The following is a 72,089-nucleotide window of genomic DNA, read 5'->3' as shown; positions in this document are numbered from 1 at the left end:
TTTTAAAATATTCTCTTATAATCCTTTGTATTTCTGTGGTGTTGGTTGTTCTTTCTCCTCTTCCATCTCTGATTTTGTTTATTTGAGTCCTCTCTCTCACTCTTTCTTTTTTTAATGAATCTGACTTAATGTTTATCAATTTTGCTGATCTTTACAAACCAACTCCTGGTTTCATTGATCTCTTGTATTATTTTTTTAGTTTCTATGTCATTTATTTCTACTCTAATCTTTATTATTTCCTTCTGCTGGTTTGGGGGTTTGTTCATTCTTCTTTTTCTAGCTCCTTTAGGTGTAAGGTTAGGTTGTGCATTTGAGATTTTTCTTGCTTCTTCAGATAGGACTGTATTGCTATAAACTTCCCTCTTAGAACAGATTTTGCCATGCCCCAAAGATTTGGGGCTGTTGTGTTTTCATTTTCATTTGTGTGCATGTATTTTTTAATTTCCTCTTTGATTCCTTGGTTGACCCATTCATTGTTTGTAGCATATTATTTCACCTCCTTGTATTTGTGCTCTTTCTATATTTTTCATTATGGTTGACTTCTAGTTTCATAGCATTATGGTCAGAAAAGATGTACAGTATCACTTTGATCTTTTTGAATTTGTTGAGACTTATTTTGTGGCCTAATATGTGATCTATTCTGAAGACTGTTGCATGTGTTCTTGAAAAGAATGTGTATTCTGCTGTTTTAGGATGGAGTGTCCTGAATATATCTGTTAGATCCATTTGGTCCAATGTGTCATTCAAAGCCACTATTTCCTTGTTGATTTTCTGTTTGGATAATCTATCCATTGGTATAAGTGGGGTGTTAAAGTCCCCTACTATTATTGTGTTACTATTGATTACTTCCTTTATATTTGTTATTAACTGTTTTATGCATTTGAGTGCTCTCATGTTGGGCGCATAAACGTTTACAGTTGTTAAATATTCTTGTTGGATTGTTCCCTTTATGATTATATACTGTCATTGTCTCTTGTTACAGTCTTTGTTTTAAAGTCTACATAGTGTCCTTTTTTTTGTCTTGGTACAGTCTTTGTTTTATTTTTTTTCTCTCTTGTTGTCTTTTTATTTTTATTTTTTTTTATTTTATTATGTTATGTTAATCACCATACATCACATCATTAGTTTTTGATGTAGTGTTCCATGATTCATTGTTTATGTATAACACCCAATGCTCCATTCAGTACGTGCCCTCTTTAATACCCATCACCAGGTTAACCCATCCCCCCACCCCTCTCCCCTCCAGAACCCTCAGTTTGTTTCTCAGAGTCCATAGTCTCTCATGTTTTGTGTCCCCCTCCGATTTCCCCACCTTCATTTTTCCCCCTTGTTTTAAAGTCTATTTTGTCTGACATAAATATCGCTACCCCAGCTTTCTTTTCACATCCATTTGTAGGAAAAATGCTTCTCTATCCCTTCACTTTCAATCTTCAGGTGTCTTTAGGTCTGAAATGAGTCTCTTGTAGGCAGCATATAGATGGGTTGGTTTTTTATCCATCAGTCACCCTATGTTTTTGATTGGAGTGTTTAGTTCATTTACACTCAAAGCAATTATTGATAACAATGTACATAGTGCCATTTTGTTACTTGTTTTGTGACTGTTCTTCTCTGTTCCTTTCTTATCTTGTTCTCTTCTGTCACAATTAGTTGGCTTTCTGTAGCGATATATTTGGATTCCTTTCTTTTTATTTTTTGCATTTCTATGACTGGTTTTTGATTTGTGGTTACCATTTGGTTTGTATATAACATCTTCTGCATATAGCAGTCTATATTAAGTTGATGGTCACTTAAGTTTGAACTCATTCTTTTCTCCTCTGCTCTCCATGTTTTAGGTATATAGTGTCATACTTTATAACCCCTTATTTTGTGATTCCCTTGACTGATTTTATAGGTATAAAAATATAAAAACTCCTTTAGAGCTTCCTAAGTTTTTTTCCTGCTTATGGTCTTTCCTTTTCATTTGAAGAGTCCCCTTCAACATTTCTTGTAGGGCTGGTTTGGTGGTCATGAGTTCCCTTAACTTTTGTTTGTCTGGGAAACTCTATCTCTCCTTCTATTCTGAATGATAGCCTTGTTGGATAGAGTATTCTTGGCTGCAGGATATTTTCCTTTCAGCACTTTGAATATATCATGCAAGTCTCTTCTGGCCTCCAAAGTTTCTACTGAAAAATCAATTGATAGCCTTATGGGGTTTCCCTTGTATGTAACTGTTTTCTTTTCTCTTGTTGCTTTTAAAATTCTCTATCACTTGCACTGGGTGTTATATTAACTAATGAATCATTGAACACTACATCAAAAACTAACTGAACATAAAAAATTATTATGTTCAGTGCCTAACTGAACATAAAAAATTATTAAAAACTAAACATTTAAGTATCAAAAAAATTCTCTACCACTACTTTTGCCATTTTAATTATTATGTGTCTTAGTGTGGACCTCTTTGTGTTGATTTTGTTGGGGGCTCTCTGTGCCTCCTGGATCTGGGTTTCTGTCTGCTTCCCCGTATTCAGGAAGTTTTCAGCTATTATTTCTTCAAATAAATTTTCTGCCCCCTTTTTTCTCACTTCTCCTTCCGGAACACCTATAATTTGAATGTTGTTACCCTTGATGGTGTCACTGAGTTCCCTAAATCTATTTTCTTTTTTTTTCTCTCATCTGTTCAGTATGATTGCTTTCCATTACTCTGTCTTCCAGGTCACTGATCCATTCTTCTGCTTCCTCTAGTCTACTATTTGTTGCTACTAGTGTATTTTTAATTTCAGTTATTGAGTTCTTCATCTCTGATGATCCTTTTTTGTTTTCTATCTCTTTGTTAAGGGTCTCACTGAGGTTCTCCACTTTTTTCTCAAGTCCCATGAGTATCTTTATGACTGTTACTTTAAATTCTCTATCAGGTGTATTACTTATCTCTGTTTCTTTAGCTATCTTGCTGTGATTTTGTTCTGTTCTTTCATTTGGGATATATTCCTCTGTCTCCTCTTGTTGTCTAATTCTCTGTGTCTGTTTCTCTGTGTTAGGAAAGTCAGCTATGTCTCCTGGTCTTGAAAGTAGTGGCCTTATGAAGAAGAGTCCTGTAGTGCCCTGCAGTGCAGTGGCTCCTATTCACCAGAACATGGCACTTTAGGGGTATCTCCTATGTGTGCTGCATGTGCTCTAGTACTGTGGGTGATGTGCATTTGCCTTCAGTGCAGTCATCAGCAATGGCTCTTTTTGCCTGTTGTGGGCAGGGTTTGGTCCCTGTGTTGTTAGTGGGCCAATCTGGGGCTTTCTTGGGCTTCAGTTGAGTCAGACCAGGCATTTGCCAGAGATGCAGTAGCATCAAACTGCAGGCATATTCCCTGTTGTCCTGAGAAGCTTTCATTGGTGGGTAGGGCTTGTTGTCAGACCAGCCAACTGCCCCCAGCCCACTGCTGGGCCGCCAATCTGATGGTTGTGTGTGGTCATCTTTTCCTCTCTCCAGGGCAGGAGTCACTTTGGAATCATGCTGGCCCTTGTCAGGGCTGCTTACACTCTACAGGCTGGTGGCACTGTTTTGGACAGGCTGTGGCCAAGAGCATATTAGAAGGGTGGATTCGCAGAAGTTTGAGGGCATGGGACATGGGGTATTAGCAAGGTTCACAAGGGTCTGCTGTGGGAGGGGACCTAGAATTGAAGCCTGGCTGGAGCTGGCATGTCTGTGGGAGAACTCCGGGGCAGGGTACATTGATAGCTACTTAGGTAGTGAGTGTCTATTATGTTGGTGTTTATGCTGGGTTGCATGGGAGGGAAATGGCACCTGCCAGCTCCTTTGTTCCTGAAGAAGTCTCCCAAAGATTCTTGTCCCTCCAGCACATTCTCTGAGATTAGTAAACACATCTCCCTCCTACCCTAGGTTTTGTCAAACTGCTGCTTCTATGTTGTATCTCTGTGGGGCTGTTTGTTGCACTGTCTCTTTAAAGGAGGGGACTGAGTTTTTTCTTTCCTTCCTGGCTCTTCTAGAGCCAAGCCATTAATTTTTAAAGTTCCAGGCTTTAAGTCCTGCTGATTGTAAGAACTCACAAGAAATTCGGCCCCTCTGGTGTTCAAAGCCAAATGTTGTGGGGATTCGTGTGAGAATTTGTTTCTTTCCCCTCTCTGTGCCCATGGCTCCCTCCCTCCTGCAAATACTCCCTTGAGTCTGTTTAGCTCTGGACCAAATCTGTGCCCTTCCTACCCACTTCAATACAGTCTCTTCCTTGTATTTAGCTGTGGAGAGTTTGTTCTGCCAGTCCTCAGATTGTTTTCTGGGGTATTTACTCTTATGTGAATGTTGTCTAGTTGTATCCATAGGACAAGGTGAACTTAGGGTCCTCCTAGTCAACCATCTTCCCCAGAAGTCTACACTTATACTTACTGATGCATAGTAATTTTAATTACTATAGCATGTTTTAGTATCTGGTAAGGGTAGTAACCTTATTGTTTTTTATCAGAATTTTCTGGGCTATTTGTTCACTAATTTTTTGTTCACTAATTTTTTTTTCATGAGAACTTTAAAATTGGTTTATCTAGTTCCAGAAAAGCATCTGTATTTTTGTTATAATTGTTCCTTGGTAATTTATAAGTATAACACACTGCTTTGTGATATTGAGTCTTCCTATCAAAGAACACAGTATATCTTTACATTTGTCCAAACTAACTTTTATATCCTTTGTATTAGAACAATTCTCTAGGTTCTGCATATTTCTTAGTAAGTCTTGATTATTTTGGATTTTGTTGTTATTAAAATGGGGTTTACTTGTCGATTATTTCTAGGTCAATTTTGTACATATGTATATTAATTCTGTATGTTAATTAATTTTGCTTTATTAGTAAGTTCATATTCTGCTGGATGCTGGCAGGCTGGGTCTGAGGACCTGGAGGAGTTCCCACAGGACCAGCCAAGAGGATCCTTGGCTTCACACAAGATGGAAATTAAATGTGAGCCAGCAGGAGGTGAAAGCAGAGTTTACTGAAGATATAAAGAAGGCAGATAACAGAGCGAGTGTCTGAGAGACTCAGAAAGGAAAGGAGGGAATCTCATCTTTGCTTGGGATCTGGGGAGTTCTCATGTACATGAATATGTACATGTTCTCAGGCATCCAGAAACCAGTTGGAACAAAGACAAGGGTCCAGGTGTTATTCCTTGGAGCCAGGGTTCTTGGCGTTGAGATGTCTAGCTCCACTAGTCTGGGGAATGCACATATGATAGCTTCCTCCAGTCATTCTCACCTCGTCCTTCTTTAGATGTTATTTATCCTACAGAATCATTAACTCCTTGTCCCTTACAAGGAGGATATAAGCTCTTTACAAAGCATGTGTAAAGTGGGGTGGGGGTGCAGGTCCTAGCAAGAACAGAAGCAGGAAAAGGGAGCAAAAAAGCAGATTTTTATGGAATCCTTCAGGTTCCCAGTCTCACTGCGACCTTGCTGAATTGTCTCTGTCATCATTTTCATTTGCTATCTCTTGGATTTTCCAGGTGTACAATCATACCATCTACAAATATAGAGATAGTTTTTATTTTTTTCCAATTGTTATACCTTTAATTATCTGTGGTATTGGAGGTTATTAGGCAATCAATTAGACAATATGAAGTAGTGGTGGTGATTGTAGGCATCTTTGTTTATTTCCTGACATTAGGAGGAACATCTCCAGTGTTTCTCCATTAGGAAATATGCCAGTCTTAGGGCTGATATAAAATATGTATAAGCATATAAAAGAAGTTTTCATCAACTCTTATTTTGAGTTCCTTTTTAAAAAAATCTAGGGTTGATTTGATTTTTATCAAATTCCTTTCCGACAACCATGTACATGAACACAATTTTTCTCCATGGATTTATTAATATGCTAAAATATATTAATATATTTTGTCCTATTGAGCCATTCTTATGTAAGTGGTGGGGGAGGAACCCCATTTGATTATGATTCATTATTATCTTAATGTAGTTTGTTAATATTTTATTGTCTTTCTCAGTTGATATTCAAGAGTAAAATTGACCATCTTTTTTAGTTTTTTAAAATTTTATTTTATTATGTTATGTTAATCATCATACATTACATCATTAGTTTTTGATGTAGTGTTCCATGATTCACTGTTTGCGTATAACACCCAGTGCTCCATTCAATATGTGCCCTCTTTAATACCCATCACCAGGCTAACCCATCCCCCCACCCCCTCCCCTTTAGAGCCCTCAGTTTGTTTCTCAGAGTGAGTCCATAGTCTCTCATGGTTCATCTCCCCCTCCGATTTCCCCCCCTTCATTTTTCCCTTCCTACTATCTCTCTCTTTTTTTTTTTTAACATATAATGTATTATTTGTTTCAGAGGTACAGGTCTGTGATTCAACAGCCTTACACAATTCACAGTGCTCACATAGCACATACCCTCCCCAATGTCTATCACCCAGCCACCCCCCCCCTCCCCCCCCCCACCCCTCCAGCAACCCTCAGTTTGTTTCCTGAGATTAAGAATTCCTCATATCAGTGAGATCATATGATACTTGTCTTTCTCTGATTGACTTATTTTGCTCAGCATAATACCCTCTAGTTCCATCCATGTCGTTGCAAAGGCAGGATTCCATTTTTTTGATGGCTGCATAATATTCCATTGTATATATATACCACATCTTCTTTATCTACTCATCTGTTGATGGACATCGTGGCTCTTTCCATAGTTTGGCTATTGTGGACATTGCTGCTATAAACATTGGGGTGCACGTAGCCCTTGGGATCACTACATTTGTATATTTGGGGGAAATACCCAGTAGTGCAATTGCTGGGTCGTAGGGTAGCTCTATTTTCAACTTTTTGAGGAACCTCCATACTGTTTTCCAGAGTGGCTGCACCAGCTTGCGTTCCCACCAATAGTGTAGGAGAGTTCCCCTTTCTCCATATCCTCACCAACATTCGTCATTTCCTGACTTGTTAATTTTAGCCATTCTGACGGGTGTGAGGTGATATCTCATTGAGGTTTTGGTTTGGATTTCCCTGATGCCGAGCGATGTTGAGCACTTTTTCATGTGTCTGTTAGCCATTTGGATGTCTTCTTTGGAAAAATGTCTGTTCATGTCTTCTGCATGGTCCATGCTTTATGTTCATATTGGCTCATACTTTCATTTTTATCTTTACTGAATTGCATTGCCTTAGGAGTATCTCTTGTTTCAGCATAGGGCTGAGTTTTGCTTTGCAATAGCAGTATGACCTGCATCGTGCACACAAACGCCCAAAGTCATATTTTCTTATGTTCCACTGGCCAAAGTAAGTTACACAGTTGAGTCTAGATTCAAGGAGTGGAGAAGTAAACTCCACTCTCAGGGAGAAGGTGTAAAATACTGTGGCCATTTGGGCAGGGACTAGGTCCACTCCAGGCAATGAGGTGGACAGCCTATGTGGGAGCTGATGGGGAGTGGAGACGAGATATACACCTGCAGGCCCTTTTCCAAAGCTTACTTAAGAATCCATACAAGTATTAGAAGAGAAAGCCAGCATTTGAACATGCGCTCCCCATAGTATATTGATGGCCACTCAGTGGTAGCCCCAGAAGCAGGGACAGCCAACAGAGAGGACTGCAATTTTCCACAAAGAAAGAGACATTTTTCTCTCTCCCCTGACCCCTGATTTTGCCCCAAATACAGAAGAGCTAGAAAGAGGATGAGGAGGTATCTGGGAGCCAGACCCTTGTCTGTCCTCACTCAAAGCTGACAGAGCCATAGTTTTAGCCTAGGTTAATGGAGGATAGGAGAAGAACTATCAATCAGAATTTTGTGTTTCTGATCATTAGAAATGGCTGAATAGCCGTAGAATCAAGCCAAGATCATTAAAGGAGCCTTTTCACAACAGAAAAGAGGAATTTAACAGAGCACAGAGAAGAGATGGAGGAAAACAAACAAGAAGCAGAGATGGAAGATGCAGGAGAGAAGGTGAAATAACTAATGGAGCCAGGTTCTCAAGGAAGCTGAACTAGTTGGAGTCAGTAGAGCCTGAACTTGAACAGGAGGAAACAAATTTCATCCCCCAAGAATGGAGGAAAAGTTTTTAAGAATGGGTATGAACACAGGTGATTATTCACACAGGAGTCTGGAAAGCTGATAACCTCAATTTTCTTAATGAAGTAGGGAGTCAGGATGTCTGATGAGAATGAGGACGGCTTGAATAATGAAGATTTAGAATGTTCATTGGAATACTGATGTCAAAATTGACCTAAGGTGGATAAATAAAAAATAAATTACTTTTATTCTCTACTAGCAACAAGTTATAAAAGAGGAAAAAAAAAAAAACCCAAAGGACCACCTGAAAAAAAATAATAAAATGTTACATAAAGACGTCAATGTTTTTAGATAGATATAATGCTAAAAACATTAATTCTCCCAAAATTAAGCAAATGTAATACAATGCTAATTTAAATTTGACTAATATTTGGAAGGAATTGGATAAAGTGATCTTAAAGGTTATATGAGATAATAAATGTAAATAAGACTAGTGAGGAATGACTTGCCTTACAAGATTAAAGCATATCACAACCTCCTTATAATGGCTTTGGTTTTGGCTTAGAAAGAGACAAGTCAGAGGCTAGAATAGAGAGAGCTCAGAAATAGATCCCAGTACATGTGGATCCCAGTACATCTGATACATAACAAAAATGGTATTTCAGTTAAAAGGGGAAAGATGGGTTATTTTTATAATGGTGCTGACCTAACAGCCTATTCATCTGGAAAAGAGTATTTCAAGGTAAGTTCCAGATTGACTAAAGAAAAGAAGGAAGAAATAATAGGTTTCATATGCACAGAAACATCCCTCAAGTTGTTGATTAACCAAGACAGGACAGAGAAGCTATGAAAAAAAAAAAAAAGACACACAAAATTTAAAATTTTAATCCATTTGCAAAGGATCAAATGTTAACCTAAAGGAAATGGATATTGTGCTTCAGTAAAAGCTTAACTTCAAAAAAGGAAGTAATAACTTAGGGGAAATGATCTGAAATATATGATAGAGATCTAAACTATATAAAAAGCGCTTACAAATGGATAAAAACCTAAATAGCCAAAAAGAAAAAAATTGGCAAAAGAGATTTGGAGAAAGCAAATCCAGGAGGCAAATAAACATGAACTCATGCTCAACCTGGCTAGGAGTTAGGGAAATGCAAATAAAATAACAATGATATTTCACTGCATAGCCATTAGATCAGCAAAAATGAAAAGTGGAAATAGCTCTCACTGAAGAGATTTGGGGAGAAGGATATTCTCGTGCATGTGGAAATGTTAACTGTTTCAGTCTTTTTGAAAAGAAATATGGATTATCCATTGAAATTAATAATATATTTTCCTTTTTCATTCTTAGAAATCCATCCCATGGAAATAAAAATCACTGCTGAATGAGATATACATATAATTATGTGTGCTGTAGCATTGTTTGTACTAGTCAAAGACTGAAAATAAAGTAAATGCCCCTCAGTAGGTAAATGACTATGTATATTATGCCCCCCCACATCATGTAGTATTATGCAGCCATTGAAAGAAGTAAATTAAGTTCTTAAGAAGCACATCCCCTGAGCTAGGCACTCATTTGATCCTCATGACAACCTTATGAGGTAGGTGGTGGTAATTTTATAGGGAAGAAAACTAAAATGTAATTTTTTAAGTTACCCAAGACCTTACACAACTATATTCAAAATTACTATATTTTTTCCTTATGCTCATTGAGTTGGAGAGATTTTCATAGTACTGTTTAGTATGAAAATATTAATATAGAGAAGTATCTATAATAAGATCTCATTATTATAAAAACAAGGGACCATCTAAATTTTGTACACACACACACACACACACACACACACACCCCATAGCATGCTATATATGTAGAATGTTTGTATACCAGAAAAGTATGGAGGGCTACACATGAGGTTGTTAACATTATTCCTTACAGAAGAGGCAAATTTACTATTCATAGTAAAACAGTTATGTAGGATATAATCCCATACAGCTATTTATGATAGAATGAGTTTCTGAGAGGAAGAGGGGATTCTACATGATTTTTGTTTAACTTGGTTTTTTATTTTTTAATTGTATTTTTTGAATGAGCATGCATGATTGAGGGAAGAGAAAGCTATATCCATGGGGGGGGGAGGAAATCTAGTTAATGGAGATATAATAATAATAAATCTATAAATCCACCTCAAGATTATTTCTCCACATCTCTAGAACTTAAAAAGTTAATGCTAACAGGAGAAAGTATAGTGATAATATACAAGACTTAATACATAAGACTCTAAGTATCAGGTCATGGAAGCAGAATTTTTTAGCAGAAGTTACATTTAATCTACATTTTAGAATGTGTGCAGATCCTGCAAACAAGCAGTTTCATTTAAAAAATGTGGTGACGTACTATTTTTTACACTAATTAATTTGAAGCAAATTAAACTGTGTTTCACTATTGAACAGGAAACCAGTAAGCATTTGTTTTTATAATTCTATATAAGTATTTATATATTTTAGATGAGTTTTATTACACACAAACTGTAATCACATTATTTTTAACATTGTTGATGAAATTAGAAATTCCTGAGGTGATCCACAGTCTTATCACTGAAGAAGTTTACCTTTTTGATTCTGTTCTGCATGGACAAGATCACCTCCAGCATTAGGCAGACACTGGGGTGGAAAGGGAGGGTGGACGCAGGCCCTGAAGTTCCCACTGAATAGGGAAAAGTGTGTAAGAGGCCGAAATAAAAGAGTGACCGCAGCATTGTAGAGAGTATGCTCACAAGGCAGAAGCCTTAACAAGGAGGGGAAATGCTCACATTTGGAAACCGGAATGAGCTGGAGAATCTTACATTCCTTTTGGAGGGAGGCCTGCAGGAGAAGGGCTATCCTCAGGGGAGGGCCAGGTTTCCCATCGGGCCTGGAGGTGGAGAGACTTCTAGGACAAGATGAGGGTGTAGGAGCTTGAGGAGGATGGGATGAGGATTCTCAAGGCTGCAGTGAAGCGAGCCAAGATGGAGCATAATGGTGGGACTCACCAGAGTGGAGAGACAGAGGGGTGTAAGGGAGCTAGAGAAGGGAGGGGGTCTGAGTTGGGGTTAAGCACCTGGCTTCCTTCCTGCAGTGAAAGTTATGATTAGCAGTAATTGGCCTCCACCCAATTTGGTACAAATTTTATTGGTGCTGTAACTGCCTGAGGATCCCATGTGGTCTGACCTGTTTTGGGGACTTGTGTACATGGGCCTTGCTGAAGGGCAAGACCTCCTCCTAGTTGGTTCATAAAGTTCTAGATGAGTCTGTTGTGCTGAGCTGTTGTATTCTCACTTCTCTATAAATCACTACTAAAAATGGTATTTTTGTGAGTACAGAATATTTGCTCTTTGGTCATGAGCTAAACTGTTTGGACTCAATTTCTGGAATCTCTGATTCTTTTCATCACATTCAGGACGTGCCCTATTTCAATCTGCGAAGCAAGGGCTGCTAGAGCGACACAGTTCTGTCATATTTGGCTGAGAGTGGGACTCATTTCTTTGAGGTCCCTTTGTTTTGTGAAGCTCAGTGTTCCAAGCTGTCTTTCCCCAAGGCCCTCGGCTGATGAGTGCTTGGTAACCACATTCCTCTGGCCAACATGACGTAAAATAATAAAGCTTGCCAATAACATTCAATATCTCAGATTGAGAGATCACTTTCAGAAAAAAGGCCGAATTCAGTGACTCACAAAACCAGACTCTTGGCATATGTGGAAGGGGAAAATGTCAAGGAAGCCGGTGAAGGAAAATGCGAAAAGGTTCAAGTTGCAGTAAGCCATTCTTAAGAGCTGTTTTGGGCCCCTTCTGAACTTCTGTTCTTTAACTTGTGAAACTGCTGCCTTTATCTGAAAACTTGTCAATGCCAAACTGGAAGCCATTTATGAGTTTTGAATTTCACTGCAAATAAGACTTCATCAAACACTTTCTTCTACTGTCTAATTCAGTTTAGAGTTGCGACCTCTCTTTAGATGCAGACAGCTACACTGGCAGTTCATTTTGGGGTTTCATCTTGTTCGTTTTTAAAGATACAGTTACGAACATTTTAAGGACAGTCATGAGATACTTAATCTTTTCATGGATCTGGTTTTGATGCGACTTTCAGTCTCAGGCTGCTTTGATCTTTTTGGTTTCTGTTTCTTAAATTCAGTTGCTTTGCAAACACCTACATATTCAAAGGCCTCAGAGTAGGTTAACAGTATGGTCATTTATGAGCTGCCTTTACCCATTCTTCCATCATGCCCATGCTCTATTCCTATCCAGCTTTTTCCATTTGCCTTGATGGCACTAGTTCTAGAAGAAGGTTTTTTGCAGGCCACAGTCATAGGCACGTCAGTCCACGTTACTAACGGCGGATCCTCTACCTCAAAATGCCAAAAGCTCAAAATATTAGCTTCTTGGTCTTTTACTTAAAATTCCTTTGAAAATCACACAGCTTACCATATCCTGTGCTGAAAGAGCATACTTGGAAATTTGTTTTCTCCAGTGATGTTTACAAAATATGATTAAAGAAAACTGACTTATGGAACGGGAAGCAGATTTGGATTTTAGGACCTAAGTTCTCTCTCATTTGATGCAAGTATGACCAGACATATGTGTTTGAGCTACCCTGACTGGGCAAAGTGACATTAAGGCAAATATTTTATGTAATTAGCTCTCTTTCCTCATTGGGGATTTTTAAAAAGAGGAATAAGTTTTGACAAAGCAAAGATATTAAATAATAACCACTAAAGGACTTTAGCATGAGGAATGAGATCGTCTGATTCCAAGATAGATGAAGTGTATAAATTCCATGGATAAATAACTTTTAATTCTTAATATAACAGTAAAATTTTCTAATGATGCCACATACACATTTGCAGTGACATAAAAGTCTAGTCAGACTTGCTTCCAATCAGAAAGAAATGTGTTATATTCCGGATTTTTTCCCTAAATGAAACCATGGTTTCATTCGGTTAAATTCTGTAAATTTGTAGTCCGTAATTATAGAAAAAGTCAATACTATTTGATGTTACCTGAAATCAAAGTCCTATGATAGAACAGTATACGTATAAGTACTGCTACATAAAATATGAGTGGATATTTACTACAGAATATATAAAAGATTGAAAGGAAATATATAAAAAACATTAAGAAGTTTTATCTTTGAAAGACATACTGATTTCTTTATTCTGTTTAATTTTTTTTTTTTTTTTTAAGTAAGCTCTACATCCAACGTTGGGCTTGAACTCACCACCCTGAGGTCAAGCGTCGCATACTCTGCAGACAGAGCCAGCCAGGCACCTCTATTCTGTTTAATCTTAAAAGAACTAATAGTTAGAATTAATTTAGCTTCTGGTCAATCACTTCTAGTCTTCAGTGAAATCTAATAAAATACAGACATACGAAGAATGCTAAAATGTAACTTTATAGCTGGGTTTGATTTATAGATAAGCAAATAGTTTCTCAGAGACTTGAAAATTGTTAAAGCTTTCCAATTATTTAAGGACAAAACCAGGGTTTTAGTTCAGTTCTCTTGATTATTAGATTTATAATTCAATTAAGCTTTTTTTCCTCAAAATATACATGGTGAAAAGTGAAGGCAAATATGTGGGGGAAACAATTTAATCCATCGTCAGTGGTTTTCTGAGTTCCTAGACCCTCTTCTGTTTTTATGAGGGTAATTTTCTCATGCTGTTTTTTACAGTTGGGCATAATTCTAAAATAAGCCGCATATCCTGCTTTTCGCGTTCTTGCTTAAGTGATGGAGGGAAGAGCTACATAGCCAGAGTTCTCTGTCAGTACCGACAGCTGTGCCGGGAGCCAGCCAACCGTAGAGAAGAAACTAAATTTTAGTTGCTCTCGAGAAGAAGCTTCCACTAATTTCAGTACCGCTGTCAGTGCTTGGAGGAAGACTTTACATGGAGAAATCCTTACCTCCAGAAATGATCAGTTCCTATTAACCTGTCATCACGCTTGCCTTTATCAGCCCCGCATGGGTGGCCCAATACGGTTGAACTCAGAATGTCATTTGTACCAGTCTCTAAAAGGCATCTCTTTGCTCTCTCCAAGTGGCATACCTAGTAACTTAATGGACATTCCATCTAACATTATGCTAGATTTATTTTTCATAAACAACACATCTGGGCTTCCTAGGCTACAGTCTAATCTAATCTAAATCTAAACAATCTAATCTAAACAAATAGCAAGTGGATAATAGCAGCCATAATCATTCCATTTTTTACTTTTGTCGTGTCCTTTTAATAGATCTGTTAGACTCACTATAAAACAGAATATTAGTGTGGGGTTTTTTTGACCTTTCATCAGCCTTTGACTCCTGGGGCAGGAATCAGTTATGAGATAAAATGTAGCAGTTCAACAGAGAGAATCCCTCCACCCCTTTACAGACGCTCATGCAGAAGCAGGACTGAGCAGTGGAAGTCTTCTCTTGTTACATAAGAAAATATTTGCCAATATATTGATTAGGAATGGGTTCTGGATTTACTCTAGGATAAACAGGTTGTGTGGTTGGTTTTTTTTTTTTTTTTTTCCTCACTCAGCCGCCAAAAAGAAAAGGTCTATAATCAGATGATATGAGTTTATTATTCAGAACCAGGAGTGACCTTAGAAGACTATTAGTTCTAGGGGCCCCTGAGTAGCTCAGTTGGTTGAGCATCCAACTCTTGATTTCATCTCAGGTCATGATCTCAAGGTCTTGAGATCAAGCCCTACATGGGGCTCAGCATGGAGTCTGTTTGTCCCTCTCCCTCCCTCTCTGCCCCTCTCTCTCTACCCCTCCCCCTGCTCACTCTCTCTCTCTCAAATAAATAAATAAAATCTTAAAAAAAAAAAAAAGACTATTAGTTCTACTCTCTAATCACAGCCAGAAAAAAAGAAAATGATTTCAGTTCAAGTATTCCAAAACCAAGAGCTTTATTTTTGGTAGACATCTTACCTAGTTCATAATTGACAGCCCTATTAATCAAGTTGCCTCAAACTCACTGCTGCCTAGGATGCTCCCTTCTGGTGCAGAAGACACAAGTAAATCCAGAGAATATCTCTGGATCAAGATGTCTAACTGAGCACTCATGTTCCTTCCCCAAACCCCACCTTCACCTTCTGTACACCTGTCACCCAGTGGGGTGGAAATTAACTAGGATAGGTCATAGGAAATAAAGAAGTTATTCTCCTTGAAAATTTGAGTAGTATTATGAGTAAGTTGTTTATTCTAATATAATAACTTAAAATTTGGTTATACATGTATTGGTTTTATGATAACTTTCTGTTTAAGCAGAATATTATTCTCCTCAACCACTCTAGACAATGAAGTAGTTGGGAAAAAATGGAGTGAAAAATCTTTGGAAGGAAATAGCCCTAAATGTGGAACATACATGAAAGAGAAACTTGTCATTAAAACTCTATGAAAAGAAGCTTTGGAAAAAACAATAGAATTGCTAATAGAGCCACAAAGGCAACATCTGAGAGAAACAAATTCTACTACAGTCTCTACTATTACATTTATGACTACTGAGGTAAGGCAGTAAAACTTTATACCTTTTGTTTCCCCATCAGTAAAACTGGGAGGATAATATCCCCATGTTCACTTAACAAAATATCAGGAAAATAACCAAGCTGACTATTTAAGAACCTTGCTTAAGATTTATCAATAATAAATAAAAAAAACAAACTTAAGTTCTGATAGATGTATCAGAGGATCCCTCTGGAGTTTTCTTAAGATGTTGGGGCACATGGGAACATTTTTAGGAGACATTTTAATGAAGATACCTCTGGCAATGGGTACTGCCCATCAGAGTTGATGGATTAGGAGTTGGATAGGAGGAATGCTGCCTGGAACTGTGGCCAGATTTAATAGGCTATTGTGTGTGTGGACAACTGAGACTTTGGACTCAGGCCTGGGTTCAAATTCAAGTTCTACCACATATTAGCAGTTACCTTATCTTTTCCATTTTCTCATATTTCAAACAGAAATTATACATACCTCAAGGTGCTATTGTAAGGATTAAATGAGATAGCATGGAGATGGCTATTATGGTTCCCAGCACATAGTAGGTGCTCAGTAAATAGTAATTACCATTAATAGCTCTAATTTTCAGTAGCTCCCTACTCCATCAGACAAGGTTATCAGTTAAGTGAAATATCACAAGCCATAAAATATCCCCATGTGGATAGAATTGTTGCTTATGTTCAGTTAGCTAGAATTTTTCCTTGAGTACCAATTTATACAACATTTGGCAGTAGATTTGCTTTTTAAGGAAAAATCTTTAAAGGATGATAAACTGCTTCCTTAGCCAACAATCATACCAGGGCTATCTCTGCCCTTGTAGAAGGCACACACGGTAGGACATCGAGATAATGCCTTAGTGTTGGATGCAATCCAAAGGCCAGCTCACGTGTCTTCATATTGCAAAACAACTCCTAAGATTATAGAATCTTGGCTTTGGAGGACTCATTTTACAGGATATGGAATTTTGCTATTCTTTTTAAAAATCTTCATTACAGTGTCCCAGATAGATTATCTAACTTCTGGTTTAAAAGGAAGCTCACAAACCATTCCATCCTGTTGTAAATTCTAACCAATAGAAAGTCCTTTCTTAATTAAATCCAGATCTGCCTCCCATGATTTCTTCTTGGTGGTTCTAGTACTTCTCACCAGAGCAATGTAGATTAAGTCCCTCATCCCTGTGAATACCCCTCAGGTATCTATTCTAATACTCCTAACTTCTTGAATAAACATCCTAATGTTTAATAATTTTTATATTAAAGCTAAATATTTGCTAAATATACGTTGAAAATAGGAGTAATAAAAATTATGAACTAATAGATATGTGAAAATTCAGAATTCCAGGAGGGAAGCCGAGCTATTTTGATGAAACTGGGACAGACTGTTCTTAACAATCAGGGTATTCAGACAATGGGTGAATCATATTCGAAGGCACATATACCCTAAGTAAAAAACATACAATATAATACGATGTTTGAAATAGTAAATTTTGGAGCAATGATTGCGGTATTTACCTGGTTTTAAATGTCTTATACCCACATTATATGCAAAAGAAGTTGGCCCCATCTCAATGCCAGAAATGGTTGTCCAAATAAACATAGGTTGACGACTTAAAGAAGCTCAGACTCATGGATCTAAGCAGTAATGTTTTTCTCTGTTTAAAATGGGATGAAATCCTAGTAAGCACCACAGCAGAGTAAGAATGTTCAACTCAGCAAACATTTAATGCCTTCCATATGCCAGGCGCTAGAAATAAGTACATAGAATACATAAAGTACATGGTTCCTGTCCTCAAGAGGCTTAGAATAATGGTTCCTGTCCTCAAGAGGCTTAGAATATAGGGGGGAGAAGAAATATAAGTAACCATTAAAGACAGCAACAGTAATTTAAAAAAATAAGATGCTAATTTATTTCCAGACATTTCTACCTTTTGGGGGGGAGTGCTAAATCTACTTATGCAAGAGAAAGAGTGCTGATGGAGATTTAGAGACTCCAAAATATATTTAATTTAGTATAAAGATCTTCAGACAGATCCTATATAGGTACAAGGAGGCTTATTTACTGACAAATATACATTAGCAAATTTAAAGACTGTTAACCTTAAAAATAAAACTGCCAGTGAACCAGCAAAAAAATGTGTTTATTCAGGAATAGCAGACAATTGCAATCTGGCGCAAGCAAGCTACAGCAAAGCCATAGGCAAGCCCAGAGAACAAAGGAGAGGACCACTCTTACAGAAGAAAGAGGTTAGTTGGGAAGGTTGTTATAAACACAAAGTTCATTAGAGTAAACTGGGAGTTCCAAGCATAGTGGCTTTTCGTTGGCTGAGTAGCGACGTCTCTCGTTGGCTGGGCAGTTACCAGGGGAGAAGTAAAGCCTTTCTTCCTCCTGACGCTGGGGGAGGATAGTATTTCGAAGCGAAGTCCCTCTCTTCCTATTGGCTCTGCAGCGGACAGCACTGGTAGGGCCTGAGAGCTCCCCCTGCTGGCCTCCCAACTCCATTGTAAATGAAGTTTCTTTTTATTAATTTTCACAGTACCCAAACTCAGAATGTAGAACTTTAAGGAGAAATGAGACAAGTGAGACTAGGTCGATGGCATAGTTGACAGCCTATCTAGCTGTTAATGAACAGAACTGGATTATATAATACATGGTTGAGAAACATTGTTCCATAATACTCTATCTAATGTTCTGCATTAGTTAAACTCTTATTTGGAACTTTTCCCTAGTTTGCATTGGCAGACATTTAATTACATCTGGAGAACAAGAATGGGTCTAGAGAAGCCTGAGAAACGTGAGTAAAAGAAATCCTGTGAGAAAAAGTTAAACGTTTTTCTTCAGGAAAAGAGACAGTCTGAGGAGTGATTGGATTCTTGTCTTTCATATGAGGAAGATAATATAAATCATTTCTCATTTCAGTGACATAATGAATAAGACTAGAATAGCCTCAAATGCAGCTTTGAAAATTTATTTTGGGTATAAGAACTTTTAAACATATTCTGATACATATTAAAATATCAAAACAAGAAACTCTCCTTATTAGGTTTACATTACTTACTAGGTTTACATTTTCACCTATTTGGCTGGTCAGGTAATCTGATAATTTGCTCTTTGATTCTGAGAAAATATTAAACAAGCATAGGTCGTTCACAACAGTGTGATTAAGGTTTGTAATGAGATTCTGAAGCTTGCTGTGGCATAGGAACAACCAGGAATATTACAAAGGGTGCAGAAAAAAGTTTTAGGAGCACAGGAAGACACCATTTTCATACCTACAGCTAGTGCTTCATCAAGAAATGTATTGATGTATCTTGGGCTTCAAAGAGTTAAAGAATCAATATGCCATTTCTGCTGCTGATTTTTTTTTTTTTTAGCTTTGCCTCCTAAAACCCTAGTCTAGGGTCTGACATGAAAATGTGTCTGTCGCCTACTCAGAGGAGCTATCTGGGTCTCTCAGCCAAATCTAAAATATTTTAGCATGTACAAGATACATTCCATAATGCTATATCATAATGGTAAATTTTTTTCTGTCTCCTCAGTCACTTTTTACCCTTTATATATGGTTTCTGTGACTTTCATAACTCTTTAATGGACATGCATGCTCTAGTCTCTATATGAACATTCACATACTATTCCATCTATGTATCCTGTCCTCATCACTTCGTTATCAGAAAACAAATGAAGACGTTTGACTCTCTGGTAGGCTAGTAAGAGCCCCAGTGGCAGGTGAGTCCCAGTGATCAGATCCCTCTTGACAGGGGCGTGCCACTTCACTAGTTAGAGTTCTTTTAGAGAGAAGTTTCCGTCTGTCTCATTGGCATGCCCTCTCTTGCTTCTACCAGAGATGTAAGCTCTGACTGGTCCACCTGAAGCAGAAATGGAAGTTAGAGGTGCTTGGTGTTTAAATGGAGAAACCAGTGGAGGGAGTCAGCTACCTACCTCTCTCGGACCTGTCTGTCTAGAGTGGAAGTTTTAGGGGGACTGGGGTTGGAAATGGGATTTCTATACAAGGGTAAAAGGCAGGGGGAATGCCTTGATTCAGTTCTACTAATTGCAAGTTTACTACTCCGCATACAAGTCCTCAGTCCAGCTCAATACCTCTTTGCTGTCAACAGCATGGGTTCTGGGGTCAGATTGCTTGTTTCAAGTCCTCAATCCAGCTCAATACCTCTTTGCTGTCAACAGCATGGGTTCTGGGGTCAGATTGCTTGTTTCAAGTCCTCAATCCAGCTCAATGCCTCTTTGCTGTCAACAGCATGGGTTCTGGGGTCAGATTGCTTGTGCTCAAACTGTAGTATTTTATCATTACTGTTTTTATTATACTTACTTTCCATGCCCTTCTGGCAAAAAGAAAACCCACTCAACACTTGTAGCCCAGGCTCCCTCACCCTACCACATTCAAGTTCGGCTGTCTTTGGGGTCCTTCCTCTTCTCTCTCACTCTGTTCTCCAGCTTTTAAAAGCTGTATTCAGCACACTTTCAAAATCCTACAGTTGGCGTCTGTCACCACCAGTCTGAGGACAGGGGTTCCCGCCTCGTCCATCTTGTTGAAGCCAGGATGAGATGACAGGAGAGCAGAAACGCTAGGCTCTGGCTCCGGGTTTCAGGCTGGGCTGGCTTTGAATAAAAGCCGGCCTTTCCGAGCCCCGGCAGCAGGGGGGCGCCATGTCCCTCCGAGCCAGCTTTCCTGTCTCTCACAATGGCACCATCTCGGCCGGCAGTCCTGAGGAGAGGCCAAGGCTCCACTCTTTTGACATCCTAAGGCTGGAAGCACGTTCCTTCTCAAAAGCATTTGGAGAAGCAGCTTCTCCTACAGCCGGAGTGGGTGCAGGGCCTGCAGACATCTTAGCCGCGAGTAGACCAAGTCCTGCTGGCAGAGCCGCAGGGAAGGCCCGCCCGTCTGCGCCCAGCCTGCCCGCACTGTCTCAGACTTGGGGTTCCGAGTGTGAGGCCCGTCTGGGGAGGCCGCGCGGAGAGGCGGCAGAGGCTGCTTCGGGGTCTTTCTGCGTCTTGGCCAGGCCAACGATGAGGGAGGGAGAGCCTAGCCCTGGGCCGGCGGAGCAACAGCCCGTGGGACGGGGGCCATCCACCTGGAGCCGCAGGGCCCAGCACAACCGCCTCCCCGGACTCATTCACTCTTGAGACCAAAGGGGCGGAGGACAACCAACCCTTGGCAAAGATGATCCAGGGTGTCTTTGAACTGAGTGAAAGAAAGGAATGTATGTGTACGCAAGTTATTTCTCTTCTCATGGAGTCCAGAGACTCTTTCCTCACCCACTTCTGCTCTGGTAACCGGGTAGTAAAACAACAAATTTCTGAGTTTCTCTTTTGTTGCCTTGAGCATATGAAGGGCTGACACTGATCTCTCAGCATGGAACCCAGAGGTCTCATGGATTATTCCAGCATTAGGCTGGTAAAGGCTTAACGCTGGGCAAGAAAGAGGACAAGCAATGAGATACCTTAAGTGGAGAATTAAGCCTAAAGGTGGCTCCTTGCTTTTGATCATAATTATTTAGCATGATACGTCTGAAATATGTAGAACTAAATATTTGCTGATATTAGTATAATCAATTTGTATACATTAAAGATTGACACTTACCAGACAAATCAAGGTAAGTGTATTCATATTCTATGTCAGAATGTACCCACTCCATTAATCATATTATCATGGAGAAAAATTACACTTCTGGGCTACTGTATTTGTATTCTTTACTACGTTATACTTTAGAGAGCGAAGCCTCATGTTAGTCAACAGACTGTGGAGTCGGTTCGTCTCTCTTTTTCACAGTTTTGCAGCTGTGAGTCTCAGTGTCCTCATCTGTAAGGCAGAGTCAGGTGAAGCTATTCCTAAGATCTCTTCGAGCATGAATTTTGCATGACCAATCCATTGTAGAGCACAACTAAAATAATGGTTCTTTTGTAGTTCTCTCGGGCATTTACTGCAGCTTGGAATCATACCGGGCAGATGCAGGCACCACATGGAACGTGGAGGAAAACACAACTGAATAACGGCCATGTTTTGAGATGGTGACTTTCACGGTTTGAAGAGTGAGAAAATGGTGTTTGGTTACAGGTGTTTTGTTTTGAGAAACAAACTTGAAACATGTTCTTGAGTATTCCTGGATAGAGAACTACATAATAGATGTGTACTTTTAAACGATTTAGTGCTTGAAGCACTTTTTCTCTGCATCTTCACGGTGCAAGCTAGTTGGGAAGGGCAGAGTCCCTGGCCTATCCCGGCGAAGTGTGGGGTTTGAGGTCAAAGCGGGTTTGGCAGCTACACCTGGACCTGACCTCCAGCTCCCTAACTGGGAAGTGGGCGGTGAGCCTGCCGCGAGTTCACCGTGGCGGCCGCGAGCACCTGTTCTCCCCGAGCAAGCTTCGCCCGCCGTGGAGGGACCTCAGAGACCAGTCCCTCCTCTTACCTGGGCAGAGCCCAGAACAGTCAGCAGCTCAGGTGGCTCAGAGGAGGGGCAAGGGGCCAGGCGGTGAAGTGAGTTGCTCGCTCTTGTCTTCCTGGAACTTTGGGGGGTCTAATTTCCTGCCGGGGAGGAAGCAGCACTCTGGATGGTGGGAGTGAGGGCGGCGGTGCCCCGCCCCTGCCTCGTACCGGGAGCCCGCCGACGTGACCGTGGCTGGCTTCGCCGCCCAGGATTCGCGCGCGGCCCGCAGAGGGCGCGCCCCAGAGCCGAGCGCCCTTCGGCTGCCACCTGCGGGGCCCGGGCGGCCTGGTGCGGGGCGCGAACCCGCAAGGAGCGCGCGGCGGGCGCGGCGGCGGCGGCGGCGGGAGGAGGGGCCCAGAGCCGGGAGTTGGGCCAAAGGACACCCCGTCCTCCAAACGCTGCCACTCGAGCGAGCAGCACGCTGGCGAGAAGGCGGCGCCGCTGCCCTTGCAGCTGGACTGCGCTTCGCTCCGCACCCGGCCGCCCTGACGCCGACCGGCGCCCCCCGGAGCTTCGGGGACCGCCCAGCGCCGGATGCCTCCCTGGCCCCGCGGCCGTCCCGACGGGCGAGGGGCGCGCAGCTGCCCCAGCGATGTGTTGTGTAAGTGAACACCTGGGAGGTGGGCGGCCGGCGCGTGTGTCCGTCGGTCTCGGCTCGTCAGCTTTGCCCTTTGGGTTTTTCAATGGCAGAAACCTGGGAGTCACAGGCGGCTTGAATTCACGCAGACCTCTCGGGGCCAGCTGCCCCGGATAGAGCCTCACGTCTGTCTCCTCATGGAGGAGAGTTAGCCCCCGCCCCTTCCACCTGGTTCTGAGCCCCAAGTTAAAGGTACTGCCTTAGGAGCCGCAGTTTTCATTCTTCCTCCTTCCTACCTGAAGAGAGACCGAAGATTTTCAGGTAAAAGATTTGCCTATGAATATTTAATTTGTATGCCAAGCTGTCAGGCTACTGCTCCAAATGACCTATGGTGAGCAAAGTATTCGCGCTTGTGCTCTTTAGAGCTGTGGGAGGCTGAATCTTGGGGTGAATTATACTGTAATTGGGAAAAAAATCGGAGTAGATCTGTAAGATCCTTCAGCCATTAGCTAAGGGATCTGAGAAGCAAAGCAGAACAATAGGAGTTGTTTCTCTTGTTTCCTGTCTGCTCTCTCTCTATCCTTTATGGAAATAAATTCACATAAAATTATAAGCGAGTAAATGTTCCCATCAAAGACTCCATCTTTTTAGGATCTGGTATATATGGTATTTAGCTTAGACAAAGTTGTATTTAAGGATTCAGAGGAAAAAAGAATCTACTTTTATTATGACAAAGTATAAATCACGTCATGATCAACAGTTGAATATACCTTTTTTTTTTTCCTTTGGATTAGGTCGTTTTCGAGTACCTGATATAACTAACACATATATAGATGGGAAATAACATCATTTAAGTATTCTGTTTGACATGTTCAGCAGAATGGTCTGGAAAAACAGTATCTGCAGTTTTTAACTTTCTTGTTTTGCCATCAAACAAAAATTGCCAAAATTACCTATTAGGCCCACAATCTTATAGCAAAAGGATACTTTAAAATCATAGGCCAGCCTCTAACCCATTTTAATATCTCCTCTATAGCGTTTCTGACAGGCTACATTTTCATCAAACACTTCAGTGCCAGGGAGCTCAGCGCTTCTGAGGTATCCCTTCTTTGTTACGGTTAGTAAGGCTTTGCTTACACTGAAGTGACCACTGTTTCCTTGGACCTGTTTCTCCATAGTCTTGCTTTTGCCAGTAGTCCTCCAACGTGGGAAATTATATGGGAAATTTTTCAGCAGAGAGGATCTAAAACTTTCATCCATTTGAAAAGAGTCTGTGACCAAAAAATAGTTAAGAAATGAAAAGTCTAAAGTGGTACAGAGTTAAGACTCTTGTCCCCCTTACCGATAGCCTTTCAGAGCCCTGAGCTTCAGCTACCTTGTCTGTAAAATGGGAATGATTATATACTCTAGTTACCTATAGAATTATTGTGAGGATTAAATGAGATAATATACATAAAGTATTTAGTATAGTTACCTAGAAGTCAGTATTAGTTATCTTCACTAAATAGCCATTGCTTTTATATTTCCTTCGTTCCTTAAGACCCTTCTCTGTGCTAAAAATCCTTAGCCCCAAAATGAATTCCATAATTTAATCTGAACAGTGCAGAGTGCAATGAGTTCCTATCTTCAAACTAAATCATCTAACACATAATTGCCTTATGTAGTAAGTACACCACAGTTGACTAAAAATCTCACCCCACCAGCCTCTCTTCCCCCACCACACACACACATTGCTATCACGGTAGGCTTTATTAACTTTTTAATTATATCCCTAAAAATTTCTTGAACATTTTTTTTCTTTTGTGTTACTTTAAGCCTCTCTCCAATTTCCAGTTTGCTAGATCTGTTTTAATCTTGACTGTGGCATTCATCATGTTAATTGTAACTTCTTGTTTTATGTCACCTGCACATTTGGTGAGTTTGTTCACCAGACATTCAAGTCATTAATAATCTATGAAACACACTTCCTTTCGCCATGGAGGCTCACATAGAAGCCTGTGTGGCACGGTGGAAAATGGTCTTGAACTTTTGGAGGCTGGTTTTGGAGCTTGGCCATGACCCTTACTAGCTTTGTGACCTGAGAAACTGATTTTCCATATCAATAAAATCAGGTTAGTAACATCTACTTTTCAGGGTGCTTGTTAGAATTCAAAGTAATGTACTGAAAGTACCAGGTGCAGTCCTGGTTGGGAACGTAGTTGGCCTTTGGGAGATACTGCTGAGACCAGTCAGTGGTCAGCTGAACTCCATTAGCACTCTCCTTATTAAACTATTCTAGCCTACAGGCCAGTTTTTTTCATAAGATATCATGAGGAAAATTTTAATCAAATGTTTTGCTAAAAATAAACATCTTGAGTATCCCTAATCGATCACAAAAGTAAATGATGTTAGTTTAAAAATGACTAATTCTTAGTGAAGTTCTAGTTTCTAGAAATCCCCAGTCTTTTCCCTCTAAATATTCCCTGTTTACTGATTAAATCTTGAATTTTGCCAGAAATTAGTATTAAACTAACTGGGTTGTAATACTTAGGAATTCTAATTTCCTTCTGTTTTGGATTTTGAAAAATTGGGGAAAAAGAGTGTTTGAATCTCCAGCTTCATGAGATGTCCCTCCTCCTTCATGTTTTCCAAAACTTGTCAAAATATTTCTGTGCTTACATCTGCAGGCTCTCCCTGGAATATAATTCACTAGAATTTGAAGACCTGAATTCTTTATAAAGTGACCTCTTCTGCTTGTACCTTGGTTCTCTCTTAATGAGGTTTCTTCTGTCCTTTCCTGCATAAAATCATTTGCTTTTAAGAAAGCAAAATAGTTGCTGAGAAGTTCTGTTGCTTTTTTTTCTAATTAATATACCATCTGCCCTTGGATTTGGGAATTTTTTTTTTTAACTGGATCCTGTCTCCCATCGTGAGTGTACTTATGAACAGCATGCAGCAGTTCAGTGGTGGAGAAATATAACCAATCATGTTGAAATTATAATGTTGAAAATTTGGACAGTCATAAATAGCTCTAGTCTTGCTTTTGCCAGTAGTCCTCCAACATGGGAAATTATATGGAAAATTTTTCAGCAGAGAGGATCTAAAACTTTCATCCATTTGAAAAGAGTCTATGACCAAAAAATAGTTAAGAAATGAAAAGTCTAAAGTGGTACAGAGTTAAGACTCTTGTCCCCCTTACCGATAGCCTTTCAGAGCCCTGAGCTTCAGCTACCTTGTCTGTAAAATGGGAATGATTATATACTTTAGCTACCTATAGAATTATCGTGAGGATTAAATGAGATAATATAAAGTAAGTAGTATAGTGACCTAGAAGTCAGAGTCTGATATAGGACGATCCTGTACTTTAAGACTTAATTTATTGCTTATAAATTAAGAGTCGTGAAATTAAGGATGTGTTAGGAACATTTTTTCCTCCAACCTTCTAGGTTCTTTGGCTGATAAATTGATATAAGACAGATTAACGGGAGAAAAACAAATTTAATTACAACTGTACAGGAGCCCCGTAAGAGTATGAGACCCAATAATAGGTTGGGCAATTGAAGCTTATGTGCCATCCTGAGCTAAGGAATGGGGTAGGGGCCTGAGGTTAAAGGAAAGGAGGGTAATTGACAGGATGATAAGAAGAGCAGATATTTGGCAATTAGATGTTTATCTGCCATATAGATAGGTCACTCAGATAAAAGTTATCTCTGGTAATAGCTCTCTTAAACCAGGCTCCCATCTCAATTCTTTTGAGTAGTTAAAGGAGAGGTCAAAGTGTTTCTTGAATCTGCTGGGTCTTGATTGCCTACAGCTCAAAATAATCTACAAGAAAAGTGGCCTAATTTGGGGCCCTGTGTTCTGCTCCCTTTCAGATGTTTCACAAAGGGCTTAAGGTAACGTAACTTAGGGAAGCTGGCTAGGTGCTAGACACAAGGGAGTGACAGAGCCCTGTGAACTGGGGACTGAATGCCCCGCGTAGAACTATTCTAATTCAGAACAGTTTAAACATTGCACTGGCCAAGCAAAACACTAGCCCAACACTATCATGAGTTTGTGGACTTTGTTTTTAAGCGCCCTGAAAGAAATAGAACTCTGTAGAGTTCAGTTTTATTCCCAAAATCTAACACACTTTGAAGCACATGGATATTTAATAAATAACCAAGCTTTAATTAGCATTTATTAAGTGCCTCACGTAAGAACTGTTCTGTGCAAAATAACAAAAGGAGAAATGACTACTGCCTTTGAGGAATATTTAATCTCATTTGGGGAGACAGCACTTAAAAATTAGACCATTGAACTGGACATCAGTTCAAAAAGAGAATTCTGAGTAAGGGTTGGAGGAGTTCCAGGAAGTCTGCACAAGGGAGATGGGGCTTCCCTAGCCATGAAGATAGTACAGATTTAATTTAAGCAGGGAAGAGGCAGTGTTGGGTGGAGATAAGGGAGAGGTGGTGCGCTGCAACATAAGGGAAACTAGAGGGAGAAAATGAGCATGGGTCTGTACAGTAAGGAGAATAACTTGATAGGAGGGAAAATTTCCTGGGATTAGTGAGAAATCCAATAGGTAAAAAGAGGGCTCTTAAGAATGTTTAAATTAGATGTACCTCTGCCCCCACCTCATCCCCAACCCCACCCTGAAATAGTGTACCATCAGCTACAGAAAATAGGAACTCTATAATGACTCCTTAGGAGTGTGGTATATGTATCATGAAAGAATGATGAAACTTTAAAGAGCAAAACTTTCTGAATTCATGATCTTTTGACCTAGAGTCTGAATGGATTGGACTCTGTGTTTTCCTATGTCTCCACATAAGAATGAGTTCTTTTAAGCATTCAGAAGTACATATACTACTGTTTGGAATTTAATTCAGTGATAGCACTTAATACACTTAATTTATTATTTATGCCTCCTATTTGTTCTAAAATATTTGGTTTCACTATGTAACATAAAGACTAATCTTGAATCTGTAGAGAAGGAGAAAAACTCTTCCTCTACCCTTTTGGGTTCATTGGCTGGGTCTGCAAATCAAACTGATGATAGATTAACAGAAAAAAAAAAAAAAATGATTACCCATGTACCTATGGGAGTCACAAAGAAATGTGCTTCAGGGAAACAGAATTGGAGACATATATCATCTTAAGAAAGGGTGATAAATTGTGGAAAAGAGGCTAGACAAATGAAAAGGGGTTTGGGGCTCCTGGGTTGGAGGTAAATTATGGAAAGTGACTAGGAAATGTATGATAAATAAGGATTGTTTCATAAGGTTTGTTAAGCAGATAAAAGGTCTCAGGTGATAAGAATTGTCTCTGGAGAAGTTCTCCTTGTAAAGGAGGTAGAGACAGCTTTACAAAGGGGACTTTTTTTTTTTTTTTTTTCTTTTTTTACAAAAACAGAGTAGAGAGCTAATTGCCTTTGGCTCAAAACAACCCTTATACCATTGTGGCATATTTGGGGATGGTAAACTCTGACCTTCAAATTCCTTAATGGCATTTGAGGTAAATAAAATTTAATGACTCAAAAATGTCAGTTAAGATAATTTGATCCATTAAAATGACTAAGATTTAGGTATTTTGGGTCAACTTTGATTAGAAACTACTTATTAAAGTTCAGGCTTGAGTAAGGCAGAGTTTCTACCTTCCATGAATTCATAGGCGTGTGAGAGGGACAAATATACCATTCATCCCAGTGGAAAGATGCATTTATATTATAATAGAATTACACAAGGATTGACATTTTTAGGATTGTTTTTGGAGTATTTGGCTTCCACCTTTGAGGAAGATTTAGAGATTGGGGAATCTCGTGTGTTTCTTGTGGGTTAGACTTTTGTGAATGGAATTGGGAAAGCTGTTCATAACATGGGAGCATGAGTTATCCAAAACAATCCACTCAAATGCCAGCTTCTCCTTCCTTTTCAATTTTTTCTTCCTTCCTCTTACCTCATTATCAATTCAATAATGATCTTATATTAATAGTAGCAGAATAGCTGCTGCATTTCTATAATGCTTTCTGTTTTTCCTAACCAATTTTATACATCACTCAGTGCTCATCATGATACATATACTCTTAATACCCTTACCTATTTTACCCATCCCTTCTACCTCACCTCTGATAACCATTAATTCTCTATAATTAAAAGTCTGGGTTTTTGTCTCTTTTTTTCTTTGTTTTGTTTCTTAAATACCATATAGGTGAAATCATGTTAGTTATTTGTCTTTCCCTGAATGCTTTATCTCAGCATTATACTCTCTACATCCATCTATGTTGTTGCAAATGGAGATTCCATTCCTCTTTATGGTGGGGTAATACTCCATTGTACATATATACACCACATCTCCTTTATCCATCATCTATTGATGGACACTTAGGTTGATTCCACAATTTAGCTAATTATAAAAATGCTGCAATAAACATAGGAATGCATATATCTTTACAAATTAGTGTTTTAGTATTCTTTGGGTAAATACCCAGTGGTGAAATTACTGGATCATATGGTAGTTCTATTTTTAATTTTTTAAGGAACCTCCATACTGAAGAACCTCTATGGTGGCTACATCAGTTTGCATTCCCACCAGCGGTGCACAGGGGTTCCTTTTACTCCACATCCTCGCCAACACTTTGTTGTTTCTTGTGTTTTTAATTTTAGCCATTCTGATGGGGGTGAAGTGATATCTCATTGTAGTTTTGATTTGCATTTCTCTGATGATTAGTGATGACCGATGATTCAGCCAATGTCCGACAAATTACAAATTACTACCTGTGCTCTTTTCTAGGATTTTTATGGTTTCAGGTCTCACATTTAGATCCTTAATCCATTTTGAGTTTATTTTTGTGTGTAGTGTAAGAAAGTGGTCCAATTTCATTCTTTTGCTTGTACTTGTCCAGTGTTCCCAGTACCCATTGTTGAGGAGACTGTCTTTTTCTCTTTGAATATTTTTGCCTCCTTTGTCAAAGATGAATTGACCATACTTCTGGGTTTATTTCTGGGTTTTCTATTGTCCTATGATCTATGTGTCTGTTTTTGTGCCAGTACCATACTGTTTTGATTACTACAGCTTTGTAGTATAACTTGAAATCTGGGCTTGTGATACCTCCAGTTTCGTTTTTCATTTTCAAGATTGCTGTTCTTACTTGGAGCCTTTTGTGATTCCATACAAATTTTAGGATTGTTCTAGTTCTGTGAAAAATGCTGTTGGTATTTTGATGGGAATTACATTAAATCTGTAGATTGCTGTGGGTAGTATAGATGTTTTAACATGATTTGTTCTTCCAATCCATGAGCATGGAATGTCTTTCCATTTGTATCATCTTCAATTTCTTTCATTAGGGTTTTATAGTTTTCAGAGTACAGGTCTTTCACCTCTTTGGTTAAGTTTATTTCTAGGTATTTTATTATTTTTGATGGAATTATAAATGGGATTGTTTTCTTCATTTCTCTTCCTGCTACTGCTTCATTATTAGTGTATAGAAATGCAATGGATTTCTGTATGTCGATTTTGTACCCTGCAACCCCACTGAATTCATTTATCAGTTCTAATAGTTTTTTGGTGGAGTCTTTAGGGGTTTTTTCTTAATTTTATTTATTTGTGTGTGAGAGAGAGAGAGTGCATGAACGGCAGGGAGGAGCAGAGGGTGAGGAAGAAGCAAACTCCCCGCCGATCAGAGATCTCGATGCGGGGCTTGATCCCAGAACTCTGAGATCATGACCTGAGCTGAAGGCCAATGCTTAATGGACTGAGTCACGCAGGTGCCCTCTTAGGGTTTTTTATGTACACTATCATGTCAACAGCAAATAGTTGAAGTTTACCTCTTCCTTACCAATTTGGATGCCTTTTATTCCTTTCTGTTGTCTGATTGCTGTGGCTAGGATTTCCAGTAATATGTTGAATAAAAGTGGTGAGAGTGGACTTCCTTGTCTTGTTCCTGACCTTAGGGGGAAAGTTCTGTTTTTCACCATTGAGTATACTGTTAGCTGTGAGCTTTCATGTAAGTTCTTTAATATGTTGAGGTATGTTCTCTCTAAACTATTTTATTAAGAGTTTTTATCATGAATGGATGTTGTCCTTTGTCAAATGCTTTTTTTGCATCAATTGAAATCATCATATGGTTTTTACTCTTTGTCTTACTGATGTTGATTGACTTGTGAATATTGAACCACCCTGCAATTCCTCTTTCATTTCTGATTTTGTTTGAGTCCTCTCTCATTCTCTGTCTCATGAGTTTGGCTGAAGGTTTATCAATTCTGTTGTTCCTTTCAAAGAAACAGCTCCTGGTTTCATTGATCTGTTCTATTGAGTTTTGGTTTGGTTTGGTTTTTAGTTTCTATCTCATTTATTTCTGTTCTAATCTTTACAATTTCCTTCCTTCTACTGGTTTTGAGTTTTGTTTGTTCTTCTTTTCCTAGCTCCTTTAGGTGTAAAGGCCGGTTGTTCACTTGAGATTTCTCTTGCTTCTTGGGGTAGGCCTGTATTGCTATAAACTTACCTCTTAGAACAGCTTGTGCTGTATCTCAAAGATTTTGGACTGTTGTATTTTCATTCTCGTTTGTCTCCATATTTTTTTTTTATTTCCTCTTTGACCTATTCATTGTTTAGTAGCATGTTATTTAACTTCCATGTATTTGTGCTCTTTCCAGATTTTTTTCTTGTGGTTGATTTCTAATGTCATAGCATTGTGGTCAGAAAAGATGCATGGTATGACTGATCCTTTTGAGTTTGTTAAGACGTGTTTTATGGCCTAATATATCACTTATTTTGGAGAATGTTCCATGTGCACTTGATAAGAATGTGTATTCTGTTTTAGGATGGAATGTTCGGTTAGATCCATCTGGTCCAATGTGTCATTCAAAGCCACTGTTTCCTTGTTGACTTTCTGTTTGGATGATCTATCCATTGATGTAAGTGGGGTGTGAAAGTCCCCTACTATTATTCTGTTACTATTGATTACTTTATGTTTGGTAATAGCTGCTTTATATATTTGGGTGCTCCAGTGTTGGGTGCATAGATATTTACAATTGTTACATCTTCATGTTGGATTATTCTCGTTATGATTATATAGTGTCCTGCTTTGTCTCTAATTACAGTCTTTGTTTTAAAGTCTGTTTTGACCTATACAAGTATTGCTATCGGGCTTTCTTTTCACATCCATTTTCATGATAAATGCTTTTCCAGCCCTTCACTTTCAATCTGCATGTGTCTTTAGATCTGAAATGAGTCTCCTGTAGGCAGCATATGGATGGGTCTTGTTTTTTTATCCATCTGTCACCCTATGTCTTTTGATTAGATGTAAATAGACTAACTGTTCCAAAGTAATTATTGATAAGTATGTACTTATTGCCATTTTGTTACTTGTTTTATGGTTGTGTTTGTAGTTCTTCTGTTCCCTTGCTTTCTTCTACCATGATTAGTTGGCTTTCTTTAGTGATACACTTAGATTCCTTTCTCTTTATGTTTTGCATATTTATGACTTGTTCTTGATTTGTGGTTACCATTCAGTTTATATATAACATCTTATGCTTATAGTAGCCTATACTAAGTTGATGGTTGCTTAAGTCTGAACCCATTCTTTAGTTCTTCCCCCACCTACCACATTTTAGGTATATGGCGTCATACTTTATAACCTTTTATTTTGTGATTCCCTTGACTGATTTTTAATAGATATACTTAATTTTATTGCTTTTGTGCTTCCTACTTTTCTTATTCCTACTTATGGTCTTTCCTTTCCACTCAGTCCCCTTTAACATTTCTTGTAGGGCTGGTTTAGTGGTCATGAATTCCTTTAACTTTTGTTTGTCTGGGAAACTCCTTCTATTCTGAATGATAGATAGCCTTGCTGGATAGAGTATTCTTGGCTGCAGGGTTTTTTTCCTTTTAGCACTTGGAATATATCATGCCACTCCCTTCTGGCCTGTAAAGTTTCTGCTAAAAAATCAACAGATAGCCTTATGGGGTTGCCCTTATATGCAACTGTTTTCTTTTCTCTTGTTGCTTTTAAAATTCTCTCTTTATCACTACTTTTTGCCATTTTAACTGCTATGTGTCTTGGTGTGGATCCCCTTGGGTTGATTTTTGTTGGGCGCTCTCTGTGCCTCCTGGATCTGGATTTCTGTTTCCTTCCCCAGATTCAGGAAGTCTTCAGCTATTATTTCTTCAAATAAATTTTCTGCCTCCTTTTCTGTCTTCTCCTTCTGGAATCCCTATGATGCAAATGTTGTTACACTTGATGGTGTTGCTAAGTTCCTTTAATCTATTCTTACTTTTCTTCTTTCTCTCTCCTGTTCAGCTTGATTGTTTTCCATTATTCTGTCCTCCAGGTCACTGATCGATTCCTCTGCTTCCCCCAGTCTACTATTTATTCCTACTAGTGTATTTTTAATTTCAGTTAATGAGTTCTTCATCTCTATTCATTCTTTTTTATGCTTTCTGTTGTAGATCTCACTGAAATCTTCCTCTCTTTTCTCAAGTCCAATGAGTATCTTTATGACCATTACTTTAATAGATAAAGAATATCAGGCATATTACTTATTTCCATTTCATTTAGCTGTCTTGGTGTGATTTTGTCTTCTTTCATCTGAGACCTATTCCTCTGTATCATTTTTCTTCTAATTCTCTATGTCTGTTTTTGTGTGTTAGAAAAGTCAGCTATGTCTCCTGATCATGAAAGTACTGGCCTTATGAAGAAGAGGTCCTGTAGTGTCCTGCAGTGCAGTGTCCCCTCTTCACCCGAACCTGGCACTTCAGAGGTGTCTCCTATGTGTGTCACATGCACCCTACTATTGTGGCTGAGCCACATTTGCCTTCAGTGCAGTCATCCACAATGGCTCTCTTTGCCTCTTGTGCGCAGGGCTTGGTCCCTCTGTTATTAGTGGGCCAGTCTGGGGCCACCTTGAACTTGAGTTGGGTCAGATCAGGCATTTGCCAGGACTGCAGCAGCACCAAACTGCAGGGTTTTTGTTGGTAGGTGGGGCCTGAAGTCAGACCAGCCATCTGCCCCCAGCCCACTGCTGGTGCCCCAGTTGGACTGGTGTGTGTGGTTATCTTCTCTTCTCCCCAGGGCATAAGTCACTTTGGAGTGGCACTGGCCCCTGTTGGGGCTGCTTGCACAATGCCATGCTTGGGCTCTGCTTTAGATGGACTCCTGTCCAGGGCAGGTTGGGTGGGACAGGTCCATAGGAGTATACAGTGGGGTGGGTGGTGTTAGCAAGGTTTATACTGGTCTGCTGTGGGAGAAGACCTGAGCCCCTCTGCAGAACTCCTGTGGAGAATGGGCTGAAGAGGGTGGGACTGCAGAAGAATGCAGGATTGGGGCATGCTATTAGGAAGCTAGGTTAGAGCTAGGTTAGAACCTGTTGGTTCCCACAGGTGGCTGTGTATCTGGGGGACAGGGGAGGAAAATGGTGCCTGCCAGCTCTTCTGTCCCTAGAGAAGTCTCCTAAAGATCCCTGCCCCTCCAGCACATGTTCTGAGATTAGTAAATAAATCTCCTTCCTATATATTTGAGGCGTTTTTCAAACTGCTGCTTCTGTGCTGTGTGTCAAGGCTGTTTGTGGTGCTGTCTCTTTAAGGGTAAGGACTCAGTGTCCTATATCCTTCTGGGTCTCCCAGAGCCAAGCCAGCTGATTTTTAAAGTTCTAGGTGTTAAGCCTCACTGATTGTAAGAACTTGCGAAGTTATGCCACTCTGGTTTTTAAAGTGAAATATTGTGGGGATTTGTCTCCCCAGTGTGGGCCCCCATGCCTCAGATGCCTGGGGCGGGGTCTTCTCCTCTTCCCTCTCCATGCCTGGAGTGATGTCCCTCTCTCCTGTGGACAATCTCGTGGGTCAGTCTGGTTCCTGACCGTATCTCTACCCTGTCAACCATTTTTGATGTGGCCTCTTCTCTATGTGTATTTGTGAAGAGTCTGTTCTGCCAGTCTTTGGGTCTTTTTTTTTTTTTTGGGGGGGGGGGGGATTACTTTTACTGATGTGGGTGTTATTTAGGTGTATCCATGGGATGAGGTGAGCTTAGGATCCTCCTACTCTGTCATCTCCCCTGAAAGCCTCAAGGTGTTTTTGTTTTGTTTTGTTTTGTTTTTTAAGAAACTTGGTCAGGATCTTGGATGAACTACCAGTCTGCACTGAAGAAATGAGGAATAGTTTCACAAAAAAATAATTTTACCAACCCTAAAATCTCAAACAACTTTTCCCTTCCTCATGTACATATAGTGTTTGGATTAATAAAAGGCACACTTTACACTGCACATAGAACTGTGCTGCCCCCCAAAGTTCATATAGGTAGGGTAGAATGTAAGATTCAGGAATATTTACGTAAACCACAGATGATAAATATTGAATTTATGGGAGATACAGGGGTTGCTCAGCTTTTTAATATTCTAATTTGTAAACCTTGATCTTTTGGAACCAGTGCCATGGAAGGCATCTACCATATCTCCTCACAAACGTGTGCTTGGTTCTGACCAATTTTGCAGTCGTTTAACCCTCTCATTTTGACTTAGCTTGGTGGCTTCTTTTTTTTTTTTTTTTAATTTAGATGTATTATAGTCCTATTGACTATTTTTACTTGCTAATTAAGTACTACCACTTGGATTGGTGGGTCCAGTGCTGTTCTTTCTTCACAAAGTGGTGAATCTCATATTAGTGTTAAATCTGGGTTTGAAGCAGCTTAAATGTATTACATCAAATTAAAAGTTTGATTTTTTAAAAAGACATTTCTGATAAAAATAATATGTGTATTTGAAAAAAATTGGGAGAGAAAAGCATTAAGAGGAAATTTAAATTATGTATATCCCACCATCCAAAGATCAACTCTGTTGATGTTTTCCTATATTTAACTCTATTTTTTAAAAGCATATAAATTTAAAAAAAATTAGAATCATACATGTATGTTTTTCTGCCTTTAAAAATTATCAATTCTGGGGTGCCTGGGTGGCTCAGTCATTAAGCGTCTGCCTTCGGCTCAGGTCATGGTTGCAGGGTCCTGGGATCGAGCCCCACATCAGGCTCCCTGCTCTGCAGGAAGCCTGATTCTCCCTCTCCCACTCCCCCTGATTGTGTTCCCTCTCTCTCTATGTCTCTGTCTGTCAAATAAATAAATAAAATCTTTAAAAAAAATTGTCAATTCTGAAGACTTGGATAAGTCTTCTAATCTTTGTAAAGTTTTCTACCGTATTTTGGGAGGCAGAATATAGTATTTTCCATGTTTGGTGTCTTTTTTTAGCTAATAATTATACTTACAAATTATATGAGATTATAAGATAGGCTTTATAACAGTTTTGAAAATATTTGCAGTGAATGGAAATGTAGGAAATTACTAGTTCAAATAACAAATATGTGAGTACAAAATACATGTTTTTAAACAGTATTTTTGTTATTAGAAGTCTAAGTTTTTTGTTTTGCCATAAATAAGCCATTTGACTAGTAATTTAAAAGCTTAACATATGAGTGTATCCTCACGTTACTAAGTATTCTTTTAAAAAGTATTTATTTATCTGAGGCAGGGTACAGCAGAGGAAGAATGAGAGAGAGAATATTAAGCAGGCTCCATACCTAGTGCAGAGCCCGATGTTGGGGCTCAATCTCACAACCTTGAGATCATGACCTGAGCTGAAATCAAGAGTCAGACGCTTAACTGACTGAGCCACCCGGGTGCTCCAGAAGTTATCATCTATTTATTATGGACTACCCTAAAACTAGGTGGCTTAAAATAACAAACATTAATTTCACAGTCTCTGTGGATCTGGAATTTGGGTGCAACTTAACTGAGTGCCTCTCCCTCAGAGCCTCTCACAGTAGTCAATTGGGTCTGTGATCTTATCTGAAGGCTTAATTGGCGAACAGTCCAGTTCTACACACACTGCTGTACAGAGATTTCCCTCATTTCCTTGCTTCATGGGCCTCTCCATAGGGCTTCTCACAACAGAGAAGTTGACTTCTATCAGAGTAAGAGAAGGAGTGCAAGACAGAAGCCATGGTCTCTTTGAAATTTAATCTTGGAAATGACCATATCTCCTCACAAATGTGTGAGGAGATATGGCCCTCCTCACATCACTTTTGCTATACTCTAGTGTTAGAAGTGAATCATTAGTCCTAAGAAGATAGGGAATTAAACAAAGGATAGGAATTCCAGGAGGCAGAGATTACTGGGGGCCATTTTGGAGGCTATCTACCACAGTTATTTAATAGTTACCTAATATTCCAGGACATAGACCTATGAAAACAAATCTCATATCATTGTACATGTAGGTTATTTTCAATTCTAATTATAAAAAGACTACCATGAAAAATTTTATATATAAATTTTGGTTGGCAACTTTGATCATTTCTTTTAGATTTCTGAAAGTGGGATATTTGGGTTAGAGCTTCTATCATGAATTGTTATGCTTCTATTGAACCGGTTTACACTATCTGTGTTTGAGAGTGTTCATTGTAACCTATCCCCTTTAAGACCATTCTTTTGAAGAATGGGTTTGTAAAATAAATTGTTCCATAAATACACAGTTTATCTGATTTAGCACAGACCATGAAATCTGAAAGGCAGTGTGATACAGCAGTGAGATCCCTGAAGCCATATTCAAAAGATTTGAGTTCCAGAACAGGCAGTGCAGTTTTTTCTCCTGCGTTCTCATCAAGGCCACATGCTTCCCCAGGCAAGATATTTAACTTGCTTACATACAGTTCTACATCAGTGTACTTTGTAAAATGTGGAAAAATAATTCCTTTCTGTTGCATAAAAGAGTAAAGGGAAAATTGGAAATGTGATCTGCTCAACAGAAACAGAGATAGATAGGGATGCCTGGTGGTTCACTCAGTTGAGTGTCCAGATCTTGATTTTGGCTCAGGGGTGATCTTAGGGTCTTGGGATGGGGCCCTGCATGAGGTTCTCTGCTCAGCAGGGAGTCTGCCTCTCTCTTCCTCCCTCCCCCCTCTCTCCTTTTGCCCCTCCCCTATGATCTAAAATAAAATAATTTTAAAAAAAGATAGATTGATAATTTACTCTGAAAAGCTCCAGATACTTGGTTATCATTTGTAACTTACAGTTACATGTATTCTGTTGCTCTTTTTATAGGAGTACAGGCATACCTTGTTTTATTGTGCTTTGCTTTATTACATTTTGTAGATACTGCCTTTTTTACAAATTGAAGGTTTGTGGCAACCCTGTGTTGAGCTAGTCTATCTGCACCATCTTTCCAACAGCATTTGTTCACTTCATGTCTCTGTGTCACATTTTGGTAATTCTCACAATATTTCAAACTTTTCATTATTATTGGTTATGGTGATCTGTGCTCAGTGATTACAACCTGCTGAAAGCTCAGATGGTGGTTAGCAGTTTTTAACAAAGTATTTTTTATTTAAGTTATGTACATTGGTTTTTTGGGGGTTTTTTTAGACATAAAGCAATTGCACACTTAGTAGACTGTATTATACTGTAAACATAACTTACATGTACTGGGAAACCAAAACATTCTTTGCACTTGCTTTACTATGATATTTGCTTTAACAGTGGTCTGGAACTGAACCCGCAGTACCTCTGAGGTAGGCCTCTATAGGAATTTCTTTCAAACATCTAGAGTTAAATTATTTAAATCAATTAACATTTACTGAGGCCCTTCGTTATGCTATGCATATAGAAGTGAGATGCAAAGATGAATAACAATGACTTATTACCTGTCTCCTTTTAGAAAGCATTTAAGTGCTGTGGCCATGTTCCTGCCTTCAAGAGTCCATCTGGTATGGGCACAGACTTGTAAATAAGGCAGAATGGGAAAGTACAGTGATGGAGATAAATATATCATGGAAACCCAAGAGCATGACAGAGTAATATTAGGTAGTAAGATGGTCTTTATACAGAAAGTGTACTTGAGATGGACACTCAGGAAAGGCTAAGCTTTAAAAAGAAGAAATCTGTGTGTAGTAATACTAGGGAGAAGAGGGGAGATGATAAGAAAGCCCTTTTAAAAAAGAAAGCATTTTACAAATGCGAGGTAGGAGTCTACGGAATAATTGGCTTAGCATATAAGGATGATTGGATCATGATTTTCAGACTGCAGTGAGTTTAGGACTGAACATTCATTTTTGGTTTCATGTTCTGATTCAAGCTCAGATTCCTAGTTTCAGCTACAGGATCTAAAGAATAGTCCAGCTGTAACAAACCAAAGACCATATTTTGACATTGTTACCTGGTTCTTCATACCCCCCCCCCCCCCCTCCATTTACCAACAGTGGCTCAAGGAACTGGCTTCAGAATTTTACAGAGCTTAATTCATGCATCACAAGTGCAGCTGTGTCATTTAGCGAGGGCATGACATGACTAAGAAATGTGTATAGAATATAAAGTTTATATGTTTTACATTCTTAGTGGTGATCTAGATCACATTTTTTTCTTCAACTAGTTTTTTCTCAACTAATTGGTCAGAAGCTACTCTCCATTTTCCTGCAAGGATTCAGACTTATAGTACTGGAAGAATTACTGCAAAGTGAAGTTCAATATTCCTAGCCATAAGTAGGGTTGGTTAGGTGAAGCCAGACATGCACCCAGAGTAAAGCTCAGACAGCCAGGAGAAATGCCTCTTTCTCTTCTCCACCTGCAGGACTTGGTAAATGAGATGAAGCATTGATATGTGCCTTACATCTATCATGTGATTGTAGTGATTCAAAATCACTATCAGCATTCTTAGATTATATTCTCTTTCCTTAATTATAAAGTATAGTAACTAAAACATTGAAAATAATCTGATGCTATTAGTTTTAGGCAACAATCTAAGAGAAAGAAGGAAAGGAAATAACACTGAACACCTTGCATGTTCCAAGGCAACTCTAGATGGTTTACATATAGAAGCTCAATTTTTATGATGAATTCTGGGGTAGATCTCAGTTCACAGATGAAGTCCTACCACACAGCTCTACTCAGGTTTATTAGAATCTCAAACATCATCCTTTCACTTAACAGTATTGTTTTCCCTGCCTCTCCATTGAGAAAATTTGCCCCTAAATGTGACCTCGTGAAGAGTCCTCCTGAGACCACCCTGCCGGTGAGGAGCTGCACGCTGCGTATGTTCTGCGTGCCTGAGGATGACACCAGCTAGTCAGTTTCCAAAGACCATACAGTAGTGCTCTTTAGGCAATCTTCAAACTGGCCAAAATCATATTTACTGTATTTTCCAGCTTTTACTTCTTCATGTGAGTAGTAGAGTTTATTTCTGTTTGCCAATTTAACTGGTATCATTTGATCCTGTTATGAATTTAAAGTTTAAGTCAGTGATTCTCAGTATTACCAGGACAAAGATCTCTGCTCAAAGTCCAATTTTCATGGACTCCTTACAGGAAAGAAAATATACTCTTAGTACCCGTTACTAGAGAACAAATAATGACAAATGTTATTAGGAACTCCATTATTTTTTAATGAATTCTTATATTTTTAATTAATTAGCATTTATTAATTGCACCTACATTGAAATTTGAAAAATAGTATATATATATGCATAAGACTTCTTTTTAAAGTCTATTTTTTTAATTATATAGAGATTTGCATTAATTCAAGGCTAGGGCTCATTTTAAAATCATAACTTGAGATATAAAACATCTTAAAAATCTGCTTAGAGGCTCAGAATATGATATAAAGCAGGATAACAGTAATAACCATTTCTGTTAATCTAGTATTTACGATGGACTTTCAGGGACTTAGAGGCCTGTTCATTTCCAGAGCATATTTTAGAAGTTACTTAGTTTTTGGCTAGAGCTTTATGTTAGGGCCTAACTCATATTCACGTTATGACTTTTTTTGACACCTTCCCTGGCATATTCCCAAGGAGCTTACTCACCAGGCTCAATTTGATGACATTGCATTCAGGATGGAGCACCCCTCTAAAGTGAACGACACAGAATGATGGGCTGCAGTAATTTAAATCTTCTGTTTGAAGGATCCAATAGAAGACCCAGTAGCTGCCAGACCTATTCCTAAGGGAAGTGCCGGAGCTATGGCCTGACTCACTCTATATACTTAGTGCTTTGAGGCTCCTAAGTAACATTGAGGGAAAGAAGTAAAAAGAGCTTTCGTTTATGTATGCGTGTGTGTGTGTGTGTGTGTGTGTGTGTGTGTGTGTGTGTGTGTGTTGGGATTTGGGGGGTAAAGGGGAGGGTGTGGTGGGAGGAAAGGCATTCTCATATTTTATTTAGCTGCCAGTGGCATGAACAAAAAAAGGCCACATCACCTATTAAGGCAAAGATAAATTAAGGACCTTCTCTGGAAATCTATACTACTTAGAGCCTGAGTAAGTTGCCATCTTGTTCTTACTCTCTGTTTTGTTCAGTAAGTTTGAAATCACTTATAGACATTGGTCCTGAACACATAATAGAGACTCATTAAAGACTGGCTGGATGGTTAAGGAATGTTCTCACTGACAATTTTTTTTTTTTTTTTTTTTAAGATTTTATGTATTTAGAGAGCGTGTGCACAAGCTGGGGGAGAGGCAGAGGGAGAGAGAATCTCAAGCAGGCTCCACACTGAGCAAGGACGTGGGGCTGGATCTTATGACCCTGAGATCATAGCCTAAGCAGAAATCAAGAGTCAGATGCTTAACAGACTGAGCCACCCAGGCGTCCCTTATTGACAGCTCTTTGTGTATCTTTTTTTTTTTTTTAGATTTTTTTTTATTTGGGGGGGGAGAGAGAGAGAGAGTGTGTGTGTGTGCGTGCGCGCGTGCACACGCGCAAGCAGGGAGAGGGGCAGAGAGAGAGGGAGAAGCAGACTCCTCGCTGAGCAGGGAGTCCAAGGCAGATTCGATCTCAGGACCCTGAGATCATGACCCAAGCCAAAGGCAGACACTTAACTGACTGAGCCACCCAGGCGCCCCACTCTGTGTATCTTAAGATTATAAACTAAAGTATAAAAGAAGATTTTCAATATTTTTATTGAAGTATGATTAACATACAATGTTATATTAGTTTCAGCTGTACAACATTCAACAATTCTATACATCACTCAGTCCTTACCATTATAAGTGTAGTTACTATCACCACACAGTGCTGTTGTATTAATGACTATATTCCCTGTGCTGTACTTTTCATCTCCATGACTTATTTATTACTGGGAGTTTGTACCTTTTAATGCCCTTATTTCACCCATCCTCCCCCTCACTTCCCCTCTGGCAACCACCAATTTGTTCTTTGTATTTAAGGGTCTGTTTTTTGTTTGTTTCTTTGTTCATTTGTTTTTAGGTTCCACATATAAGTGACATCATATGGTACTGTCCTACTCTTATTTCACTTAACATTATATCCTTTAGGTCCATCCATGTTGTTGCAGATGCCAAGATCTCATTTCTCTGTATGGCTGAATAGTATTCCTGCGTGTGTGTGTGTGTGTGTGTAAACATAAATCACATCTTCTTTACCCATTCATCTGTTGATAGACTTGGGTTGCTTCCGTATCTTGGCTATTGTAAATAATACTGTAATAACATAGGGGTGCATATATCTTTTCGAATTAGCGTTTTTGTATTCTTTTGGTAAATACCCAGTCGTGGAATTACTGGATCTTGTGGTATTTCTAACTTTTTTAGGAACTGCCATGTTGTTTTCCACGGTGGCTGCACCAGTTTGCATTCCCAACGGTGCACAGGGGTTCCTTTTTCTCCACATCGTCATCGACACTTATTTTTTGATTCTAGCCATTCTGACAGGTATATGGTGAATATCTTATTGTGGTTTTGATTTGCATTTCCTTGATGATTAATGATGTTGAGGATCTTTTCATGTGTCTGTTGGCCATGTGTGTCTTCTTTGGAAAAATGTCTATTCAGGTTTTTTAATCAGATTGTGTTGGGTCATAGAAGTTCTTTATATATTTTGGTTGTTAACCCCTTTTCAGATATATCATTTGCAAAATCTTCTTCCATTCAGTAGGTTGCCTTTGCATTTTGTTGATGATTTCCTTTGCTGTGCAAAAGCTTTTTATTCTGATATAGTCCCAATAGTTTACTTTTGCTTTTGTTTTTCTTGTCTCTGGAAACCCATCTAAAAAAAATGTTTCTATAGCTGATGTCAAAGAGATTACTGCCAGGACGCCTGGGTGGTGCAGTGGTTAAGTGTCCAATCAAGCCCTACATTGGGCTCTGTGCTCAGCACAGAGTCTTCAGACTCACTCTCCCTCTCCCTCTGCCCCTCCCTGCTCCTCTCTCAAAAAAAAAAAAAAATTTTTTTTTTTTTTTTTTTTTAAGATTACTGCCTATGTTTTCTTCTAGGAGTTTTAGGTTTTTAGTCTATTTTGAGTTTATTTCTGTATATGGGTGTGAGAAAGTGGTCCACTTTCATTCTTTTGCATGTAGCTGTTCAGTTTCCCCATTGTATATTCTTGCCTCCTTTGTCAAAGATTAATTGGCCATATAGTATGGGTTTATTTCTGGGCTCAATTTTGAAAATTGTATTTTTAAGACATTTTATATTTCTGTAGCCAGCCAGTTAAAATGACAAGAGCTAAAATACTTTTCTTGGCTAATATCCAGCATTTATTGTATTATGCCTTCAACTGTTAGCCGTAGTAACTTCCTAACCTGACAAATGAGTAACATAGCCTTAAAATTAACTTAGGACAGCTGATCCCATATGTTATCCTAAGAAAGCTAATTGGATGATCTGCTAAACTACTGACTTGTATTAATAACTAACACTGTTGAAATTTTCTTTCTTTGTTGTGAATCAACTAACTTATTAGAGATTAAAATTATACAAAGCTTATTCTTTAATTGTAATTGCTTTTTAAGATGTCCATCAAGTATTTGAATAGCTACTATAAACAGTAGTAGCATAAACTTTTTGGTTTTGGCTGACTTTCCTTTAAGGATCACACTTCCTTATTCATGATAAACCTCAAGAGACTTCTGTGGGATAGAAACTGCAGAACTAAAATCTGATTAAGCAAAGTGTGGTGCAGTTTACCAAACCCATTCTATCAGGGCAACTGCATCTTCTCTGAGGATGTGATGAGCAATTCCATTAGTTATTGGATCGGCTGATTACCTAATGACATGAATATATCAATGTCATTTTACCCAAGACAAGACCTGAAGGCCAGAGTTGACAGCTAGTCCTATGGTGGTGGTCTGTTTAGAAGACTGGGAAGCTCTGGGCCATAATGTCCCTACTGATGGAGACCAGGCCAAGGACTGGGGCAATGAGCAAAGTAACAAGATCCTGGAAAGGAACCATGTTGGTCTTTATTGGCAAGAATCAACTTCAAAACTAGTTCTGTAATTCAAGTTTTGAATATAATTCAATTCAGTGAAGTTCTATAAATTCAAGAGGATGTTTAATACTTAAAAACATAAGCTATGATTGGATAAGGTATTGCTGGAGCAACTGTTACTCCAAGAAGAGCTTGAATTAGGGATGGAAGTTCCATGATTACTTGCCATGTAACCTCTCTGTTTCCTCTGCAAGGGGAAATAACACCTGTTTGCTATTTCATCTATTAGTCGGGAAGAAGGAGATGGTAAACATAATTAGTAAATTGAAGTGATAAGCAACTATGGAACAGTAGTCTTCTATCCTTGATAGAAGCACTACAGCTAAACAAGCTGAAAGTTATGACATAAATATCTTACTGTCTAGGTACTTTGAGGTCCTATAGACACTTGAGAGATGTGCTCAAACTAGTAATACTCCATCCCTTACAACACTCTTTAATCTAGTTCTTTTGGGTAAAGTTATATATCCCTCTCCTCACTCCACTCCCTTTAGCTACAATTTAGAAGTGTTTTCTCTGTTTTCTGAAGAGCTTGAGTAAGATTGGTATTTTTTCCTGGAGTATTTGAAAGAATTTAGAGCTCTAGCTAGTCATTTAGGCCTGGAGGTTTTTTTTTTTTGTAAAGATTTAAGTTACAAATCCAATTTCTTTAATTGATAAAGAGCTATCAGACTATTTTCTCTTATGCTAGTTTTGGTCATTTGGTATTGATATAAAGTTCATAATATTCCCTTGTTGGTCTGGTAATGTATATAGCATCTGTATTAATGTCTCTCTTCTTACATACATCTTGGCAATGTGTGTCCTGTCATTTTTCTTGATCAGACTAGAGACTTATTTTACTAAATCTTTTTTAAAAACCAGCATTGGTTCCATTACTTTTCTCTATTGTTTGCCCTTTTTGCTTCATTGATTTCTGCTCTTATCATTTCCTTCTACTTACTTTGGGTTTTTCTTTTTCTAGCTTCTTTTTGTAAAAGCTTAGATCACTGATTTAAACTAAACCTTTTTTGCTACAAGCATTTAAATCATTAATTTCCCTCTAAGTTTTCGTGGTGCATTTAAAAAATTTTGGTATGTTATGAAAAAAAAATTTTGGTATTTTATGCTTTCTATTTAGTTGAAAACATTTTAATTTCCTTATGATTTCTTCTGTGCCCAGGTATTTGGGGGTTTTCTGGATTTTTTATTGCCATTTATTTCTAATTTAAATCTAGTGTTTGGAAAATACACTTTAAGGTTTCAAGCTTTTGAAATCTTTTGAGACCACCATGTAGTCTATTTTAAGAATATGTATCCTACAGCTGTTGGGTATAGCCTTTTATAAATGTCAGCTCAAGTTGAATCGTAGTGTTCAAAACTTGAATTCCTTATTTTTTCCTTTGGATATTCTATCAGTTACTGAGAGAGCAATGTTCATTTCTCCCTTTAGTTCTGTCAGCTTTTCCTTCATATATTTTTGAACTCTGTTAATAGTTACATATACATTTATGATTGTCATGTCTTCCTCATTGACACAGTATCCCTCTTTATATCTGGTAATCCCCCTGGTCTTGAAGTCTACTTTGTCTGAAGGTCAGCAGGATTTTTTTATGCTTCCTATTTGCTTGGTGTATCCGTTCTAACCCTCTTGCTTGCAACCTTTATATTTAAAGTACCTCTCTCGTAGGTAGCATATAGTTGGATTTTTAAAAAAGACTTTATTTTTTACAGCAGTTTTAGGGTCACAGCAAAATTGAGCAGGCAGTAAAGATAGCCCCTGCACCCGAACATAGAGCCTCACCTACTATCAATATCCCACTCCAGAGTGGTACACTTGTTACATTAACATACCATCATTACACAAAGCCCATAGTTACATTAGGGTTCACTCTTTGTTGTACATTCTATGGATTTTGACAAATGTATAATGGTATGTATCCACCATTTTAGTATCATACGGAGTAGTTCACTGCCCTACATATGCTCTATGTTCCCGCTATTCAACCCTCCCTCCTCTCTAACCCCTGGCAACAACCACTGGATTTTTTAACCATCACTATTGTTTTACCCTTTCCAGAATATTAGATAGTTGGAAAGACTGGCTTCTTTAACTTAGTAATAAGCATTTAAGGTTCCTTCTTTTCTTTCTATGGCTTGATAACTCACTTCTTTTTAGCACTTAATCATATTCCATTGTCTGGATATATCACTGTTTATCCATTCACCTGAAGAGCATTTTGGATGCTTCCAACTTTTGGCAATTAAGAACAAAACTACTATGAACATCCATATGTTGAGTTTTGTGTGGACACAATTTTTCAGTTCATTTCGGTAGTTTTTTTGTTTTTTAGGTTTAGTTTTGTAAGAAACTGCCACCCTGTCTTCCAAAGTGGCTGTACTGTTTTGCATTCTTTTTTTTTTTTTTTTAAAGATTTTATTTATTTGAGAGAGAGAATGAGAGATAGAGAGCACGAGAGGGAAGAGGGTCAGAGGGAGAAGCAGACCCCCCGCTGAGCGGGGAGCCCGATGTGGGACTCCATCCCGGGACTCCAGGATCATGACCTGAGCCGAAGGCAGACGCTTAACCAACTGAGCCACCCAGGCGCCCCTGTTTTGCATTCTCACCAGCAATGAATGAGTTCCTGTTGTTCCCCATCCTTGTCAGCATTTGATGTCATCAGTGTTTGGATTTTCACCAAGTGTTCTCTGTTTTAATTTGCAGTTCCCTAAGGTAGAATGTTGAACATCTTTTCATATGCTTATTTGCCATCTGTAGGTCTTCTTTCATGAGGTATCTATTCAGATCTGCTGCCCATTTTTAAATCAGGTTGTTTACTTGTTGAGTTTTAAAAGTTCTTTGTACATTGGAGTGCCTGGGTGGCTCAGTCGGTTAAGCCGCTGCCTTCGGCTCAGGTCATGATCCCAGGGTCCTGGGATCGAGCCCCGCATCTGGCTCCCTGCTCAGCGGGGAGCCTGCTTCTCCCTCTCCCTGCCTACTTGTTCTCTCTCTCTGTCAAATTAATGAATAAAATCTTTAAAAAAAAAAAAAAGTTCTTTGTACATTATAGATAATCCTTTATCAGATATAGTTTTGCAAATATTTTCTCCAAGTCTGTGGCTTCTCGTTGTCTTGACAGTGTCTTCCACAGAGCAGAAGTTTTTAACATGATGAAGTTCAAATTCTCAATTATTTATTTCACGGATCATGCCTTTGGTGTTGTATCTCAAAGGTGATGGCCAAACCCAAGGTCATCTAGATTTATCTGTAACTCCTAAATGCTATCTTCTAGGAGTCTTATAATTTCATGTTTTACACTTAGGTCTGTGATCCATTTTGAGTTAATTTTTGTGAAGGATAGAAGGTCTGTGTCTAGATTTTTTTTTTTTTTAACATGTGGCTATATGGTTGTTCCAGCACATGCTGAAAAGACTATCTTTGCTTCACTGTATTACCTTTGCTCCTTTGTCAAAGATCTGTTGACTATGTTTGTGTGGCATGAATCTTACTTTTTAGCTAGCCTGCCTTTTAAGCTGAAAATTTTAGTCCATTTCCTTCCAAATTTTTTATATGTAAGGGTTTAAGCCAGCCACTTCACTGTTTTCTAATTGTCCCATTTGCTTTTTTCTTCCTATATTCTTCCTTTCCTGCTGTTCTATGGGTTCAATGTGTCAAACTCCTTATTGTTTTTAAGACATACTTTATCTTTTCCCCCATTTTTCAGATTGGACAGATCTATAGATGTATATTCAAGTTCATTAATCCTTAAGTATCCAGTAGCTCATCCAATGAGTTTTTCATTTTAGTTCTTGAGTTTACTTTTTTCTTTACAATTTTCATTGCTCTGATGAGATTCTCTACTTTTTCAGTCTTTATCAATCACTTTTCCTTTTTTTTTTTAAAGATTTTATTTGACAGAGACACAGTGAGAGAGAGAACACAAGCAGGGGGAGTGGGAGAGGGAGAAGCAGGCTTCCTGCCAAGCAAGGAGCCCGATGCGGGGTTCGATCTCAGGACCCCGGGACTGTGACCTGAGCCAAAGGCAGACGCTTAATGACTGAGCCACCCAGGCGCCCCTTCCTTTATGTACATAAACAGCTTTACGGTTCTATTAAGTAAGTTGTGTTAATTACCAAATGCTGGGTCATTTGGGAGTCTATTTCTAATAACTTTTTTCTTGGACGTGGGGCACACTTTCCTGCTTTGCACAGCAAGTAATTTTATATTCTAGGATAGATATTGTGGATAATACCCTTGAAGGAGTCTGGATTATGTCATCTTCCTTTTTAAATGGTATTGTTTGAACTTAGTCCAATATGGTCTATGGCTGGTTAGCCTGTTTTTGTGAAGTTTTATTGTAACATAGCCACTGCCCACTTTTTTTTTTTTTTTGAGTGTGTGTGGACAAGCAGGGGGAGGGGCAGAGGGAGAAAGAGAATCTCTTAAGCAGGCTCCATGCCCAGTGTGGAGCCAACCCAGGGCTTGATCTCACAACCCTGAGATCATGACCTTAGCCAAAATCAAGAGTCAGACACTTAACCGACTGAGCCACCCAGGTGCCCCTCTATGGCTACTTCTGCACTATAACAGCAGAACTGCATAGTTGTGACATAGACCATATGGCTCACATACCTAAATTCTATGCTATCTAGCCCTTTAAGAAAGTTTGCCAACCCCTGCCCTAGGATTCACACCTGACTCCTAAGGTTTCTGTGAGGTTTCTCCACGGAGGGTGGTCTTGGAACTCCAAGGATTCCATAGCACTAACTTATGGTATAATCGTTCAATGCTAAGTCTTACAAATCCTTTTCCTGTACATAAACATCTTAAGTCCTCAGACAGGTGGTCTTGATGAGACCCTATCAAATGGGAGACCCCATTTCTGCATTTCCCCACAGCTCCCTTGCCTCTTGAAATTTCACCTACCTTCAGGATTCCAATGTCTTCAACTCAGCAGGGCTGCCACTCTCCCCGAGATAATGCTGGAAGATGTTCCCCGAGATAATGCTGGAAGATGTTCCCAGGCAGGATGCTCAATTGTGGAGTTTAACGTTCTGTGTTTCCCTTCTCTTGAGGATCACAGTCCTGTGCTGTTTTTCACATATATTTTGTCCAGGTTTAAAGTTTTTGGTGACAGTAAATCTGGCACTACTTTGAAAGCTGCTTTTGCAAAACCAAAGATCCTAGAAAACGGATTATGATGATTCTCCTCATTGCCTTTTTTTTTTTTTTTTTTAATATTTTGAGAGAGAGAAAAAACGAGTCGGGGGTAGGGGGGGAAGGGCTGAGGGAAAAGCAGACTTCCCATGAAGCAGGGAGCCCTATGTGGGACTTGATCCCAGGACTCTGGAAGGCAGACAGACACATAACCAATTGAGCCACCCAGGTAGCCTACTCATTGCCTTTTATTGACACTCATTGAATAATCATTTTCAGGCTAACTATGTACAATTCCCTTAACCATGCCTCATGTACAAATAGATAACATGTTGGTGATATACAACCAGGGCAGTTCCTGTCTTCAAGGAGTTGTCTAGTAAACCAAACATCTTCGTTTTTGAAATACATCTTTAGCAAGACATACGGAACTAAGGGTAATTAAAAGCAAAAGGCTAGATTTCCTCCACTCCCCGACCATATAATCCTTATTAGGGGTAGTATGGGAGAAATTGGGTAGACTTCATAGAAATCTAAATATTGTCAAATGGCAAAGGTCACCTTTTCTGGACTTTTACTACTTAAAAACTACCATGCATTTAAATTCATTTTTATCTTAAGATCAGTAATTTCAGAAATAAGTCAACTGAGTTTGATTTTATGAATTTTTCTAGAGCTATGACTTTTTGGTCCAAAAACTATGCTATAATCTGGGATCATAGTGTTATAGAGACTTCACCTGTGCTTTATGGCTGGACTCCCTCCAGTGAAGTTGCTTTGTATTTAGCTACCCTTAAGTCCTAAGAGAAGGTCATTCAGTGACAGCATCCAGTTGCGAAGCTTAGAAGGTACATCATGAGCACTGCAGCCTACTTACTGACCACACATCAGACAAGAGACATTTAAGGGAGGAAACCTCTAACCTTATTTTAATCTGAGCTTTTCATATAGTTTCATAGGGAGCATCTAATTCAGAAGAAAAAAGAGGTGGCTTTGCCACCTCTAATTTGTGTTGCCTAAAGGCTGTCAGTCTGTCTCTTTAATTGTAAACATCTAACCAGGGGCCAGAGCCTGACCCTAAGAGTCCAAGATATGTAGGCTCATGAGATTTGAGGCAGGACAAATGTTTTATTTGCTTATTTCCCTCAACAGTACAGATCAGGGGTTGGCAAACATTTTCTATAAAGGGCCAGATAGTAATTTCAGGCCACATGGTCTCTGTCAAAACCACTCATCTCTGCCATGGTAGCATGAAAGTAGCCATAGCCCACACACACACACACACACACACACAAATAGCATAGCTGTGTTCTAATAAACTTAATTTATGGGGCACCTAGGTGGCTCAGGCATTAAGCGTCTGCCTTCGGCTCAGGTCATGATCCCAGGGTCCTGGGATCGAGCCCCATGTTGGGCTCTCTGCTCAGCGGGAAGCCTGCTTCTCCCTCTCCCCCTGCTTGTGTTCCCTCTGTCTCTGTCAAATAAATAAAATCTTTAATTTACAAAAATAGGCAGCTAGAATTTGACCCAAAAGCTAGAGTTTGCTGAATCCTGGTGTACATAAATAAATCTAAGCAGCAAAAGTTAAACTGTTTTTAGTTTCATAAAAAACAGATTTTCCTATTTTGTAAATTGCCAGTTTTACTGAGTGGTTTTCTCTCTATTGATAAGATAAAGCTGTTGTTACCTCACAAGTGACCAAAGTGGTAAAGAGGATTGCTACTACAGGCTACCTGATCAAAATGAAACTTTTCTTTTCACAGATAAACACTACAGGTGAAGACTGGTAAAAAGAAACATTGATTTCTGAAGTGCCTGGAAAGGAAAAGCACTGGTCAGTATCACGTGGACAAGCTCAGTGTTTTCCAAAGATGCTGTTGAAGTAGTCTTTGCTACTGCTTTTCTTCACTCAAAGCTCTTCATAACATGGGCTGCATGAAATCAAAGCAAACTTTCCCATTTCCTACCACATTTGAGAGTGAGAAGCGGCATGCAAGTGAAGAAAGCTTTATGTCTGAAGAGAGATTTCTACCTAGGATGCCTTCTCCAGTTAATGTCGAAGAGGAAGTGAAGGAACCACCAGGGCCCGAAATGGTAGTCTTCGAATTTGCACACCGCCTATCCCAGGAAATCTTGAGTGATGCCTTGCAGCAGTGGGCAGGCAATAACATCAAGTACTATGACATCCCATACATTGAGAGCGAGGGGCCTTGATGCCATAGGATGATGATGGTAACTTTCTTGAATTGTGGATAAAGTTGGTGCTAGTTTAAACACATGAAATAATAGCAAAAACTGGTGTGAATAAATACAAATAACTCCATCTGGATGTAAAAAAAAATGTCTATGATAAGAGTATAGGAATATCTAAAATGAAATACGTTAAGCACTTTTATGTTGATAGCAATTTCTATCTGCTTGGTCTCGGATTTGAGTCATTTAAAGGGCTAAACATAGGTCCTGCACCACAGTAATCAGCTGTATGTCACACCACTTTCTTCCTGAGGCACTAATAGTATCACCAAAGAAATCAAATAGTTATTTTAAAAGGAGTGTCTTTAAAATAACCATTTGTTAATTTACACACACAAGTTATTGAAAAGGATTTTTCAGATGCCTTGGCAAGGAAATGGCACTTAAGCCACAGTAATTAATAGTGGGTCGTTTGTCAAAACCATTTGTGTCAAGGATCCGTACTTAACACAAATGATCAAGCAGCAGAAAGCACCCCTTGTAGAAGTAGTCCATCTTGAAACCTGTCCTTAACTACCACCTTGAACCTCAGGGCCCTAACTAACCACAGCTGTTATTGGCTGACTCAAGATTTTGCACATAAGGCATCCGAACAGGATACAATTTACAGAAGTCATGACATTAAATTTACAGAAGTCATGACATTAATGTTTATGGCACTGAATTAAGCAGCCCAGTGATAAAACAAGAATTTTTACAAACAGCAATCCAGTAAATTTTAAAATAACAGAAGCTCTAGTCAAGGTAGAAAGCAGAACCTGTTTGCAGTGCTGCATGTATATGACATTTTACTGTCTCAGATGTAGAGGGTTGGTATAATGGGCACTCATTCCCATTTTTATTATTGACTAGTGGGGCAGTCCCTCTTCAGATTACTGTGGGACCAGTCTATGCATGAGGCTATCCAGTTGCATTACAAAACAGAAGATCAAACACTCCTCCAAAGAGAGTACTCGTGTATTTTTTTTTTTTTATGGTAACAATGCACATAAGGCATTTACAGCCGTATTTTCTTAAATTTGGCTACCATTTTGGGGAAGTTTTTTTTTTTCCCCCCAAGAATTAAGTACTGTTTAAAATCAATGGTAACAGAGAATTTGGGAGTGGAAGAAGATACTGAGAAAACATAACCTGTAGAAAAATTGGGACTCAGTCTCTAGAATGGTCTTTCTGTCCAGATTTGCTACACACTTAGTTGGAAAGGGAATTATTTAAGTCTGTGTGCATTAAATTCTATTATTAAGATTCAACAGACCCTTGTCACTGACAATTAAAGGAAGGCAGAAAGACTTGTGACCTCTTTAATGAGATAAATATATATTTGGCCTTGTAAGCAGGCAGAAATGCTACCTCTAATTTTAACGACTATACTTTGAAACCCGCAAAGAGTGAATTCTCCCAATTGCATGGACAAAGAGAATACTTTGAAGTGAGTCATGTGCCATCTTTCAGTTCCCTTTGGACACCTGAACTTTCATTTCACCTAGTCCCAAGATTTGAACTGTCCTGTTGTACTTGCAATCTAGAAACTTAAAAGTAGAAAAACCACCACCCCTGTTTATATAAGGATCTGAAGTTCTAAGGCTAAGGAACAAAAGTCTTCTGAAAATGCAAAATATCTTTCGAGCTCATGAAGAAAAATTTAGGTTTTTGAGTATACTAATGACTCAGACAAAAGCCTAGACGTTGCCATTTTTCATTCATTTTGTATCTCACATCAGGCCACTTTTGCTGCAAAGTCATTTACTATTTAAAAGATATATTATGGTGAGAACACAAAAGCCATAGCCACACTCAATTTTTCAGCATACACAGGGATGTAGACTGTTGAGTTTTCTTATAAATATTTAACCTCAGGTTCTGTGCCTGGGCCCCTATTTCCCAGGGCTGGAGCAGGGATGCCTGCCAGATCCATATCTCACTAGAATTCTCACCTCTGTTGCCACTCTGACAGTATGGTTTTGTCACCAAGCATCAACGCCTCGCTCCTGAATCATTTTAACAGAGTATAAGATCTTACAACAGAATTATCTTGGAAATATACGCTGTATTACGTCAAACCAAATCAGTGAGTTAGTCAATAATCCAAGTTGGAGGCAGGCAGGAAAAAGCAGCGGATAAACAAATTTGTGCTGCATGTGCTAATCATCAAGATATAGTTTGGCCTTGATGACAAAACAGATGAGAACATCTTTGATAGGATAACTTCTTTCATACCTTCATATCTAAATATTGGATTTACTTCATTTTGAACTTTCACAAACAGTAAAAGAATGGAAGATCTATTTGAGAAGGAATATATAAAACAGAAGACAAAGAATTATTAGCTACCAGAAAGGGAAACATTTGTTCCAACTTACACATCACAAACACAGATGAAATAATAGTGGCCAAATTATAAGGGAAAGGAAACCGGGGAAAAAAGGGCCCAAGAAACAGCACTCACGTCAGGCTCCATCAGAGGACACACTGCAAAAACAAGTCTCCAGTGTTCTCGACTAAGGGAAGGGGCACAGTAGCAAGTTCCTTTCTTTACCACACGGACATGTGCCCAACCCCTGAATCTTCTCCCTTGAGAACATCCAGGATAGAGGCAGATGAGCCACCACCCAAGTGACAAGGAACCTCAGATGGCAACTGTAAACGCAGCGGATTATCAGAGAAGTGTGCCAGTCCCTCACTGAACCCCACAACCGTGCTTCACTGCTCCCTTCACCAGGTAAAGGTGCCTTGTGTGCTCTTACCTTTCAGTTGCAAAGCCTCTGATCCCAGAGTTCTCAATTTTCAGTTGCCTTATCTGTTCTTTGCAAACGACCTGTGGTCATTAGTACTCAAAGCACAATTTAAGGGGATAAAAATGATCTTAGTTTCAAAGGAATAATTTGTGTCAAATTGCCTTATTAGTATTAAAAACAGACACATTGAATGAAGGAGACAGCATGACACTCATATCCTACTTAATATCACTGGCATTTTATGAGAAGAGGGAACTATACTTTTTGTATTATATAGTTTTAGAAATCAAAGACACATGATAAATAATGTCAAGGAATAGTAAGTTAAAAACAAAGTTCCAATAAATATATTGTTTGCTTGATCATAATGCCCTCATCCTGTATTTGTGTGGCCAAACACCATATCTTCCTTGGAGCAGTGGGCACAAGCTCAGATGTACTCCCTATATCTTACTTTGCAAAACTCAAGTTTTATTAATTCTCTTCCCTGTAAGACTTAGCTATGAAATGGTATTTTTCCAAATATTTTTGTGAAAACATTTTTCCTAACCATACAATAAAAGTCTAGTTGCCATTAACCAGTTACAAGTTCTGATTAAAGCAAATGCCTTTCAATATTGTGTACTGTCAATTTTTTTGATATAAAGAACTTAATATTTTTTCTGCATATCTAATGAATACAAAGTGGATAAAAATCCACTGATACAAATAATTTCTTGGATCATTTAGGTCCAATTTGAGAACTTTAAGAAAATAAATATAAACATGTCCATTATCATGCCATCTGTATTCTAAATCCATTCTTGACTTTTTTTGGGGAAAAATGCTTCATGTTAAATATTTAAAAAATTTAAAGCAACTCCTAGATTTCAATTTCCTCATCTATAAGAAGGGTGCTGGATATGATCTTTGACGTCTTTTTCAGTTCTGCCACTTTCTGTTCTTAAAAACCAGAAATTCTCTTAGTTTCTGAATGGTCTGGATGAAGGGAAAACTATAATAAGTCATAAAATAAATGATAAACTGACCTTTAAAGATTATTCTTACCTTGACTTTAATGTCCCAAGTCTGGAACACCCTGCAGTTTCTTGTGTACCTTAAGAAAAACTTATTTTGTCAACAGTTTTTTTAACATATTTCTATTTTGAACAAAAAGCCCTTTTTATTTTCCTCCTGAATTATTCTATGTAACAGCCTATAACTTATCACACACAAGTTTAATGTAAATTGCAGAAAGCAATGTGTCTCTATTTTAGAGACTGGAGTTTCCTAATTCCTCATTCTTTCATATTAACAAATCCTACAAAACAACCATCACTTTCACCATAGGAAGGGATCCTGGTTAACTTTAGAGAAGACCAAAGCTGAGTTAATAATACTAGAGAGACGACCTCATAAAAACCTTTTCGTTTTGCCTGAGATTTCTAATATTATAAAAGGAACACTTCTATAGTAACTTATAATTACTTTAAAACAGGTTTATATATGCAGGAAATTCTCTGAAGCATTAACACATAGCCAAAAAATTTCAGGGTTATTTTTTTAATAATCTATACATAAGTTTATTTAATCAACATAAAAACTACTACCCAAAGCCAAAACATAAGGCTCTCATTTCAATTAGATATTTAAGACCTTCAAATTTTCCCATTTCTATAAAACGGGTTGGCAAACATTTTCCGAAAAGAATCAGAGAGTAAGTATTTTAGGCTTTGCAGTCTCTGTTGCAACTACTCAAAGCAGCCATAGACAATATGTAAACAGCTGAGTATAGTGATGTTCCAATAAAGCTTTATTTATGAACACTGATATTTGAATTTCATGTAATTTTCACACATCATGACATATTAGTCTTTGATTTTTTTTTTTTTTTTCCCCTCAGCCATTTAAAAATGCAGAAACCATTCTTAGCTTGTGGAAAACTGAACAACAGGCAGCAGGCCGGATCTGGCCCATGTACTATGGTTTGCCGACACTTGCTCCAAAATAATCCCTTAAAAATCTAGTCACCTTAAAATTTCAAATCGTTACTTCCCAGAGATTTAAAGTAATCATTCAAATCTTCATCAGTAACTTCTTTTAAATCAGCCGGTTTCCACTTTGGACTCTGGTCTTTATCTATTAAAACTGTCAAGTGAAGACATAAGAAATGTTAGTACATTTCTTTCAGGTATTACCAGATTTTAATTACTGAATTGACAGAAACTACCTTACACAAGGCATATTTTCTATAGCCCATTTTTTTCTGCAAAGTTAAAAATTTTTGCATGTGTTCCATTTTTAAGTTAAAGCCCCATAGGATATGGATGGATAGTAATGTACTGATGATGATCCATGGGGTTATTTCCCAACCTGCTAAGTCTAATGCCCGTAGCTTGAATACAGCCTACTAATGTGGCTTAAGCCTTAGCCTTCTTCAAACAAAATCGTAAATGAAATCTTCCTATTATAAAACAGCTAAAACCAGAGTTGGTGTGGTTTAAAGGGAAGGCAGGGGAGGGTGGAGGGCCCAGATCTGCCTTCTAAACTCCTCCACATTGAATTGAAAGGAAAATTACTTGAAGTAGAGGGAATGGGGGATGACTTTATGCATAATTAAATGTGGATACTGCTATTCTGCTGAATCCTCTAGTTCACACAGCTCTGAATTAAAATAGCAGACCACCTTTGGGTTATCCTAAGAAACTACTTCTCTTATTTCGGTGTAGTCATCATTTAGTGTGGCCACATAGCATCCCCATTGGATCGTAAGTATGAGGCAATTGGCAAACCTCTCCTTTAAAAAGGGAAGGGGACGGGCGCCTGGGTGGCTCAGTCGATGAGCGTCTGCCTTCGGCTCAGGTCATGATCCCAGGGTCCTGGGATTGAGCCCTACATCGGCCTCCCTGCTCAGCGGGAAGCCTGCTTCTCCCTCTCCCACTCCCCCCTGCTTGTGTTCCCTCTCTCACTGTGTCTCTGTCAAATAAATAAATAAAATCTTTAAAAAATAAAAAAATAAAAAGGGAAGGGGCTGTCAGTTTCCTGGTTGTCACAGTATACTACTGTTATATAAACGTTACTGTTTGGGAAAACTTGGTGAAAGGTACACAGGAGCTTTCTATATTTCTTACAACTGTATGTTAATCTACAATTATCTCAAATTTTAAAAAAAGAGAAGGGGACTATACTTAGTATGGTTATGGTAGAGAATTTTAACCATGCTTAAAATGTGCATAATTCTTGTGGATACTGGAGGGGTTTTTTTTTGTTTTTTAAGATTTATTTATTTGAGAGAGTGAGCAAACGAGGGGGGAGGAGGGGCCAAGGGAGAGGAAGAGAGAATCTCAAGCAGACTCCCGTTGAGGGTGGAGCCTGATGCAGGGCTCGATCTCACGACCCTTGAGATCTGACCTGACCCAAACCAAGAGTCGAATACTTTAACTGCCTGCACCACTCAGGTGCCCCACACTGGAGGTTTTTAAGGCTGGGCCACCTAGCTACAGGATTCTGGCTAGTATCAGATCAGTGGTAACACTGATATTATGATCCCTGCCAATTTGACAGTTTTACATTCCCCGAACAGCATAAATAAAAACAATTCTGGAACATTCTTTCTTCAAGAATCTCTTCCCTTTTAAGCCCTCTGGCCAATGCTGTCATGTTATCTACCTCCTTGACAGTCTGCTGAAGGGCAAAAGGAAAGAATATTAATAAAATCTATATGTTCTTTTCACACAGACATAATTTTTTACTTAGCACAGATAATAACAAGTTCCTGCCATGTAGACAGCTCAGGTTTTTTCAAGTCTCATGAGGCACCCACTCAAATTCCTTTTGGTAACTCTCTAGTTCTGCTGAAATCTATATTTATTTTCTTCTATAACCAGGAAGTAGCTTATTCTAGCTGTTAAGAGTAAGAATTTTTGACAACCATTCCCCTAATTTGCTAGTTTATTTTATCTAATTTGCTAACATATTTTATAATTAGCAAACTGTAGCAAACATTTGGTTATTATGCAAGAACACCAAACAGTTTTACCCAGAATAGATGCTGCTTGCAAAATAGGGAGGTTATGCTAAAAGATGAGGCAGTATACTGTCTCTTCATTAAAAAGTAGCTTGATAAGCTCCTGTGTTATGAATCATAACTTTGATGCTGCTTGGTCCCAACTATTTCCATTAAATAACTGACAGTATATATGAAAACAATATCTTTGTTTTTTAAGAGGGCTGCTACAACATAAGATGATGCATTGAAACCCAAGTAGCACACAGGTCCTCCTAATATCAGAGGTCTAGGCTCTGATCCACATGCAGCAAGAATTTGCAGGGAATTAGCGTGAAAAATGCATATTTTACTTGTTTTTATAAAACATACAGCCATCTCCTCTGACTCAATTCCCTGGGTTGTCTAAAAGGATTTGAACCCCTGCTTATTTCTGATATTATATCATGCCGTAAGTTAAGAGCATTCTACAACAGTGACCAGTCTTTATCAAAGCTTACAGCTCAGAAAATATAATCTTTTATTCAGATAAAGTATATACAGAATCTCTACATTAAAGCGAACAATAAAAACATTAAAACATTAGATATGCAAAACACATGCAAAGGGGAAAACTCATTTTATGCAACATAAATAATGGCTATTATTTATGAGGATATGGGCTTTACACGTAAACTGTTTTGCAAATTTGCTAAGAACAAAAAATAAACTATTTTACCTTTTCTAACTATGCTGACTTTGGAGATGATAAAAACAAATTAATAAGAACATTAGCAGATGTTACTAATTATGTCCTATGTTTTTTCTCAATGTCAATGTTTAACCTCTTGGGTACAGGGAAAGAGGTTACGGTAGGGTTCAACGCTGCTGGGAACGGCCAGGCCAGTACTAGAGAGAGGAGGGGTAGGGGACTGGAGGGCTTCTTCCAAGGGAATAAATGCACTTTCCCAAGGCTCCAGCAGCAGAATGAGTTTTCAAGCCCAGCTATACTTAGCAGAGGCAGTCCATGGGATTGGAGAAGCAGGATTACCTCTTACATATAAATTAGGGAGCAGTGACACAGGTTAGGTGAATTTTTCAAACAATATTGGTTTCAAAGACTGATATCCACTTATGTGCCAGTTGGTAATATAAAAAAGCAACAACTTTGCAAACTTTATCAAAGTGGAATTTTCACTAATAAAACAACTATCATCTTTGATTAACAGTATATGCTTACAAATCCTATTTCCATAATAGCCAGGAAGAAAACAATCATCACTTACCTGCCCTAACACCTTCATAAAAGTCATGGCCTCCCTGAAAGAAAATTGAGATTAAATGGTGGATTTCTAGGCATCTTTAAGCCCAGTGATGATCTGTCTCCTCCACTCCCACAGCCACAGCCTGAAATAAACAGAGACTGGACCACTTTTATGACCCACTCTCTTGATCACCACCTCCGATTCTCATCTGCTCAAGTACATTCACTGTTCTGCCACTGATCCTACAATTTTTTCACCACTTACTTTATTGTGGTCACTTTCCCTTGAAAATGCCCTCATCTCCCTCGAGGCTTTTTCTCCCCTTCAGTCGTCCTGGCAAAATCCCAGCACCAGCTGCCCCTACCATTTGCCTCTGCCTGCTTTCGAGGGGCTAAATCTTGCTGCAGAAAAATCTGTGATTGGTTTCATTTAAAATTCATGACCACACATCTCAAACGGGCATGGAAAACTGCCCAACGATCCATGTTTTCTTCTCCACTTCCCAATATAATGATTTTAACTGTCTTCTGCCTTCTCAACCTCTACCCCTCGCAAATTTTACTCTCACCGTATTCTCAGCTAATGACTTAACCTTCTATTTCATTACAAAAAGAGAAGCTCTAAGCCATGAACATTCTCTTCTTCCCACCCCTAAAATACCTGCAGCCCAACCACACCCATCTGTACCATGCTTTCCCTTTCCTGACTACAGAGGAAGGGACCATCCCTCTTTCAAAGGCCTGTTCCCCCCCTCATTCCCACTCACATCTCCTCTTCTCAAGGACTGTGCTTGAGAAGGTTATCCATCTCTATTTCTTCCCCTGGCATCATCAATGTAGGCAGCATAACTCAATGGCTGACTGCAGTTCAAATGTCTGGGCTCAGATGAATGGATAAAGAAGATGTGGTATATATACACAATGGAATACTACTCAACCATCAAAAAAAAAATCTTCCCATTTGCAACAACATGGATGGAACTAGAGGGTATTATGCTAAGCGAAATCAGTCAAGAAAAGACAATTATCATATGATCTCACTGATATGTGGAATTTAAGAAACAAAAAAGAGGATCATAGGGGAAGGGAGGGAAAAATAAAACAAGATGAAACTAAAGAGGGAGACAAACCTTAAGAGACTCTTAATCACAGGAAACATACTGAGGGTTGCTGGAGGGGAGGTGGGTGGAGGGATGGAGTAACTGGGTGACAGACACTAAGGAGGGCACATGATGTAATGAGCACTGTGTGTTATATGCAACTGATGAATCACAGACCTGTACCTCTGAAACTAATAATACATTATATGTCAATTTAAAAAAAACCAGCAAATGTCTGGGCTCACCCACTGCCTCTACTACACAGTAACAACGTGACCCTGGCCTAGTAACTTCCCTAATGCCAAGTTTCCTTATATGAAATGGCAGTATCAATACATCCACTGGAGGATTATCTTACTGCACATCCCAGCACAGCGTCTGACACATAGTAAGTGTTCAGTAAATGTTAACTACTATTGGTACCAACATCATCATCACCATTTTTCTCTACTGGGTCATTCCCTAACATGTTCTAGTATCTTCCACCTTATAAAATAACACGGAATCTCACTTGATTCCACAGTCCCAGCTTCTACCTATTTGTTTCAAGAAGAAAAAGTTGTGTACATATAGCCTCCACTTGTCCATATCCCATTTACTCATTTACTCTCCAACTCGCCACACTCTAACTTCTGCCCCAACACTCCTCTGAAATGGCTTGCCAAAATCCCCTGTAATTTCAGTGTTGCCATATGCTAAAGATGTCTTTATCCTACCCTACTAGACACTTTGGCACAATACTCCCTCCTCCTTGAAACACTCCTTTCTTCCTTTCACGACCCCACACTCTCCTGGTTTTCCCACCTCTGTCCTTTTTCTCTTCCACTGCTCTTTCTCCTCTAACCCACTCAAAATGCTGGATTTCTTGGGGCTCAGATCCAGCTCTCTCATTTTCCCTCTATATGATCTTATCCATTCTGTTATAAGATCATGTCACTCCTCAAAAATATCCAGTGGCTTCCCGTTTGACTCAGAACAAAAGCCAAAGTTTTACGAAGACCTTCCAGGCTATAGGTGCTCTGCACAGCCCTTCTCTACCCTGTTAACTCTGACCTCATCTCTCTCACTCACCAACCCCCCTTCTCTGCCCACTCCATCCACAGCTCTCTGCAGCTCCAAGGACAGGCAGGCACACTCCTGCCTCAGAGCTTTGTACCGGCCTCTGTCTGGATGCTCCTCCCCAGAGCCTTGCACAGCTCATTCCCTCACTTCCTTCAGGTTTTCACTCACACAACATCTCAGTCAGGTCTTCTCTGGTAAATCCTATCTTTAAGTTCAACCACATCCCCCCACCCCACCCCTTTATGCCATATCCTCCTGCCCACTTTACTTTTGCTCCTTAGTACTTATAATCATATGCTGTATATTCTACAATTTTACCTGTTTACAATCTATCCCTCCCACTAGAAGGTAAGTTCCACGAGGGCAGGGATTTTGTCTATTTTGTTTACCTAAGCATTCTTGGTGCCTCTAACAGTGCCTAGCATGTGGTAAGTAAATTTATTAAGTAAATAAATCTCCAAAGGTTTTTTAAAAAAGATTTTATGTATTCATAGAGAGAGAGAAAGAGAGAGCGAGCATGGACGTGAGGGGGGGGCAGAGGGGGAGAGAGAGAGAATCTCAAGCAGACCACTGAGGACGGAGCCCAAGTCGGGGACTCAGGGCTGGATCTCATGACCCATGATGACCTGAGCTGAAATCAAGAGGCGGATGCTTAACCGAATAAGCCACCTAGGTGCCCCTCCAAAGTTTCTTTTTTTAAAAAGTGGTCCTAATGTCTTTCAGACTTAAATCTCTAATCCACACCTCCAAGCTCCCACTCCTAAATGCACTCTTTCCTTCCCTCGCATTCATCATCAAGGCCTATCAGTTCTATCTCCTACACTGGTCCTCGAAACCATTCACTTCTCTCTAGGGCCACCACCCTTGTCTAAGCCCCACTACTCTGCAGCTGGATTACTGCAATAAGCTCATATCTGGTCTCTACATTCACTCTTGAACCCTTCCAACCCCATCTCCATCCAGCAGCAATAATTACCTTCTTAAAGCAAATGGAACCAAATCATCCACTGCTATAACCCACAAGACTTCTCAACATACTCACTTCTTACGCTTTAGGTCACAGAGGAGCTGACAACTCAAAGATGTCTTCCCTTTGTCTCTCCTACTCCCTCCTGTCCCTGCATCATTCTCTTCTATCATCAACCTGTATGTTTCCTTTGGAGCACTAACCACAATTGTACTTATTTTACTTATTTTGTTTACTTGTTCTTCATAGTCTCAGTAGACTATAAATTCCATGAGAACAAGGACTGGTGATTCTTTCCACAACGTTAACACCTAGCACAGTGTCTGGCAACATAGCTAACGTATTTGCTGAAGGAAGGAAGGAACTGATCAATCCAGGCAGTGCAATAAATGTACAGCAGAAAACACAGACTGTGAGGTATACTGGGTAGTGGTCAAGAGTACAGGCCCTGGAGCGAGCCCACCTGGTTTCACACACCATGTGTCTGCCACTTAATAGCTATACCCCCTGAGGCAGGTTACTTCTCTATGCCAGTTTCCTCATCTGTAAAGTGGAGACAAGAATAGTACCTATCATTCTAGAAATAGTGTAAAATTTAATGGAGAGGATACATATAAAATGCCTGTCACAGTACTTCTCTTAACAATAGTCCTCAGCTGCTACTTACATCCTACTAGGAGTGACTTTAAGATTCAAGTGACTAATAGAGTTTTATTTATAGTTAGATGAACTACTTTGAATACCTTAATAACTATTTCAAGACATGAAAGTCCATTAGGGAGACCTACTTTCTAGTTATTAAACAAAATATTTCCTTTATGCCATAAATTAAGGGTCCTCTACATATAACACAAAAGCGATGATTCTGCTTTCAGAGTTTCTCACCTAGAAGAAGAAATCTCTAAGACTCTGAAATGTTTCATAAAATTAATATTCTATGTGATTAGTCTATCTTAAGTGTATTTACAATGGTATTTTCAATGCTAAACTACTAATTAATATATGTAACAAACTAGCAACACCCATTCATACAGTTTATATATACATATATTCCTCGTTTTACCAATGAGGGAATTCAGATTTACAGAGTTTATGCTTCTTGCCTCAAGGTCAGAGACCATGCCTGAAAAATGGTTAATTTCTATTTTGAATTCCACCCGAGATTAGAAGCTTTCTTACACTTACACACAAATATAGTTGCTGTTTTGTAAGGGCTTAAGAACAATGCGAGAGCAGTAGTTCCACATACCTTAAGCTAAATGGCCTGTTGTGTGTCCACAGAGTATATTTACAAGTAGTTTTAAGGTTTTTGTTTATAGTTTTCTGTATTTTACATGCTCTACAATGAACATCTATTACTTTCATAAATAGAAAATAAGTATATATTTTTAAAATTCTTACCATACAAGCTTGACTCAGCCGATATTCCATAGTTAATACTTCTTGCAAGGTCTTTGAAGACCCCTCTATGAGTTGCCTTAGTGTGATCTTTAGGGATGTTGGAGACATTTTACTAATTACCTATGAGAGAAAAAAAAAATTTTTTTTACTAGCTTTAGCCCAAGAGTTCCTTTATTGTCTATAACAAACTAGCTGAGTTTTGATATAAATCTTAATTAAAATTTGCTCCTTAAACAGTACTTTCACATGACAGTTTCATAAAAGTGAGATTATGCTGTAGCCTCATCCTGTCAAAGCACCAATGGTTTTCTAATCTCTTTTAATAACAAAACAGATCATTCCACCAGTGGAATAAATGCTGTACCCATAAATTAATAAAAGAAATCTATACTTTGTAGCTGCCTGACATAAATTATGATCCCAACTAGGTAAGCAAACAGTGATTATGCTTAAGTAAAATTAATACACATCTTACAAACAACTAAGATATCAGAGAACATTTTACCTTATAAAGAAGGTAGGGTAGAAATATAGCTCTTTCCTTCCCATTTTGTGACTACAGAGAAGTGTTTGAACTGAACTGTAGACTTTATAAATAAATCTACTTACCTTAAAAGTAAGGAGAGAAAACAATTCACGATACCATGAGGTGGTGTTCTATAGTATTTAAATATTTAATAAAGTAAGAATAACAGGCCTGACTCCTTGGCCACAGTGCCATGCGCCCCTTCCTTTTGAATTTAAAGATGCTATTACTAGTGTTCTGACACACGTGTATGACTGCGACCAACAGCTGCTGCAAGAGCTCCCATTATATGCTACGTAAATCTGATGCTTGCCCTCTTCTTTATCATTGCTATATACAGTTTTCAGGCCTGTTGTTGAGTGATTGCCTCAAAGGTAGAAATTTTACTGAGTTCAAAGAATTCCCCACATCAAGATTCCAGGTTCCTTGTAGCATCCTCAAGTGTGGCATGCAGATTCAGAGAACAGACTGAATGGACAGGGCATTATCTTACCTAGCAGCTGCTAAAACTTAAATAGATGACAACTGTACAGGAAAAGTTCAAGGAAGATCAGTTTCCTACCTACAGTCACAAAGCCAAAGAAAAGGTGAGAAAGAGAGAAAAGCAATTAAGGCTTTTTATGCATCTGATTCATCTTCGTAGGAACTCACCCTTCTGCCCTGAGTACTGTATGCACACGATCTCATTTAATGCCCCTGGAGCAACCCCACTCCACGGTCTCGCCTTTCTGGTTCCAGACCATGAGGATGATGGCACCTGCACAGCAGTCTGCATGCTGTGCTAGGAGGCCCCTCCTTTCCACAGGCAAGTAGACAAGGGGTCCATTTTGCTGACAAAACCACTAGTTTTCTCTAGCAAGAGCAGTGCCCACATGATCACAGGTCAACAGCTGGAAGAACTTCATTCACAATGCTGAAAGGTGTACTTAAAGGATTGACATAGCCACCTTCTATCTTTTCTAGTCTACAAAGTCAATGAAGCTATGATTCCCTTTCCAAAAGGCTGTAGTATATAACCCACAATCATGTACCTCAGAACTACCATTATGGCTAGTTGCCTGTGTCCTCTTTCTTGGTTTGGCACTTTATATACAATCTAGAATTCTCAAAACACAAACTCTGTCTTTGCTATACTTCCTCAGTTGGCTACCAATTAATTTCATTAAAAAGGTCACTTAGGGGCGCCTGGGTGGCTCAGTCGTTAAGCGTCTGCCTTCGGCTCAGGTCATGATCCCAGGGTCCTGGGGTCGAGCTCCGCGTTGGGCTCCCTGCTCCACGGGGAGCCTGCTTCTCCCTCTCCCACTCCCCCTGCTTGTGTTCCCTTTCTCGCTGTGTCTCTCTCTGTCAAGTAAATAAATAATAGTCTTTAAAAAAAAAAAAGACCACTTAATAAGAAAACCATCCCACTTAAAATTGCACCAAAAATAATAAAATACCTAGGAATAAACTTAACCAAGGAGGTGAAAGACCTGCATGCTGAAAACTATAAAACACTGATGAAAGAAACTGAAGATGACACAAATGGAAAGAGATTCCATGCTCATGGATTAGAAAAACCAATATTGTTAAAATGTCCATACTACCCAAAGCAATGTACAGATTTAATGCAATCCCTATCAAAATACCAACAGCATTTTCCAAAGAACTAGAATAATGTTAAAATTCTTATGGACCCACAAAAGACCTCAAATAGCCAAAGCAATCTTGAGAAAAAAGATTGAAGCTGGAGGTATTACAATCCCAGATTTTAAGATAATACTACAAAGCTGTAGTAATCAAAACAGTATGGTACTGGCACAAAAATAAACATATCGATGGAACAGAAAGAGACTCCAGAAATAAACCCACACTTAAATGGTCAATTAACCTACAAGAAATGAGGCAAGAATATACGATGGGGAAAAGACGGGCTCTTTAATAAATGGTGTTGGGAAAACTGGACAGCTACATGCAAAAGAAAGAAACTGGACCACTTTCTTACAGCATATAAAAAATAAGCTCAAAACGGACCAAAGACCTAAATGTGATACCTGAAACCATAAAACTCCTAAAAGAAAACATAGGCAGTAATTCTGACACTGACAGGAGAAACATTTTTCTAGATATGTCTCCTAAGGCAAGGGAAACAATAGCAAAAATAAATTAGCAGGACTACACCAAAATAAAAAGCTTTTGCACAGTGAAGGAGACCATCAACAAAATGACAAGGCAACCTACTGAATGTGGGAAGATAACTGCAAATAATATATCCAATAAGGGATTAATATCCAAAATATATAAAGAATTTATACAACTCAACACAAAAACAAACAATCCAATTAAACAGGCAAAAGACATGAACAGACATTTTTCCAAAGAACACATACACATGGCTAACAAACACATGAAAAGATATTCAACATCACTAATCAGCAGTGAATCAAAACCACCATGAGATATCACTGTACACCTGTCAGAATGGCCAGTGTCAAAAAGATAAGAAACAAGTGTTGGCGAGGATGTGAAGAAAAAGGAACCCTCATGCACTGCTGGCAGGAATGCAAACTGGTGCAGCCACTGTGGAAAACATTATGGAGATTCCTCAAAAAATTAAAAATAGAATTGCCTTATGATCCAGTAATCCCACTACTAGGTACTTACCCAAAGAAAACAAAAACACTAATTTGAAAAGATACATGCACCCCTGTTTATTGCAACATTATTTACCATAGCCAAGATACGGAAGCAACCCAAGTGTCCATCAATAGCTGAATGAATAAAGAAGATGTGGTATGTATATACAAAGGAGTATTACCCAGCCATAAAAAAAAAAAATGAGATCTTGACTTTTGCAACAACATGGATGGACCTCGTGCATATAAGACTAAGTGAAATAAGTCTGAGAAAAGGAAGTACCATATGATTTCACTCATGTGGTATTTAAGAAAGAAAACAAATGAACAAAGAGAAAAAGAGAAACAAAAAAAGAGACTTAAACACAGAGAACTGGTGGTTGTCGGGGGGGGGGGGAGGGGTAGGTGGAGGAATGGATGAAACAGACAGGAAAAAATGGCCATGTAAGGGCTCCAGTTGTTTGTGCTTGTGTCACACACACATAAATACACTAGGGGAAGAAAGGGAAGAAAATTTCATTTGAAAAGGAAGGGAAAAATGAAGGGTGGGGGAATCCGAGGGGGAGACGAACCATGAGAGACTATGGACTCTGAGAAACAAACTGAGAGTTCTAGAGGGGAGGGGGTGGGGGGATGGGTTAGCCTGGTGATGGGTATTAAAGAGGGCACATACTGAATGGAGCACTGGGTGTTATACGCAAACAATGAATCATGGAACACTACATCAAAAACTAATGATGTAATGTATGGTGACTAACATAATAAAATTAAATTAAAAAATAAAATAATAGAAAAAAAAAAGCTCCACTGGTTCAGACATTTCACGAATTAGTAATTAAAGAGATTTCCTGTTAACAGACACCATATTAAAAAAATAGTGCATTGACAACCCAAGGAAAACTAGTTGCCAAAAATTCTTAGATATACTGGCAATTTAGCACAGAGACTCAGGGTTTGAACTCTAGAGTCCAACAACTCAGTGGTAGAATTCCAGCTCTACCACTTCCTACATGATTGATCTTAGTTTCCTCATGTGTAAAATGGAGATTGTAATACTACCCACCTCAAAAATGGATAGGGCAAGGTGTCAGAAACCAAGCCAAATAGGGAAGGGAAGGGATGGCATATGTATGGAGCACATTTCCCTTAGCTCTCGGTTAAAGATGTTCACATGTATGCACGCTGTACAAATGAGGAAACCAGCCTGATAAGAATGTATCCAAGGTCACACAGCGGAATCTAAACCCAAGCCTGACAACTCCAAAGCCTACTTCTCTCTACATGCAAAGCTATAAAGGTAATCAATGCCAAAGGCTGATGAAACGTCAAAAATAACAAAGATGGAGAAAACATTATGTCAGGTGGTAGAAAGAAGTTAATAAAAACTTGTGTAATTTTGATGGCAAGGGGGGAAAGACAAAGTCAGGATGGTAGCTTGAGGAAAAACTGTTAAGAGAAGGCTTTTTGTAAGAGTAGGAAAGCTTTTGAAAATAAGGGCAGAAGGAAATGTGCATTCATCCAAGAAGGTAAAATTTTGAAGATAACTGAAAGAGCGAGAGGACTGATGCCAAGTAGTTCCTAAATGAGGCAGGAAAGGATGGAATGAAAGCACAGATGGGGATGTTTCCCTCGGCAAGAAAGTGAGACACGTGTTAGAGGAATCAAACGGATGATGGAAGAAAGTTAAAGGAGCTCATGTATTATAGCCTCATTCATTAAAAAGGGAACACAGAGACTCTTCCAGAAAACTGAATAAATGATTAGGACTTGGATCTTCAGCTATGTCAGAAATGTGTATGGATACGATCCTGCAACCACACAACCTGGTGAACATATTTCTACTTCCTGGTAAAACACTGGTAAGTGTTGTAACTAAATTATCTGACCCTTTAAAAATTAGCTGTCTCATGTATGCCAAAGAGCCAACTTCTTTTTTCCTTTATTTGTATCAAATAATTCACATTCTCATCTCAATTCAATATTAGTGAGCATCTACTATGCATTAGACACTTCAGAGGAGACAACAGTGAACAGGACATGGTCCTTGCATTCAGAGTGTTATCAGCATTATAATCATTGCCTTTTTGGTAAGACTCCTAGGAACCCTTCTTTTGTTATCAAATCCTAGGGAATTTCCAACAAAAGAAAAATTCAGGATACTCCCTCTGCCCCTCCCCTCAGCATCTTCCTGAATACTCAATAACATACAGTTTAACATGCATTATCCAACAAGTCTATATTGATACAATTAAAAAAACAGTATTCAATAAGCCTATAATGATACAATTAGAATAATTCTACCAAGTAGGCCTCAGGGTTGACTGAAGGGCTAATACAGACATATAAGCTCCAACTCCTTCTCTGATTTAGGTGATCTTAGAAAATGAGCTTTAGAGTCTTTTTTTTTTTCTATATAAAAAAAGGATGTAATTTATGACATTCTCTAAAAATCTAGGTTCTGTCAGATTTAACTCCAAAAGAAGGAACCCCAACAATTAGGAATTCATGTATATTTAGATCATTTATATTTACTATACTATGAACTGTGGTTACTTTTCTAAATAATCTTACATATTTTGTACTTATATCTATAAATCTTTTCCAGAAGTGTTCAGATTGACAATAAACGAACAGAAATACAAAATAACTGAACTAGAGCAAGTCAGTCTAACTCATGGTATACTGCAGTTTCACAGAAATATTTTTATTTTTAAATATATTCTTTATCATTCTGAAGGGTCATAATATTATATAAAGGCCAAAGAGCACTTTAAAGAAATGGGCACTGGTATTTCTTTTATCTATAGCAAAGGCTTAGAGCCAGTCCAACAAGAGTGCTTTTTGCAATCTTAAGACTTTTCCAGTAATTTCTTAAAAGCCTTAACAATTTAAATAAAATTCAAAGATAATGTCTAAAGAATCAAGTACTGCTCTTTCATGATATCCCAAATGCTCCTGATAGTGTTTTAGGGTCACTGATAATCCATCAGTGGACTGGAAAGCTGTTTTCCTGTTTACATAAATTGATGTATTTTCCCCTTAAGGTTTATTGTACTCCTTCCCCAAAGACACAATATATACCCATCAACACTGCCATTAAATTACTCTTACTGATAGCAGTAAACAGCACAGTGTAATGGGTACCTTCAGCAAACATAATACCTACTTCTATAGGTCAAACTGTTTTTTTTTTTAATATAAGTAGGTATGTCATTTTGATTTTTTTAAATAATTAGCTTTACTCAGGTGTAACTTAGATATAAAATCCACTCACTTTAAGTGCAGAGTTCTGTAACTTTTGATAAATATATATAGTTGTGCAACTACCTCCACAATCAAGATTGGAACATTTCCATCACCCTGAAGAGTTCTCCTTCCCTCAACTCTGCCCGCAGGTAACTGATCTGTTTTCTCCCTAAAATTTTGTGTTCTCTAGAATTTCATAAAAATAAAATCATAAGTAAGTAGTCCTGTGTGTTGTGTCTGCTTTCTTTCACTTGGCACAACGCTTCTGAGATTCATCCATGTTGTTTCATGTAGCGCTAACTCATCCCTTCTTACAGTTGAGCAGTATTCCAGTTTTTGGCCATTATAATAAAGTTACTATGAACGTGTGAGTACAAGCATCTGTGTGGCTGTATGTTTACATTTTTCTTGGGTAAATCCCTTGGGGTGGGACTGTTGGGTCTTGCAGTGAATGTACATCTAACTTATAAGAGACTGCCGAACTGCTTTCCTGCCAGCAATGTGTGTTGTAGATGTCCCATATCCTTACCAACATTTGGTGTTGGTACTGTAAATTCTAGCCACTCTAACAGATGCACAGTGACATCTCACTGTGGTTTTAATTTGCATTTTCCTAATGATTAAAGATCTTGAGCATTTTTACATGTGCTTACTGTAAGGCCATTCACACATGTTCTTTGGTGAAGTGTCTAGATTCCCATTTTCTAGGTGCACTGTTTGTATTCTCATTAACTTGTAAGTGTTCTTTATATACAATAAAGTCCTGTTATCAGATACAAGGTTTGCAAATATGTTTCTTCCCAAACTGTGGTTTATTTTCTTCATAATGACTTTCAAAGAAGAAAGTATTTAATTATAATAAAGATCAATTTATCAATTTTTTTATTTTGCAGTTCTTGCTTTTTGCATTAAAAATCTTGGCTAACCCAAAGTCACAAAGATTTTCTGTTTTCTTTTTGAAGTGGTACAGCTTTAGCTCCTACATTTAGATGCATAATCCACTCTGAATTGCATATGGTGGGAAGGAGTTCAGAGCATGTTACCTCAAGGTATGACACTTTGGCATATAGATTATTTTGAGTTAAAGGCACTGGAGAAACAATATGACCTTCTTTTCCAGAAAATAAAACTCCCATGTGAAAATGCCCTCTGTGTAGCAGCAGGAAGACATTCTTATCACCAGAGACAGGGAACATGGGGCCAAGACATCTATACAAATAAACCTTGTTAAACTAACCCTTATCTTCCCAGTTACTTCTTCACCATTTACTACCACTAGACCAAACTCCTTTCTCTTGTCAATTCTTCACAAATTTGTCTAGAAGGTACAAAAGCTTCCTGCTCTGGTTATTTGTTCAGATCTTCATTCTCTTGTGCAGGCTCCCATGTACATGTAAATTTTTAATAAAATTTGTATGTTTTTCTCCAGTTAATCTATCTGGCTTATGTCGATTTAATTCTTAGGCTGGGCTGGAGACCCTAAGAAGACAGAGGAGAATTTTCTCCTCCCCTACAAAGAGTCAAGTACTTTTTTCCTCTTGCATATGGATATCCAATTGTTCCAGGACCATTTGTTGAAAAGACTATCTTTTCCCTACTGAATTATCTTGGGAGTTCTCGGCAGCCTTTACTTTAGTCTTAATTTACCCCCACTAGTAAAATGTAAACCTTCTGGCTGATGGCAACACAAACTCTTCCCAGACCTGTGTGAGTCTTGTTAACTGTTCAAACTACTGCTTTCCTCTGCTTCTTTCCCTGGTCTTGTGGAGTTTTACCTAAAATACGTATAGATCAATATTCTGAAAATTCCTGCAGGAAGGAAGCCAAGTCAATCTTAGGGCTTTCCTGTTTGTTTCCTTCCTCTCAGGAATCACAGTCCTGTGCTGCCTGCATTGTCCAATGTTAACAAACACTTGTTTCACATATTTTGTCCAGTTTTCTAGTTGTTTACAACAGAAGAGCAATTTCTGTAGCACTTAATTCTTCAGGAACACCTGTCACTTTATTTTTTGTCACTTTATTTTTAAATAATACAGTATATGGCTAATTCTCAATGCTTACAGAAAGATTAGTAATCTTTTAAACTTAA

At 38.7% G+C, this 72,089-nt stretch overlaps 2 protein-coding genes across 13 annotated transcripts in view; one reads left to right on the top strand and one right to left on the bottom strand.

Annotated features, from left to right (window-relative positions):
* Positions 1-22,249: 22,249 nt before the first annotated feature.
* Positions 22,250-51,108, top strand: CUNH2orf88 (chromosome unknown C2orf88 homolog). Of its 2 annotated transcripts, none has more exons than XM_032406183.1 (2): positions 22,250-22,540; positions 50,634-51,108. In XM_032406183.1, the coding sequence occupies exon 2, from the start codon at positions 50,797-50,799 to the stop codon at positions 51,082-51,084; it is 288 nt and encodes a 95-aa protein (XP_032262074.1). In that variant the 5' UTR covers positions 22,250-22,540; positions 50,634-50,796; the 3' UTR covers positions 51,085-51,108. The 2 variants fall into 2 exon arrangements, with proteins under 2 accessions (XP_032262074.1, XP_032262082.1); XM_032406191.1 differs by lacking the exon at positions 22,250-22,540 and adding an exon at positions 22,561-22,837.
* Positions 51,109-53,625: 2,517 nt separating this feature from the next.
* HIBCH (3-hydroxyisobutyryl-CoA hydrolase) overlaps positions 53,626-72,089 on the bottom strand; it is a 182,610-nt gene continuing 164,146 nt past the window's right edge. For 9 of the 11 annotated variants that reach the window (XM_032406112.1, XM_032406122.1, XM_032406116.1 and 6 more), the window contains 4 exons: positions 63,617-63,736; positions 59,109-59,142; positions 55,869-55,985; positions 54,871-54,954 (listed from right to left, as the gene is read on the bottom strand). In XM_032406112.1, the coding sequence (XP_032262003.1) occupies positions 55,870-55,985; positions 59,109-59,142; positions 63,617-63,736 (270 nt within the window). In that variant the 3' untranslated portion in view covers positions 54,871-54,954; position 55,869. Of the gene's footprint in view, positions 53,695-54,870; positions 54,955-55,733; positions 55,986-59,108; positions 59,143-63,616; positions 63,737-72,089 lie in introns of those variants that run through there. The other 2 variants (XR_004299749.1, XM_032406101.1) reach the window with 2 other exon arrangements.

The sequence above is a fragment of the Phoca vitulina genome, unplaced genomic scaffold (assembly GCF_004348235.1).
Source record: "Phoca vitulina isolate PV1807 unplaced genomic scaffold, GSC_HSeal_1.0 scaffold1, whole genome shotgun sequence".
NCBI lineage: Eukaryota > Metazoa > Chordata > Mammalia > Carnivora > Phocidae > Phoca > Phoca vitulina.
The sequence above is the reverse complement of the archived record's forward strand: the minus strand, read 5'-3'. Positions and strand labels throughout refer to the sequence as shown.

What these genes read in the sequence shown, in the direction of transcription:
- CUNH2orf88 (XM_032406183.1), top strand. Translation starts at nt 50,797, where the DNA reads ATGGGCTGCATGAAATCAAAGCAAACTTTCCCATTTCCTACCACATTT.